Below are 72089 nucleotides of genomic sequence, written 5' to 3' on the forward strand. Positions count from 1 at the left end.
ATTTAATTTATTTAATTATTTAATTTATTTAATTATTTAATTTATTTAATTATTTAATTTAATTATCTAATTATTTAATTGTATTGGTCAGTTGTTCTACTACTTACTATTTATTTGCTTATTTGACTGTTTACTTTTTCTTTTTGCTCATTGTTGTTTTTTGTTTCTTACTTTGTTGTTTTGCTCTTTCGTTTGTTCTTGTTGCACTGTGCCTGCGCTGCTGATGTAAAACCCTCAAATTTCCCCACTGTGGGACTAATAAAGGATTCTATCTATCTATCTATCTATCTATGTTTAGATGATGATGATTTACAGTACAAACAGTCCATCAGGGGAATAATCCAAATTAACACCAGATTACAAGAAGAGCAAGACACCACCAGACAGAGCCGTTCATATTCCTAGTGCTTGTGTTGTTCGCTGGCTGCTCATAATGTTTCTTCTCAGTGTGGTGATGTTCCTGCTCACAGCTCAACAGCGCCTGGTAGGAAGCAGCTGCACATGACGAATCGAGTCGTAATGTTTAATCACAACGGGTCGTGCCTCAGCGTCTCTGTGGCCTCAAGTTCATCTTACTTTAGAAAATAAAAGTCCAGGAAACAGATGGACTAGAAAAAGATATAATTCACACTTGGCATGTGTGTCGTTAATGGTCCCGATGAAGTGCAGTGTCTAGACACGTGATAGATTCAAGTTTACGTCTTCTTCTATGTCTCCAGCAATAACATCTGTCCCGCCCGAGCATTTTGATGATTTGAACGTTCTTATTTCACGATGTTGATCCGTGTCATGGCAACAACATTCATTGGACCACTTCCTCCTTAGCTATTGGTCAACGAAGTGAACAAAAGTTGCTGTAATGCTTCGGATCGAGCGGAATTGCAAAGCTTTTATTTTGAACTGTTGTAAACTTGGGTCTGAAGATTGCTTAATAGAAATAACTAAAATGCTACGTATGTAAAAAATTTTAGCAGTTTAAACTTATACATAAATAGAAATAAAGTAAACTGAATTTATTTTTATGTTAAACATTGAAATAACAATAATAATTTAACTGATGGAAAGCGCTGAACATTAGGATCAAAAATAAAAAGATTTAAGATAGAAATTGCACGATATCGTTAATTATCACGATGAACATCAGATTATTTTTCTGTTTAATTTTTGTTCCTGAGTAAAAGTCGTGGTTTTAAACTGATGATATATTTTTAAACCTTTGTTATATTTGTGATCTTCTTTTAATGAAAATTATATTATTGATAATTATATTTATACTGTATTGTCACACAGCTCTACTAATGGGTGTTTTCCCCCCCTCCCATAGTCTCTCTCTCTCTCTACTTATTACTATAATATTATCATTGTTGTTATTGCTATTATATATTATTATATTATTATATCTCTCTCCTCTTTCCATCCATATTGCTCGAATATCAGTAACAGTAAAAATGATGATGAATAACAAAATGGAAACAAACCTGATGTTCAACTGGTGGTCAGACGTATTTCTTGAGAAAATGAAAACATGAAAACATGAAGCTGTGTGACCACGGCTGGAAGCCTCAAAGCACGTTAATATTAAAACTGATAAATGTATCAACAGACAGGTGTAATTTACATCCATTCATGTGGCGGAGGCGACGTACGAGTCTAATTGATGGTGCCGGGGGGGGGGATTGCGGCACCTGTTGGTGCTTCAGGCAAACAAATCGGATGAGTCACCTGTGACACGCCGTGTGCTCAGTGGTCACATGACAGGAGAACGTGAACCTGCAGCCGCCGTCCCTCTCATGTGGAAACCTCTTCATTTATCTCCGGCCGCCTCGGATACACGTCAGTTTAATTCTGTGTGGAAACTCAGACGTCTTTTCATCTTCAGTGTAAAGACAGAATCTTCTTTTCCTGCGAGTTGAGTTTTCTGGCAACTGTGAAATGCTGAATTACTTTGAAGCTTCACACAGTTCTACAGCTTTGAAACAGCAGCTCACGAAACAATCACTGAAGGCACATCGATTTATTTTCTTTGTTATAAATCGATCATATTGTCAGGTCTCGATGAAAAGTGCCTCCATGTGGATCCTGAAATCGAATCAGTTCATCTGTGAGTCGAAGTGACAACCGATCAAAAGGTGAAGACATTTCCCACAAGTTTGTCTCGAGGTCACTGTGACCTTGACCTTTGCCTTGTGGCTACTGAAATGAAATAAGTAAATTTGTGAGAGTAAGTGAATGTTAGAGGATTCCCTTGAAAGATTGCCTGTGGAAGATTTGAGAGAGGTCACCATGACCTTGTCCTTTGACCTTGTGGGCGTGACAAAACTAAACTAATCTGACATTTAACTGATGGAAGCTGAACTTAATATCAAAGCTGCAAAACTGAGTTATCAGGACATGACATCGCATTACTTCCTGTATCCGTGTCGTATATTTATCAGTTCATCCAGTGAATTCAAGTTTCCAGCTTCAAGTCCCTGCTTCAACTAAACATCAGTGAAGAAATTATAATTCTCATCCCTCCGAAGTTCCTGTGAACAAGCCAGGGACGTACTGAAATCCAAGAGAATAATAGATGGATGAGGGAGAAGAGGGAAGCATGTGGACTAGTGTCAGCAGCGCTCATCACTCAGGTAATTAAACCACTTTTTGTATTTTGGCTGCCGTGAACCTGGTGGCAGCTCCGTCTGCTTCCAGTCTCCGGAGGAAGATGGAAGGAGAGACAGAGAGCACTTCCACTGTTTATCCAGTGAGGTGGAGCAGCACCGGGGGGGAGCAAATCAAGTGTGAGGGGCTGGAGGCAACAAGCCGGAGGGGGGGCTGGACCAGAGCAAACAGACAGCGGGAGATTAATCCCATAAATGATCCCAGTTAATGAACACAAAACCAGTTCAGCTGCCTCTCGGGTGACTGGAATTAAGAGTTCAGGGCGATGTCTTCAAATGTCCGGCTCCCCGGGGGAAATGTGGCATTAATGAAACGATGAGTCAATTTAAAAATAAAAAAATGTCTGCATATACACGGATATATCATTATTTACAATAGAAATAGGTGTAGAAAGTTCCTTAATATGGATTTAGAAATATAGTGATTCAAAACTCTATATAATCATCCTGTGGTAATAGCCATATTTTATTGATAATTAGAAAATTATAAAATCTGGAATTCCTTGCCTGAGGAGAATAGACTTTCCAGCTCTCAGTGAAATAATTACACAAGAAGAAATACAAAAAGCACAAAGTAGGATTGTTTCATATGCTGAAAAGTACCGGAAAGGTCAATTAATTTTATAATAGAATTAGATAAATTAGCTAATTGTATAATAGAATTAGAAAAATTTGCTAATTTTATAATAGAATTAGACAACAAAAGGATCTTCCACATGTCACCATGGAGATTTATGTCTTTAAAGTGTTTCTTGAAATTATTTAGTAGAAATGGAGGAAGGAGACTCACCAGGAGCAGACATGTTGAGAAACACAGTGAGACCAGGATCAAACTTCTCATCTTCCAACTGCTCAGGTCTGGAGCTTGGGTCTGGAGCTTGGGTCTGGAGTCCGGTTCTGGAGTCCGGTTCTGGAGTCCGGTTCTGGAGTCCGGGTCTGGAGTTCGGGTCTGGAGTTCGGGTCTGCAGCTCGGGTCTGGAGCTCAGGTCTGGTACTCAGGTCTGATGTTCAGGTCTGGAACTCAGGTCTGGAGTTCAGGTCTGGAGATCAGGTCTGGAACTCAGGTCCGGAGCTCAGGTCTGGAGTTCAGGTCTGGAGTTTAGGTATGGAGCTCGGGTCTGGAGCTCAGGTCTGGAGCTCTGGTCCAGAGTTCAGGTCCAGAGTTCAAGTCTGGAACTCAGGTCCAGAGTTCAGGTCTGGAGCTCAGGTCTGGAGTTCAGGTCTGGTGTTTAGGTCTGGAGCTCAGGTCCAGTGTTCAGGTCTGGAGCTCAGGTCTGGAGCTCAGGTCCAGAGTTCAGGTCCAGAGTTCAGGTCTGGAGTTCAGGTCCAGAGTTCAGGTCCAGAGTTCAGGTCCTGACTCTCACTGCAGCAGCCTGGACTTCACTTCACCTCCTCTGCTGAGATTTTATTCTCTCCATCCTTTTTATTCCATGAGAGAAAAATCTGAAAACCACATAAAGGAACCAGAGACAGACGGAGGATTCCTGCTGCGTCCACTGTCCGACTCCACTGAGCTGAATGTGATCACACATCATCATCATCTGCCTCCAGCTGACGTTCACTGTCACACCACAGGGACCAGCACACACACTTCCTGCCAGGACTTTCAAAATAAAACCTTTGTTAGGGGACTCACTGGTAGAGAAGCATGAGAAGAAGATCATTAATAACATTAATACCACACTGGAAGTTATGTTTTCACCCCTGTCTGTTGATTTGTCTTTTTGTTTGTTCCTTCTTTCATTTGTTCTTTCGTTCATTTGTTCTTTTGTTTGTTTGTTGGTTTGTTCTTTCATTAGTTTGTTCCTCTGCTTGTTTGAGGATTTACTTCAGTCCAGCAGCAGGTTTTATTACCGCAGGTCACTTGTACAGTTTCAGACAGAAAAGCTGCACCAGCATCGCCACAGATCAATTAAACAGCAGGTTCAGAACAAACGTCGCACAAATCAACATAACGCACGCACACAGACACACACGTACAAGCACAGGCTGCAGGTTTTCAGGGAAATGTCGCTGATGAAGCTTCTTGATACAGAAACACACGCTCACACTGTGCGTGTGGTTTCTGTCTTGGGACAGGAGGAACGTATCTCCTCCACAGAGATGAAACATGCTCTGCCACCACAGACACACACAGGACCGGCTGCAGATATTTACACAAAGCCAGGGGCCATCAGCTTCCCTGCTCTGGACACAAATGTCAACACTGCATTAAAGTGTGCAGACAGAAAAATGTAGAACAGTCTCGTTCCTGCCAACTGCTTCAAGTGCTTTATGGCTTGTGTACAAAACCCCAATTTAAACAGAGAGCTGGTGTGAGCGTACTGGAAACTAACATGTGCCCACAGAGGGGACAGAAAGTCTTTTAGTTCCTTTAATCCTGGCCCAGTGGAACACACACATTTAGTTAATGAATTATGAATTCATGAATTATCCCCATACATCTTTTGAGCGTTTGATTCTGTTGTCCTGGGGGAATTAAAGTGAACGAAACAGCAGAAAATATAATAATATTCCTTCATCCCTATAAATCAAAACCAGGTTAACAAAAGTATTTATTCAAGTCACAGTTAAGAACTGATTTTTTCTAACTTTAATTAAGCCCAAATTAGGAGGTGCTGTCTTGTTTTTCTGTTTTCTAAGTGTTTAAGTACTTTATGAACACATATATGTGTGTGTGTGTGTGTGTACATTTTCAGAATAAACACTGACCTTTTAAGGACCAGTAGACATCATGGGGACCAAAGCCGAGTAACAATGAGGTCAAACTTAATTTCTGAGATCCTGGTCCAGGTTATGGATGAGGTTTGGGTTGGACATGAATCTGTCCTGGTCCAGGTTATGAATGAGGTTTGGGCTAGACATGAATCTGTCCTGGTTATGAATGAGGTTTGGGTTAGACATTAATCTGTCCTGGTTATGGATGAGGTTTGGGTTAGGCATCAATCTGTCCTGGTTCAGGTTGTGGATGAGGTTGGGTTAGGCTGCCCACAATGAATGGAAGTCAAAGCAAAGTCCAATCTCCCTATGTCATGTATGTTTCATGTTTTAAAGTGTTCTTCTTTGTCTCAGACTTGAATTCACAGTCTGTCAGAGTCTCTTCCTCCTCGATGCTTCAGTTCACAGGCACTGACATGACACCTAGTGGGGAAATGCTGGTCCAGCAAAGTTTGCTCGCACCCTAATAATTATTTTACATTTTATATAAACATGTTCTCCAGTGATTTCACAGATTTAATCAAGCACAAACTCTACAAGCAACAAATAGGATGAAATGGTCAAAGGTCAAAGGTGAGTATCCTGAGGGTATTTGTAAGAGAACATGGTTGACTGATTTCCTGTCGTATGAAACTGTGCTTTTCTCCACATGCATTGGATTTCATCTGCTTCACCAAAGTGACACAAAAAAATTACTAACCTCTCATAATATTTTAACTTTATTCTAAGAAATGTATCATGACAACTTTATTTTTGCATTATTCGTAATATTATAAATTAATCCTTAAAAATACTTAATTATTGTAAATTGTAATGTTATTGGAAATTATTGGAAATTTGTAATATTGTGATTCTTTTTTAATATTCTGACATTATTCTTGTAATATTCTGACTTTATTCTTGTAATATTCTAGCTTTATTTTTTTAATATTTTTAATTTAATTGTAATATTCTGACTTTATTCTTGTAATATTATGATTTTATTGCAATATTCTGACTTTATTGTTGTAATATTCTGACTTTATTCTCGTAATATTGTGATTCTTTTTGATATTCTGATATTATTCTTGTAATAGTCTGACTTTATTCTTGTAATATTCTAGCTTTACTCTTTTAATAGTTTTGATTTAATTGTAATATTCTGACTTTATTCTTGTAATATTAAGTTTTGATTGTAATATTATGACTTTATTCTCGTAATATTGTGATTCTTTTTGATATTCTGATATTATTCTTGTAAAAGTCTGACATTATTCTTGTAATATTCTGACTTTATTCTTGATATATTCTAGCTTTATTTTTTTAATATTTTTAATTTAATTGTAATATTCTGACTTTATTCTTGTAATATTATGATTTTATTGCAATATTCTGACTTTATTCTTGTATTATTCTGACTTTATTCTCGTAATATTGTGATTCTTTTTGATATTCTGATATTATTCTTGTAATAGTCTGACTTTATTCTTGTAATATTCTAGCTTTACTCTTTTAATAGTTTTGATTTAATTGTAATATTCTGACTTTATTCTTGTAATATTAAGTTTTGATTGTAATATTATGACTTTATTCTCGTAATATTGTGATTCTTTTTGATATTCTGATATTATTCTTGTAATAGTCTGACATTATTCTTGTAATATTCTGACTTTATTCTTGTAATATTCTAGCTTTATTATTTTAATATTTTTAATTTAATTGTAATATTCTGACTTTAGTCTTGTAATATTATGATTTTATTGCAATATTCTGACTTTATTCCTGTAATATTCTGACTTTATTATCGTAATATTGTGATTCTTTTTGATATTCTGACTTTATTCTTGTAATATTCTGACTTTATTCTTGTAATATTCTAGCTTTACTCTTTTAATAGTTTTGATTTTATGTAATATTCTGACTTTATTCTTGTAATATTCTGAGTTTATTCTTGTAATAATGTGATTTTATGTAATATTCTGATTTTATTGTAATATTCTGACTTTATTCTTGTAATATTCTGATTTTATTGTAATATTCTGACGTTATTCTCGTAATATTTTTATATATATATCGTCTCCCCTCAGAGCCTGATACTTAATTGTAATTATTTAACTCGAGTTTTGTCATTTTTAATAATAACAACATTCCGTTTTCTCTCCAGGAAGCGGGGGAAGTTGTTCTCCGCCAGGTGGCGCTGGAGCTCGCCGTGGCCCCGGTGTTTGGAATCTCCCTCCCCGCCGGAGCTGACCTCGTTCCGGGCGATGACAGCTTCCTGCGGCCGGTGGCGCCCCTGGTGGCCGCGGCAGGATGTGCAGAAGGAGGCGGGCTGTCACACACTCGCTGCCCGGTATGCGAGGACTCGGTTGCCGGAGTGAATCTGTCTTTATTCAGCCGGAGGACCGGAGGTGGCAGGCGGACCGCGGTGAGTGGAGGAGCACCGGAGCTCCGGAGGAGGGCGGGGAAGTTGGTGTTGTGTGGCCGGAGTTTGGTTCCTGTGAAGCGGCTGAAGTCGTCCCAGCGATACGTGTCACTTTGGGAAGAACGTCACGCCAGACTCCGTTGGAAGATCCGGCACTTTGAGGTTGCAACGCGTAAAGGGAGCATTTCAAGCTATGGAAGCCAGGAACTAAAGCAACTTTCGGATTGAACCGTCGATGGTCTTTAGTTCGGCGCATTTAATCCCGCACCTAGCATCACGCATTTCGGTGAAAACATCAACTTTAACAACCGTCCCGCACTTGTTGACACGCACCGTCGCGGTTGCGGGAGGTCGCGGGGCCAACGGCTGAGGCAGTTTTCAAAGTGAAAATATTACCGTTAAACTTACGTGTAGCCGTTTCGGAAATATGCCGAATTAAAGAGTGAATTCTCCCGATGCATTCGTCTCCATTTTTCCCACTTCCAGCTGCTTCCTGTTTTCCCGGGACTCGAGGTAACAAGAAGTGGAGAATTTTGCAACGGGGTTTTGTATGAGCTGCTCAGCCTGCAGCCTGAGTGGATGTGAAAAGTAAACTTATGTAGAATAAGTAAATATTCGATCACACCCAGCCTAAGTAAACACAATGCAAAGTAACTAATGTTGATTTTAATTTAGAATTTAGTCAAATTACCTTTCAACCACTAAAGTTAAATAACCAATATCTTCACCTCTTATCTTCTCTTTTGATAAATATTACATAGTTTGAGATTTGCTATAAGTTGTTTTTAATCAGGTTTCTAATCACATCCTGGTTTATTCTGTAGGAAGGAGGAGGAATTCAGATTTTTCAACCTCTTGAGTCTAAATGAATGTTTTTCCCAAATTCGATGACACTCCCTCAAACTGAGATTTCAGATATCACAGAAAAATATAGTTTATGAGGCCACCTTGACCTTTGACCTTTTAAAAACTACGAAAAAACCAAGTGAATGCTTGTGCTGAATCTCAAAGGATTCCTTATCTGTCGTTCCAGAGGGGAAATGAGCAACAGGATGGAGGGTTCGGCGGTGCCAGGCGGGGGGGCGAACGGACCGGTGGCGGCGCCCAGCAGCCCGGTGAGGTCCGGCATGGGCCCGCCGCTGGCTCCACAGGAGCTGGGAGACCCGCCGCAGTCGTCCCTGACAGACGTCACCCAGATGTGGATCAAGTTTGCCAAGACCTTCGCCCTCATCCTGCCCATCTACATCCTGGGGTACTTTGAGTTCAGCTTCAGCTGGGTTCTGATCGGACTGGCGGCGTTGTTCTACTGGAGGAAGAACCACGGCGCTCAGGACTACAGGATCAACCGTGCCTTAGCGTTCATGGACCACGAGGAGAAAGCCACGAAGCAGAGCGTGCCTACGACTGAGCTGCCACCGTGGGTGAGTCAACCCTCGTTATGTTCCCAGTGTAATCACTGGCTTGTCCCAGCTGCTTTGGTAATTTGACTCCGGTTTAAAGCTCCACCTCTCAAGCCTCCATGTGGGATGTCATCACCGACTGGTTGCCTGCCAAACGGACTGAGGGGGGTAATTGAATTAGCTGCCATGTCTTCCCACTGACGATACAAATACTTTTCCATGGGAAACTCCAGAGTAGCTCTGGTCTAATTCAAGCCACAATGATGTTTCATTCAACACTGGTAAACAATATGAGCCTTTCACAGACATATCAGCGTTTATATGTTTGCCGATATCGGCCAATATCAAAGCTGCAAGAAATATGTACATTTATGGTTATTTTCTAAAAGAGACACAACGCCAGATTCGCTCTCAGCTACTCTGGCTCCCCCTACAGGTATGACGGGTAATTCACGTGCATTTTCATTGACAAGCTAACGGAGATGTCGTGATGTCCACAATGAGAATGGCGAGCTAGCTGTCTCCTATCGTCAGCTGCCTCAGGTTGTTGGTGTGTGATGTAAAGCAGGTTGTAATGTTCCAGCACCGAACTCCAGGGTTACATAGTGTAGCTCCAGGCCTCTAGGGGGCGCTGTGGCAATGACAGACCTCCCTTTTATAAGTCAGTGCATTATCAAAATGATTTTAAAGCGTAAAGCATAAAAACTGCCTTGTGTTGCTTTATTGCCGGCTCTATGTATTTGGTTATACTTGTATTTTTTATACATTTGCTGATATATCGGCATCAGTATTTTTTTACTCCTGCACGTGAGGTGTTCACGTGCATTGGGAACTTTAGCTACACCGTAATACCTGTCTCAAGACTTGCCAGTCAGTCCTACCGGATTTGAAATTGGTGACTTACGCTCACATTTTCACTTCAGTCACCACCAAAGGAATGTTTGGGCAGAGTAGCTGCCAACAAATGGAGACAAGTAATAGCTGATAGATGGCTGGTTTCCCCTTATGTCACAACATTAGGTCCCAAGCGACAGAAAACAAACTCCGCTGCTCGTCACGTTCCACCCTGAGCTCGACTCTTTATGATGACTTCCATCCCGTCATCTGCCAGAGGGTGTAGCTGGGTTATGAATAATTCACACATGGCCCTGTCGAGCCTCAGGCCTCCACAGGCCGGCAGTGTGAAGCAGCAGGGTCATCACACCTGTGCTACTTGTCACTTCCTGTATTCACCCCTTTGGTTTGGCGTGGTCGTCACAGAGAGAACACGGCGTGGAGACCTTCAACATGCTGAAGCTGCCTGTCTGAGGTCTGAGAAGGCATCTGTGTTTCCAACAGGATTAGATTCTGCTCGGGTCCGTAGCTCAGCAGGAAGATTTTATTGTAAAACATCCACTATGTTTGTCTCTACAGAGGGTGTGCTATTGTCAAAAATATCATATTCATGATACCAGCCTGAGTTTTACTTGATATCAAATCAGACAGGAAATCAATGGAATGACACATCACTACCACTGACCTCTTTCAGGAACTATAACAGTTTCTAAACCTTCAGTTATGCAGCATTTCAACCTTTTAGAAACCACACAAATCTTCAATTATCCATTTCCAGTCTTGTGAGGTTTACAGCTGCCTCTGTGATGGAGATGAAAGGCCTCTGTTCTGCAGCGACATTTTCACGTAATCGACGATGATGCAGGAAAAAGTGGTGAGAGGTTGGCAGGATGCCAGGCAGACACACACAGCCCCCCCCACCCCTCACCCCACCCCATCGCAGATCATCCCATCAACACATCCATTATCACACAGACCTTGAGAGAAGTGGTGCTCAGCAAAAAGCAGAAAGACACACAGCAGCTGCCCAGTTGTCGTGTTGGGAGTCGGTCGAGTCTTTGTCCGGGAGGCTGCTTGTTTGTTTCACAGATGTTCACAGATGTTTTAATCCTCAAACAACGTGACTCGTAGCATTTGGATGTGACGGTGCTAATTGACAGCTCTTTGTTTGGCTGATCAGAGGGAAATTGAGAAATCGGTGAAAGGATGTCAAGGGATTAATAATCAGCAACTGGGCCAAACAATCAGCGGTGAACTTTGACCCCTGGGACACATTGTGTGTCCTGTCCTTCATACAAGATACTTTATCTTTCAACCTCCGGCAGACTAACCTCAAAACTCAATGACTAGAAGCTCATTGAAAGTCTTTATTTTGTTCTTTAACTGAATCAAAACCACGCTATCTAGTTTCTGGCCGACACAGGAGTGACATTAAATGTTTAGTCTGTAAAACTTCCAAACATTATTTAAAGGAAATCAGAAATCGCTTGTTCTTCACTGCTCTAAAAACAGTACTAACTTACTTAGTGGCACCACTGTAGTTATGGAGCAGCGAAGAAGAAGAATTGAACTCTGGGAAAAGAAACTTAATTGAAACGAACATAGTTTACAGACGTGGTTTCAGATCGGTTTGGTATAGTCGCCTATGCCTGACCAAGCAGATTCAGCTGTATGGGAGGCATTTCTGATGAAATAGACTTTTTGATTGATTCCTTTCCCATTTTAGTTAATGACAAATTAAATGCTTTCCCTCAAATTCAGAGGGAACAATGAAAGGGATGGGAACTGATACGATTTTTGTCGTCCCACTCCCTGAACCCAAACTCAACTCAACGCTGGATATTACCCATGATAGTTTAAAAGGATTCCTGCTGAATATTGTTTTTTAATAACTTCAGAGTCTTTTTAACTGATCTCAGTTCAGCTTCACTCTTCAGCTGGAGCTGGTTGTGACAGTTGAAGCTGTGACCCTGAGTCAGCTCTTCTCACAGGAGATGGAACCCACTCACCAGAGTCACAGAGCACAGACGCTCAGGGAGAGAAGGAGGAAACTTCCTCAACGTTCAGAGTCGAATGTTTGAAGCTGCTTCAAGTAAAGAAAGTTGGATGGTGTTGTTTTAAGATACAAGATTCACCTTTAGTGGCAGACCCCATAGAAAATTGTGGTTAAAAACGTTGTCAACATGTAAAATCAACAAAATGAACCACATGTGCGATGTAGTCCTTCGAGCCTGTCGTCTCTCTGTCTTGGCTCTCTCTGTAAATATGCCTGGAATGAGGCTTGATGGGCCGTGTGGGCAGCGGATCATCGCTCGCTGGCCAAGAATCCCTGCGGTAATGGTACGGTTGTTCTTCTGAGGACAAACTGACACTGCACAACTTCCTCACGGCTGCCAGACACGCACAAATCTGCACCAGCAAAGACCTTTTCAGGACAAAAACACTGTGCTGTTGGTCTCACTGACTATTTAAAAGTGGAGACTGAGTTTAACGAGGAACCGTCTCCTTCATGAGTCACGACAATAACCAAGATAACTCTGTAGAATAAACAGGAACATGAATCTACCACCGAAGATATGTCTCAGATGTTTCACAGAATCTGAGACTATTCATATTCCTTATTTTAAGCATTGTACGGGTCATTGTAAGGTCAACAGTTGTTTGTGGCTTGCATTTTTGCCTTTACTTGTCAGCTCTTATTTTCCTAAATCTGCATTTAAATTAATAATAATGATAATAATTACTGCAGTATTTTTTGCATCAATGGTTGAGTTTATATCCACATATTGTTCCTGCCTTGTGAGCTCAGTGAGGAGCTGTGACACATAGTTGATGCTGAAGAGTTTAAAAGCTCAACCTTCACTCAGGAGTAACAATCTGTCTTTAAACATTTATGATTTATCATCATCGATATCGACTGATATGAACATTTTTATATTGATCTAATTGTTGGCTGTATATTCTATGAGCTAAGGCCACCAGGACTCTTTAAACTCCTGTTTGTTATGTTGAGTTTATCGTTACAGTTAAAGTGATAAAAGTATCATTGAGTTTATCAGTACTTTGGATTGTGATTGATTTATCACATTTGACCTCATCAGGAGAAGTGACAGCAGAGCACACAACAACAAAACACACAAATTAAAGGTTGCATTGTAATGTAAATCCATGACGTCCCACATATATACTTTACACAGGGCTGCAGTGATGTCTGTGTATTTATTCATGAGTGTGTGATTGTGTTTTTTGGATTTCAACCAATCCTCTAGTGTAAGAAAACAATGACAACTGAAATGGCACTAGAGTAGAAACCTCAACGCCCATGAAACTATATTTAAATCCACTAGATCTAGATTTTTATTTGGATGAGTTCTTCCCTGACCCAGATCGCGTCTTCTATTATGTTCCACTCATCATGTGATTAAATATGTGCTGCTGTTGTTCGGGTGGAGTTTAAAGTATTCTTCATCAGTCGTTATTGTGGTTTACTTTAAATTAAAAATCTTAAACAAACATTGGTAACTCCCAGTTGTAGTGTTGCACATTGTACAAGTAAAATAAGAAATAATGACATATGCAGCATGTGCGTAAATATGTTTCTTCTCTTTTCCTTGTGGTGTTCATTTCTTTATTGTTGTGTTTGTAAAAGTTGCCTTTAGCTTTCTGTGTCTTTCTACAAACTTTTAACTTCCTGCCTCGTCCGCACCAGCTTTTGTTTACTTTAAAATCGTGTGTATGTGTGAATATATGTGTGTCTTAATGTGCACAACATATATTTTATATTTGTTAATTACTTTTAATGTGCAAAACAGAACTAGTCAGTCAGATGATTGACCAGCAATATCAGGACAAGTTCATTTTTCAGCAGAACTGCTACACAGCAGTATTAGTTCTGGAATCTCTAATTGCTGACGTGTCTGGATTGTTGTGTTGCTGTGTGAGTCAGTGTGGCTGTGTGGTTGTACTGGACAGTTTCTAGGTGTGGATGTGTGTCACTGAAGCAGGAAACGTTGAGTCAAGCTCAGCTAAACCTTTTCCCTCGGCAGCCGAACGTTCACACAGTCGGACTCTGCCATCGTCCTCTCTCTGCTAAAAACAAAACAACTCATAAAACAGTTTGGAAAGTTATAAAACCGCAGGGTAACTGTGTCTCTGAGGTTCCCCCCCCCTCTCTTCCTCCTCCTCCTCCCTCTCTCGGTCTCCGTGTACTCGTGTGACTCGGCGTTGGGTGGGGCCTCCCTGTTCCTGTGATGTGCCAAAGGGCCGGGCTCTGCAGCAGCGGGGGGGGGGGGAACAATGTGGAGGAACAGAACGGCCTTGTGCTGCTTTCACCTGCACGCCTCCCAGTGTCCAGTCCTCTGTCCCACTGTACTTTGAATAGATTTGAATTTAAATGTTGGCAACCTCTCTGCTGTGTGCACTGCAAAAAAGGAATTTCAAGAAAGTAAAAAATGCCTTGTATCAAGAAAATAAGTCTTATTTTTATCTCTTTTTTTTGCTCAAAAAGAATATTAATCTTGTCAAGCATGTTTTGATTAGAAAAATTATCTCATTTTAAGAAAGTATGCCTTACTTTTTCTTGATTAGATATACCAGCTAATTTTGAGCTAGAATGAACCAGAAACAGAGTATAACAATGTTTTACAATTAAACCCAGGGCAGTGACAAGATTATTTGCCTTATTTTAAGAGCAAGACCATTTGCACAACTTCCCAATTTAAGATTTTATTTTCATTGCAGGGCAGAACCTGCTGCTTCATATCTAACATATTAAGATGACAGCAGACTGGTCTATACAACACACAACATAATACAAATAACCATGCTGAATGAAAAGTGCATGGCCCATAAACAAAACAAAATGAAAAAACGGCCAAAATGATATGACCCTTGACTCAATTGCGTCCTGAATCACAAAAGAACATGCAGTATCCTGAAGCATCGGTATCTGACTGCTAATTGATTGTTCATCTGAAGAAGAAAGACTCATGAAACAACAAAATTGACGGTCAAGAAGCACAGTTTGTGGCAAACACATTAAACAGTGCGCCTTTTACAGTCCATCAGATGAGGCTCTGTGTAGCCCAAGCACATCTCCCAAATAATATTTTGTAGGGACATATGTCACATCCTTGGGAGTATAACTATAATATGGAGTGAAATCTACTAGATTATCAGATGCTATGAGTTCAGTTGCTTGTGCCATGTTTGGAATCTCTATTGTATATGCCATGTAATTTCCATCATAGCGAACAGTAGTATGCTGCTGCAACTCAAAACAATATAATGATGAGTTAATTTCATAGATATTTGCTGATCTGAGTTTCTTGAACTACTAAGTATCTGTAACCAAATTGAAAACGACACGATGCAAGAGTCGCTCTCGGCCGCCACAATCTGGGTGATGGATCGAGATAAGTCTCTAGGAAGTCAGACAACAACGTCATCAGATGTGGAAACTTTTGGCTCCCGTAAGATAAGAGTCAAGATCCACAGCCTTTTGAGATTTACCAACCAGCATATCAGCATCATGTGGTATAATTGACACCACTATGTGCTCATTATGAGATGGCATTATTACAATTTATTTAGGGCTGGGCAAGTTAACTCGTTTTAATCGAGTTAACTCAAGTGATGAGTTAACTCGATTAATTATTTTATCTCGCATTAACTCAGGTTTGATTATTTATTGTTTTATTGTGAAAGTCAGGCTTTTATTTTGTGAAAGTCTGTTGCTGACTGCTGCAGAACAGGAAAAAAGAAAATAATTGGCAGATAAACAATCCAGTTAACTCATCACTTGAGTTAACTCGATTAAAACGAGTTAACTTGCCCAGCCCTAAATGTAATGCAACAACAGGGGATGCAACACCCCACAGAGGCTTTTCATCATTTTAGATTTGAACATCTATAAAACCCACTTTAATAAAATGTCGCAGTAGACAGAAGCCGACTACAGACGGGCTGTGGTCGGCTGTGTAATCATATTTCATATCTTTCCATCCTTAAGCACACAGGAGCACGTTTCCTGGATGTGCAGTGTGTCCTCCTCACGTCCTCCACGGTCTCTCTCTCTCTTTCTTTGAGACTAAATATAGACGGGAGCACAGCAGCAGTGAGCAACTGTCTCTTTGTGCAGGTTTTCTGGTTCCTGGGCCCTTCAGCTCCTTTCTGCAGTCTGAAGGAAGCAGCTCTCCTTGTTGTGTTGGCTGTCACCTTGAAAAGGAGGATCTCTAATAATAGCAATAATAAATTGAGCTTGTATAGCTCCTTTCAAGAGAATCAATACACCGTATGATAAACAGCACGAGTGAAAGGGTGGAGCGTTAACTGGCCTTGGTGAGCCTGTGGTGTTTGAGGAGGTTCTTGAAGATGTCCAGAGATTTCTGCAGGGAGAAAGTTGACAGCCGGATTTTGTTGCTTATTTATTCTGCAAGTTATGACAGAAAATGCACCTTTGTCAGTTGTTCTTTAAATAAGAACCTGACCGATTCATTGGTTGCCTGGTAATATTTCTTGATGAGCCTTTCACTGACTTATCGGCACCAGTGTGTGTGTTTGCCTATATCTGAAAACTTCTATTTTACAAAACAGACAAATATTTACATTTATGATTCTTCTCAATGTCTCCTTATAATACAGTTTGTGGTTAAACTGACAAATATCAAGCCTGAATTCCATTTCTTTGCTGTAACTGTTCGATACCAACATCTGAGGAGTCTTTACCAATATTTTCCTGTTTAATATTTAGTCCAATTAGTAAGTTTCTTTACTACTTAATATTGGCATCGGCAAAAAATTCCACATCAGTCTCGCCCTCACACACACACACACACTCTTTTTGTCGGGGGTGTGGCTGGAAAAGGGAGGTTAGGATTTCCACTCAGCTGTTACATAGTTGAACTGTGAGTCTTACCCTCCTGACACACACACACACACACCCACACACACACACACACCCACACACACATTAAAGGAAGGGATGCTCCTGTCGAGTACGATCACCCATTGGTTCCTGATCTTTTACATGAACTCAGAAATGTCTCGTCCCGAACCCGAGGGCCCGGCAGGAGACACACGTCTTTGCAGTGAGTCAGATCCAAAAGCTGGTTTTGAGGTTAGGCGGCGTCCAGGCTGAAAACAGAGCTGCAATAAAAAGGAAAAGAGAGCAAGGGTCTGTGCTGGTGTGGGCGTGTTGCTACAGGCAGATGAAATATGATCCAGGAAGAAGATGCACTGCAGGAGGGGGGGGCGCTGTTCTACTGAGCAGGACCAGAGCTTTCAGATTTCCCAACAACAGCAGATGGAAAAAGGGAAAAAGACTGATGGTTTATGGTTTTTCTGTTGCTGTGAAAAAGAGAAACTGTTCCCAGTTTGATGAGGAAATGTCTCAGTTTCCTTTCTGTGTCTCTCTGTAGGTTTTAGAAAATCTTATATATCATGGATAAATAAATAAATTTGACTTTTAATCTGCAATAATCAGCTGCCTGTCAGGACCTTCTTATTTCCTGTTCACTTTATTTTTGAAAGAACATCATTTGCTATTTGGCTCTTTTAGTTTGAATTCACCTTTTTAGTCATATACTCAGTCTTCCTGCTTCTCTACTGTTTCCCTCACAAGTTGGAAAGATCGTGTCTCCAGATCCATGATATCGTTTTAATTGCCACGTTGCAACAGACGCAGCAATGCACAGAGCAGGGACGGACCACAGCCACATCTGTTGGTCGATTCCACTATCCACAAATTAAGTCAGAATATCCAGAATAGAAACGCTGCCATCTTGTGCCAGTGACGCCCTTTGGAACCGAGTCTGGGCAGGATGGAGCGGCTGTGTCAAGGTTCCACCGATTGCGAGTCAGTGTCATCTGTCAATCAGGGCGTCTCAGTTATTTTTTATGTCATCAAATAACTAATTCAAACCGAACTTGAAAAAACACTGGAGCTGTTCAATGATTTACATAACATTGAACTATAAGTTTAACAGCTAAAGTAACTGCTGTGCTTCTGGAGTCACCTTTTTGTTTGTTTAGGGTTAGTTTTTCTTTTACTTCCTATGTACTTCTTTCTCTGTCCTTGTGGAGTTTAAATTTGAATGTCATCTTCAATAAAGCCTTTTTGTTAAACTATGTGAAAGTTAGGGCGGCTGTGGCTGAGGGGTAGAGTGGTTGTCCTCCAACCTGAAGGTCGGCGGTTCGATCCCCAGTCTGAACCATCTGCATGCCGAAGTGTCCTTGGGCAAGATGCTGAACCCTGAATGGCCCCCCCATAGAATATGGGGAATGCTGCGAATAGATGCACTGTATGAATGTGTGTGTGAATGGGTGAATGTAGAACTGTACTGTAAAGCGCTTTGAGTGGTCATCAAGACTAGAAGAGCGCTATATAAATACAAAACCATTTAAATCCATTTAGCTGTGAAGTCGTCCGTCTTTATTTACAGTCACTGTGGCTTCATGTCGAGTTTCACCTCGAATAAACAAACACAACCAAGTATCTGTGTTCTATTTACATGTTTGGCCACAGAGCTGTAACAGATCCTAACCACCCGTTTTCCTTTGTGGCCACTTATTGCTTTGTGTCTTCAAGACGTCACGAGAGATGTGGTGATGATGTGCGAGTGTTTTCTGACTCCAGGCCCAGCACATGGTACAATAGATTCGTCCCCTGTCTCAAATTACTGAGACGGGAGGGTTCTTTAAAACCAGAGTGACGTCTGTACAACAGAGAAAAAGTATTCAAACCAAACTGTAAAACAAGACGCCCGACTCTGCAGTAGAATGCTCAGGGAGCGAGAGCCTTCTACCAAACCATAACCAGAAAGTCCGGTGTGTGTGTTAGCGTGTGTGCAATTAAATAAACCTGGGTCTAGAGAATTTAAATGTGGTTTCATAGAGAGACTGCAGGGCCTGAGCACAGGTAGGAACTCTACTCAGTGACATTCTGGTTTGTGTTCAGAGCAGGAAGCTTCTCTCCTAACCTCAGCCTGTGGTTTAAATTCAATGTGTTTCTGGCCTCATTCCCGTGCCGCAGGCCGAGGCGTCTGTGCCGAATCCTCCAAGTGTGTCACTTCTGTACCAGGTCACCTCTGCTTCTCCTCACTGTGAGATATCCATCGTTTGTCACAGGACGTTGATGCATCCGCTCGCTGTAGCACGTGTTTAAAAAACCACAGTATTCAGTTGTTTACAGGATTGACTAACAACTGGACGTGAGACAAAAAAGGTTTTAATCATTGTGTGTAGTGTGTCAGCTTGTGATTGATACTTTTCACGATTCATTTATTAAGGTACTAATCAAAATCCTCATCACACCGGTCACGAGTCACAGGAAGATGCTAGGGAGCAAAACATTTCTGATACGCCAATATCTGCTGATAAATGATCTAAGTGATTCCTGAGATGTCGTTATCAAACCCTTATGAAATAGAAATGTAAGTGAATTTTGATATTTCAAGGTTTAACCGTAACATTTGCTATAATTAACGATAAATAAAAAGAAATACAACAACATATATTGAACTTAAATTAAGACCATTCTTACATAAAATGTTAAACTCATTCTTTCTCCACTGTTTATTCTGTCAAATTATATTTCCATATGTGCAAACTTTTTTTATGAACCGCCCGATAACTTTGTTGGACCTGCGATCCAATTATGACCAAACTAGGAATCATGGGAAAGTCCTGGAATTTACTTCAGGGCATTGATGGGGAAATTCTTTGTTAAACTATGATTCTAACTCTTTTGTGTCTTTTTTTTAATTCCAGGTCCATTATCCAGATGTGGAAAGAGTAGAGTGGCTGAATAAGGTACACACACACACACTCACTCACACGCACACACACACGCACACTCTCACACACTCACACACTCACACACACACGCACACTCACACACACACACACACACACACACACACACGCACACGCACACACACACACACACTCTCACTCACTGCCTTCATCTCTCTATCCTCACCCACTCGCTGTCTCTATGATACATCAGCCGCTGTTAGCCTGTTAGCTCTAGAGGCAGACAGGTAGTGTATAAATAGCATCTGAATCTGGAGCACGGTTAGACCCTGACCCAGTACTGAGAGGGAGGAGAGTGGTAGAGAGTGAGTGGTAGAGAGAAACAGAGAGAGAGAGAGAGAGAGAGATACTTACTGTAAATGTGTACTCATAAAGTACTTCCTGTAAAAAGTAAATGGACCAGAGAAATTAGTTTGCACTCTCTGTATCCGATGTAGTGATGTTCACGTTGGATTTGTCTTTATGGCTATTCACAGGTAGTGTTTGAAAAAAGTTTAATTTAACTTTAATGTCATAGCGTTGATCTTTAGTGACATATTCTGAGTTTTCGCCTATTATTTTGACGTTTAAGTTATATTATACGTCATTATTTTCTCCACATCACTTAGATCAGTTTCAATATTCAGAAGCAGATATTTCTATATAATACGAGCTATGAATATTCCATCGATCTAGAAAGGGGTCACATGGAGCTGCTATGAAATCTTCTACCCCTGCTGAGCAGACATCACAGGAACAGAATCGTCCTGATCTCTGCACCGTTTCTTATTTCATACAAATCAATATACTACCACATAAATCTCTGAAGTGTCTCCAACAAGTCCACAAAGACTTTCAGTTGTATATGTATGAAAATCCTGTTCTCTCTCTCTCCTCTTCCTCAGACGGTGAAGCAGATGTGGCCTTTCATCTGCCAGTTTGTGGACAAGCTGTTCAGGGAGACCATCGAGCCGGCGGTGAAGGGCGCCAACCCTCATCTCAGCTCCTTCTGCTTCACCAAGATCGACATGGGCGACAAGGTGATGAGAAGACACACGAGCAGACTCTGGATCCAAATGCATAAGGCTGGGGAATTTGGATCAGGGATACTTTGGCTTAGTTTCTGAAAAGTAGGAGTAGTTTATTGTCTATGGAACCAGCAGTTCTCACAGAGCCATAAGAAAAGCAGATGTAATGGTCACTCTGATGGGTTATCTGCAAGTTATTTTATTATTGAAATACTGTTGTGGTTTGCCTGAAACGTACAATATTACAGCGTTGCCTCTTTAACTCTGCTGCTCATAGTGTAGGTGTTCAGATCTTCTATTGGTGTGTTTCTAAATTCGTTCTCTGTATTTTCTTTTCAAACATCGAGGTCCTGGAGCTGAAAAAGCTTTACTCTTCTTTTACCACCGGGTTTCTTTCTGTTCCGTCCTGAAGAACATCCTGACCCATATTTTGCTCATGTTTCAGAGCAGAGCTTTAATTATACTGTTGCTACAGAGAAAGGTTGAAGTGATATTTCAGAGCTGTTCACTCACTCGTACCGGTTTCCTTCATGTCTTGTGTGTCCGCAGCCGCTGAGAGTGAACGGGGTGAAAGTTTACACAGAGAACGTGGACAAGAGGCAGGTGATCATGGATCTGCAGATCAGGTAACACGCTGAAACCAAAGCATCTCACTCTCCTATACTTTCTGAAGCTGCTTAAATCTATAATATTTTTCATTATTGTCATCAAATCCCATAAAGAGACCACTGTTGTCTTCATGTGGTTGCCATGGTAACATAGTGATGGAATTACTCCCAGCATCAGCACCTTCAGACACAGTACTACACAGTACTACAGAACTAGAGTACTCCACATTAGTTCAAATGAACGTCCTCGTGGTTCAAACATGCCGTTGGAGATGAAGACTGCAGCTGCTTCTTCTTCTTCTTCTACTGTTTAATGCTGTCTCTACTTCCTGTGATTGGTCCAAAAGTCCAAACTAAGATGTAACAGAAAATCTAATTTCATGTAGAAGAAAAAGCTCAGTATTTCCCTCTTCCCCTCTTTGTTTTTTTCTTTGTTTCTTTCTCTCCCTGCTTTCACACTATGACACTGTATGAATTCTCTAACTGCATTTATTTTTTAATTCTCAGTTTTGTCGGAAACACAGAGATTGACGTGGACATCAAGAAGTTCTATTGCAGAGCTGGGATCAAAAGTATTCAGGTATGAGTCCAATGATAAAACGCTGCCGGTGATTTGAATGGCAGATTTTCTATGACAAAGGTTGTGAGATAAAAAGATAAATTGACTTCTCATTCACCAACTGTAACTCTGATGGATGATAAAAGAGACAGATGTGAGATTTTATAGGTTGTCGTCCTCAGTTATTTGTCCGTGACCGCCATATTAACCTGTGACCTCTCCAGAGACGCTTTTACATAATGTGTTGACACCGCGGCCGATAAAGAAGACGTTATCCGCTCGGCTGTTGGCACAGGATCAGGCCATGTTTGCTGTTCAGAGATCAGAGAGGGAGAGAAAGTGGAACGATTTACATTGGGTCAACATTTGTCTTTTGCGTGTGACTCAAACTTTATGGCTGCTTTCGCGGGATCTTTGTCAGCTTTTCATTGGCTGTCGAAGAAATAATCTGTTCAGGTGCAAAAACACGTTAACTTGGAGCTCATGTGTGATAGAGTTGGATGATTTCTTCCCTCGTTGCTTTTCCTCTGGTCAAACTGATCCTGACGCACACGGTTATTAAAGAATCTCCCTTCAGGCAGGAGCGAGCTGCAGGAGGTCAGCGAGGACCAACAACAGGATATCTTCAATCTCTCCCCTGCACCCGTATGATGAGCACAATGTTGTGTTTAATTACTCAGCGCGAGCTACAACCAAATTTGGTGCTGCAGTCGAGCAAGCTGCATATCAGAGGTTTGAGTCACTGCAGCTGCCGATAGAGCAACGAGCTCAATGATGAGACATTGAAACATTCAGACTTTTATTAAAGGAGAGTTATCGTGTTTTTTCTCTGATTCCTTCCTCCAGTGTGTTTATAGAGTTTTCTTTGTGAATTTAAAAGCTCTGCAAAGTTCAAAAGCTCAAAAAACAGCTGCCACGGATCATTTGTGGAGATGATCTCAATCAATCAATCAATCAAACTTTATTTGTATAGCCCATATTCACAAATCACAATTCGTCTCACAGGGCTTTAACATGGTGAGACATCCTCTGTCCTAAACCCTCAACAAGAGTAAGGAAAAACTACAAAAAAACCCTGTTAACAGGGTAAAAATATGTAGAAACCTCAGAGAGACATGTGAGGATCCGTCTCCTAGGACGGACAGAAGTGCAATGGATGTCAAGTGTAGGAAAACTTCATCAAGATTAAAGTTTTTTGGCAGCATTGATAGGGTAAACATTTTGAAGGATAATTTCAATACGGTATGTCAAGCAGTCCTGCTGCAATCAGTCTATGGTCAGCAACCAGCAGGATCATGATCCACCATCCGGTCAGAGGCCACTTTAGTCCACATGATCTGGAATTCAATGCTGTCAAACGTTCACTGAGCTCCTAACACGACCAGGACTGGCTGGGTTCCTAATGTTGTTCTCTCTCCTCTCCAGCTTCACGGGACGTTGAGGGTGGTGATGGAGCCTCTGCTGGGGGACATGCCTCTGATCGGCGCTCTGAGCGTCTTCTTCCTCAAGAAACCAGTGAGTACCTTGACCTTATGTCCCCTGAACACAACAAAAACAACACAAATCATCACTATTTCCCACGGCCATATCACTATGGACATTATCTAAGCAAAGGCCGGCTCCGTTTGCGAGTCTAGTGGACACAAAGTCCACCTGGCCCCTTGTGGACTCCGCACTCACAAGCTTCCCAGGAACACGTCCATGAATTTCTGGTAAAGTGAAGTGAGGTCTGGACATGTGGACGTCATGAGATGAGTCTGCAGAGTATCCACCCTGAAGTCCTACCTGTTTACCCCCGATACACTTCTTGAAACAACAGCAAGTGTGCAGTCCTAACCATATTACATCTTTCAGTCAGATTTGAACCTGTGATTTACGGTTTTAGTTTATTAGAATGGCTACTGCAGAAGAGGAGGGGGAGGGGGGAGTGATCTTCCCTGCATGAGTCTACCTCAGTCTGTCTCAATCTTCTTAACTCTACTCTTCTCATCTCATCTCATTATTATATACCAACCCACTGTCCAACCCTTTACTGGCTATACTAGCCCCATGCACAGACTTTACCACTACATATTCTTTTATATTTATATATATATATATATTTTTGTTGTTTTATATATATATATATATATATATATATATATATTTGTTATTGTACTTTCCACTCAGGCAGCACAAGAACACTTCCCTACTGGACACTAACACAATCACATCATTGCATTCCATTCCTGTATCTGTAAATATGTTCTCCGTATGTGATTTATGAATGTATGTGAGTGAGGTGTTTAAGTGTATAAGCTACTGGATGATTTAAATTTCCCTCGGGATTAATAAAGTATCCATCTATCTATCTACACATTGACAACAGTTAGCTCTGCCTCCCTGGAGCTTATGAGGATTGAAAGTCTTGTTCTTGTGCGACTGAGCAGAGAGTTTCTGTTTCTTTAAAGGTTATATATGATGTGTTTCTTTCCTCTAGTGTGTTGTATGACATATAGCAGTGTTGTTGTTGTTGTGAGTAACATCCACTCATCACTTCTTGCTCTTACTGTTGGAACATGGCCCTGTTTGTTTTTCTAAACCTCCATCAACAGCAGCACTTTCCACCTCAGTCTTCCCGATGGCTGCCGAGCTTCAGTCCTTCTTTATCAGTGGATTCCTTCTCTGCTGCCGTCTTCCTTCCTGTGCATCAACACATGTTATCTTCTAGAGTTTAGACTTTGATGCCCACACCCACAGGAAAAGAGTCATCATCAAAAAGCCCCCAAAAGACATGAAATTCTTCTTCTCCTCCTGAAATTTTTTGTGGTGAAGAGTCAAACTTGAAAGAAAAGTCTGTGTTATCTGTTTCTTCTGCTTGTCACCTGCTGTTGGGTCAGATCTCAGCTTTGTATCTGAACTAAGATGGTGAACATTAAGTTAGCATTGAAGCATTATCTGCAAAATAAAGGCGAGATCTACATTTCAAAAGTCCCAAACAAATGGTCCAAGCTGGACATTTTAAACTAAAGACGTATTTTAAACAAAGTTTGATTTGTCATGACTTCCTGTGTCTTATCTTTATCTGGGTCACCCTTGTCAGACATGACAGCCTGACTCATTGTTTGTTATTAAATCACTGACGCGGAAAGACTTCTGCCGTCACTACAGTTATATTCACCTTTCTGAAAAATACTTTCCTGTGATTGTGATGACGCCTCGGGATTTAGATTTGTCATCAGATGCCTCCCGCACTGTTCTTACACTTCAGTCACATCTTCAATGCAGCTGCACTTTCATGAAGCTTTGTTCAACCGCCAAACTCTTCTGGATGCCTCGAACGAGTCCGGTGACATTCTGTTCCAGCTGTAAAAGTTATATTTGTAACCTGCTGTTCCAGGAGTTGCCTTAAACTTGCCAAAAATGATTTCCTTTGTCCTGAGCTGACTGGTGCATTGTTTACATCACATTCACATACCAGTCATAGTCAGCCTTTGATAAACTGTCAGCAACAGTCTGAGGGTTGAACAGAGACAAGTCGTTTCACTCTGGAGGAGAAACGTGGACATTCGTCTGCAAGTCACGCTCACTTCAGTGCAATGACATGTGAACAGATTCCAGTGGGTTGGTGGAACCCGGACCAGTTAGCGCTCGTCTTCCACTCGACCCCCTGAGGGGCTTTGTGCTTCCACCACATTTGCTTTGTATACAAATGAGTTCCAGAGCAATCATGCATCAACGTTTGTACTTGGGGTTTTGCCGATGACTCTGTGATTGTGAGTCGTCTCTGGGATGGGAAGCAAAACCATGGACCAGTCCTTTTTTAATTTGTTTACTGGCCTGACAGAAAACTTTAGTATTTTACATGGTGGGGGGAAAAGACATTATGTATTTATTTGATTTTCCTAGTACAATTAGAACAAACTCTACTGATGCTGCTGTTGTTTTAAATCCATTTGTGCATGTGTGCAGTTACTCCAGCAGTTTAATGCACCACTTCAGCTTCGATGCTCTTCATTCGCTTCAGCTGTAATAATGGCTTCCAGTATTTGACCTTTTAAGCCTCTTTTATGACCTTTTCCAGCTTTGCAGTCGCTCTTAATCTGCGACATACTGACACACACACACACACACATACACACAATCCTCCCTTCTCTGACTTCCACTCATGCTCAAACTTCTATATTTTCAAACACAGTCACACGGCCATCAGGTCACTTTAGTCCACATATACACTGTGTCTCCCATGACAACTGTTACTCTGCTCACGCTCCTTTTAAGGCCGATGGATGTTGTTATTTTGAACTGGGCGCCTTCCCAACGCGACTCTGGTGAAGTGTGTCGTGCACTAAGCGGTACAGTGTAGATGTGTGATGCCTGAACTGGACGGGCAGTTGCTGCTCATCAGCTGCAGGAACACGGACTGCAGGCTGAGACACTCCTGCTCCTCTCGTCTGATTCCATTCTCACAGAGTAAACAGATCAGTCAGGACTGATTGCTGCCCCACCTCCGTTCCATCCAGACTCCATCCTGTTTACTGTTTGTACAAATGAACACAGACTCTGGGTATATTCTGTGGAATGACCAGGACAAGACAACTGTCCACTGGTTGTTTCTATAGAGAATGACTCTTGTGCTGTGGAATAAAAAACCCGGGTTGAGAGCAGGACCAGCATCATATCTTATCACACCTACAGCTTTATGATCAGCTGAGGGGTTGGACGTTAACGGCTTGTCTTGAATAATAGAAGTGACAAAGTAGCTGTGCACTTTAAGCATCTGCATTCCTTCTGAAAGCAAGATTTGTTGTCCTTCTTTATCATCCAAGCCAGAATGTTATGGAGACAGTGATTGAATGAGATCCTGCAAATAATGGTGAACATTAGGAATAGTTGTCAAATGCATATATACTACAGTTTATATGACAGATTATTCTTGTTTAATTTCAGTCACAGTTTCTTTGTCTTTTGTCTCCTTGTATTTAACATTTTCCTCATTTCTCCTCTTCTTCAGTTGCTCGACATCAATTGGAGCGGACTCACAAACATGCTGGACATTCCTGGTTTAAAGTAAGTGACAGTGTGTAAAGTGTTTTTAGTTTGATCTCAAATACCTCATACACGTGATGTCGACTGGTTTTTAACTCTTATCAGTTATGTTGTTAAGAGCCACATCATGCACACGTACACACACACACAAACACACACACACACACTCATATTCTTTGATTATCATGACCAGGTGGTTTCTCTTCAGGGAGCGAGCAGGGAGAACAGCTGTGTGACATGCTCTCACACAGCTGTTTTACATAGCATACACACACACACTCACACACACACACACACACAACGTTGTGTAGCTCTTACCTCCTCTCACCTCCTCTCACCTTGATCCCACCGGCCCTCGGTCAGAGTGGTCTCCCAGACTCTCAGGCTCGGCTGCTGAAACCATTACATTAACCTCTGGATCACAGAATGGATTATGACCTATTCCCCCCCCCCCCGCTAAGTGTTGTTATTTTTAGTAACGTGATTATGAAAGGAGAGTGGCGGCAGACAGAACCGTGATGTCGGACGGATTTGTGAGAAGCGCTTCGAACCAGGACTTCTTTTGGTGCCGCGTTAATCTTCACTTTTAATATCTTGTGAGGTTTCTTTGTTTCATATGAAGATGAGAAATACACTCGTCTGATCCAGGTCCCTCTGTCACGGAGAAGAAAAAATGTAGACGTAAGCGTACAGCAGGTTTTTATACTGTCTCCATCAGCAGCAGCCATCTTTGTTGTTGATAAAAATTCCCCATTGGACACTCCTCTGTCGGCCATGAAACTCTGGGACACGACTTTCCGACCTCAACTCTTACAAACCAATTAACTTCAATATACAATCAGCTCCAAATAGTAGTTTTTAATTGTGAACTTCTCAAATGTTGAACTTTTGACAATTGCAAACTGTTTGTCCGTCTCTTACAAGCACATATTAACATTTAGGTTTTAAAGTTATCATCCGCCCGTCACACCTGATGCTTTTTCTTTGCTCTCTGTATCTATGTAAATATTGGAAACAGGTGTCAAAGTGTTGCTCAATCGTTCAGAAAACACAAACACAACACGTATTCTTCGTCAAGATTATTCACCAAGCAACTTAAATGTGAACCTCATGGCGATAAGGTGGTTAACGTCCTGGACGGCGCCCGCAGAGCAGTTGCCTGCCGGGTGGAAACTCCTCTGAACGGATCTGCTGCCGTTTCCTGCTGCATCACTGTTTGTAGAAACTCGTTTCCAAAAAACTCCGCCCTGTGAAATGTAGCTTTCCTCGTCTGACGAGTTTGGAGCAAAACACCAATGTGTGTGTCTGTGTGTGTGGGTTTGTGTGTGTGTGGGTGTGTGTGTGTGTCTGCTTTTCTCCTGCGATCAGGCTACAGACCTACCCTGACCTCGCCCTCCCTACTTTCTTCCTGTGTGTGTGTGTGTGTGTGTGTGTGTGTGTGTGAGAACAGCAGGATATACACACACGTCTGCTCAGACTGCTAGATGACATAATCACACTACACACCAAGAAAAACACACACCTGCTTATGAAATATAAGTGGTTGTTTCACATGTCAACACACACACACACACACACACAGACACACACTGCTCAGTCTAATACCAAAACAAAGTCCCCCTCTAGGCATGATGGGATATGTGGAAGCCACAGTATTACACCATCCAACACTCATCTGGATGCAGTTATGTGTTTGTGTTGTGGTTTGCTTTGAGCAGACCAGGAATCAGCACGTCAACACTAGACATACTTGACAAATCACGTGACAAGACAGTTTGAAACAGACCCCGGATCAGCCCGGCTGTGTTCTGAGGCAGGACACTGCTGCTCTCTAGAGGACATCCAGGGTAGTGTCGGGTAGTTTAGCCTGTGATGAACCAAAGCTTCATCTGAAGAGCTACTTGTATTTAAACTAATCTGAAAACAAGCATTGGTTCCTTTTAACGGCATAATAATTAATACTGGTCTACAGTCTGATCCAGAACTACACATTTTAAATTTTATTTACTTAATTTTACTTTACTGATGTTGATTTAATAGCCTGTAACTGATAGATTGAGGTAACACAGCTTTAAACTAGTTCATCTCACTCTAACTCATTTTTCCTTCTCTTCTTAAATCTAATTTATCGATATGATTTATGATCTAAACTCTGCCTTCTCCATGTTAGAAGATGGGACAAAGTTCTACAAAATTCTGGTTGTTTGAAATCCCCAAATTTGAACCTATTGTTTTTTTGGTCTAATTTATTGTCTGTCTTTGTCTGTGTCTGTGTCTGTCCTCCGTCCTTCTGTCTCAGTGGTTTATGTGACAACATCATCCAGGACATCATCTACGATTTCCTGGTTCTGCCCAACTCCATCAAGATCCCTCTGGTGGGAGAAGCTGCACTAGCCGCGCTGCGCTTCCCCGTTCCCAAGGTAGCACACACACCCCGGCCTCCTCCACGTTAGCAGATGGGACATAAAAGTCAAAGTTCATGTGAAGTTGACCTCTGCTCCTGCTCATTCCCGCCCTCTGTTCCTCGTCCGTGTCCTCAGGGCATCCTGAGGATCCACTTCATCGAGGCCCAGGACTTGCTGATTAAAGACAAGTTACTCGGAGGGCTGATTAAAGGCAAGTCGGACCCGTACGGAGTCGTCCAGGTCGGGACACAAGTCTTCCAGAGCAAAGTCAAACACGAGACCATCAACCCCAAATGGAATGAAGTGTACGAGGTGAGTGGGGAAGTTATCCCGAGTCGTGATTGTACGGTGAACGTTTTTCTTTCCTGTGTCCGTTGTCCATTTCTTGTAATCGTGAATCACTTTGCTGCAGCTCCTCTTTTCAGCCTCTGTCTCAAAGCCCTTGTCTCAGATTTAGGGTTCATTGCCCGGCAATAAAAATTCTACAAAATCTGACCCTGAAGCGTTTTTATGTTTTATCAGATTCCTTTTTCCCTCAGTTGAATTTGTGTTAAAATAAGTCAAAGCACTGGTGGATTCGAACTATGAAACTTTTCCCTGAAGAGTTAAGACTCGATTTCAAATGACGACTTTAAGATGAATTTGTTACACTTGGTCTCCAGATTTAGACACGTGTGGGTTCTGGGTTCTCACAGTGTCCAACCATCTCCGTCTGTTCCTCTCAAGGCCTCGTGTTAACGTATCTGTTTGTGTCTTCAGGCCATGGTGTACGATCACTCTGGACCCAATGTGGGCGTCGAGCTGTTTGACGACGACCCCGATAAAGACGACTTTCTGGGAAGGTAATATTGATTTCTGTTAAATTAAATTAAGAGTTTAAACTTTTTTACCTCAGGCTGCTGGATCTTAAATCTGTAACCTTTTAACCTCTTACTGCTTTTACTTTTTTTGTAAGTAACTTATTGCAGTTTTATTAATAACAAGAAGTAGAGGAGAGTTTTTCAACATCACCAGTTCTGAAACTATGCACAGATATAAATTTAATATATGCTGAAGTATTATATCAGCAAAGTGTCCGGTTTATTCTCTGTAAACCTTTTTTAAAGAAATGTTTTGACAGGATGAGAGAGTTTGTTGTGACGAGTCGGCCTCAGTAAAGTGTCGTACTGTTTGTGTCTTTGTGTTTCTCAGTCTGGTGATCAACCTGGCCGAGCTCCAGAAGGAACAGAAGGTCGACGAGGTAAATGCATCTTCAAACTAATGCTTCATCCTTTTTTAAATACAAATATCCAAACTTCTTTTGGTTTCCAACTTAGCTTTTTCAAAATAAGCTGAATATAAATAGTCAAAGTTATAATGAACGCTTTACAGTATCTTCTTTATTTTTAAAAACCTTGTGGCGTTGTTGCATCACTTCCACTGATCCACAAGACGATTTTCTCTGTTACTCATGAAAGTGTCGATATCAACAGTGAACATATGTGTGTCCTCAGTGGTTTGTTTTGGAGGAAGTGGCCTCAGGGAAGCTGCACCTCAAACTGGAGTGGTTGTCTCCTCTGGCTGCACCTGAGCAGCTGGACCAGGTACCGGCTTCACTCACACAAACCGCTCATTCACATCCACTAACATGACTGTACAGCTGACCCCTGACCTTTACCAGTCACTGACCTCTCCCACCCTCCTCCCCCGACCCCACAGGCGCTGATGAACATCGGTGCTGATCGCGGTAAAGCCAGCGACGGCCTGTCCTCTGCGCTGCTCGTAGTCTACCTGGATTCTGCCAGAAACCTGCCGGTGAGTGATAAAGCTCGTAACTCCGCCAACAGTAAATTCAAGTATATTTTTTTCGTCAAGATCACTCGGAAATTGTTGACGACAATGTTACAGGTAATAAATCCTGGATACGCCCCCTGACTGGGGTCAGCACCAACATTCAAAGAGTTCTTCCCTGACCCATTCCACATTCTTCCTACAGGTTTCGTGGTAATCCATCACATCTGGATTAAAAAAACGGACGCTTATGAAACCCTAACCCTTCTGCGTAGGCTATAATATTCTTGGGAAACACCAGCACGGCTCTGTGGTTCTCTCTGTAGACGCTTCCTCACAGAAAAGGACGTCGTATTTTCAGCTTCCGTGTCGATCACTAATCAGACGCTGCAGGAATACAGAAAATCTTAAAACTTAAAGAACAGTGACAGGAAATAAAAGCTGAGGACGAGAATCGTTAAAGTTTCATTTTCATGGGAATGTTTTAGAGTGAAAACATGAAGTCTCTCGTCTCCTACAGAAGTGTGTTTTCTCTTCGCGGTTAAGCCTCTGTAGTGCACGCCTCACCTTCCTCTTTTCAGCCTCCTCTTCTTCTCTGCCTCTCCTCTCCTCCTCCCCCCTCTGAAGAGCGTCTTCGAGGGGAACTTGGGCTCCGGCTACTTAAAAGAGCGGCGGGCGGCGGGCCTGGTGTTCTGCGAGAACACCGCCTCTCTCTATAGGACCTTGTTTGTGAGTCTGCCGGCTGTTTTCTGCATCCTAGAGCAGCTTGAGGTTTGATGAACGCTGCTGCAGACGTCTTGCTTTTCTTTTTTCTGTTGTGGTTTTTGCTTGCGTTTGGTTTTAAAGAAAGTTTGTTAACCGTCTGCCTGATGAGCATGACTCCCTCCTAGTGCACGGGTTGAGTTCTCCACTATCTTTATTTAACGTGAATGTTTTCTGTTGACTCATCACAAGAAAATAATCTAACAACATTGAGGGTTTAGGTTTTAGGATCAAAAACATCTTTCCTTTCCTCCAGATTTTGATTTGTGACATTCTGGTTATCTAGAGCCGTGTTGAAGAAAAATAACAATATGGAGATGTGGAGGATAAAGTCATAATATCACATCGGGTTGATTTTCATCAGCAATGGTGGGAAAGACACCAACTCCCATGATCCCACGCTGCTTTATGATGTCGTCAAACTAGGTTTCTGGTTATTGTTTTGATTGAGTGACCCCTAGTGGCCAAAGTTACACATCATACACTCAAACCAAACTTAAAGAGCGAACTGGCCTCAGAATTATAATAGAATTAGGAAAACAGAAAATATATGTAATTTCAGCTCCTCATTCAAAAAAACGTCTTAATATTTTATTCGTAATAAAAAAGGGGTTATTTTTTATATAAATTTAATTTTATATTTAATCACAGTTTTTGTAATTGATAAAATACTACAGAGACATATCTGTATAGAGGGAGGAATGTATTTGGATCCTATTGTTTTTAGATTTTCAGAGTAGGGAGGGCGAATTCTCCGTGGATTGCTTCTCTCCATCCATCATGTTTAAATCTACTGTGTGTGAACTGGTTTGCTCCATCAGTCTCCTATGTGACCGCAGCTCGACCACCAGGGGGCAGCACATGGATACTGGTCCATTCAAAGCCACTGTATAAAAAGACCTTTCGACAGGAACCGTCAAAAGACTCAATGCCTCCTTCATCAGACCCAATACTTGCCAGAATGTCCGTGTGTGTCCTGTCCCATCGCTGAGTCTTCAGACTATAATCTGTGAATAAAGATGGACGCCGCGTCTCCACTTCCTCCCACGAGACAAGAATGAAGCCAAACTATCCAATGGTGCTGCCCTCTTGTGGCGGTGACGTGATAGTGATTGTGGCGTTGAGCAGTGATATCGAGATCCGGCTCCAGAACAACCGAGCGTCTCTCAAGATGATTTGGCTTCACTTTCTTTTGGAGCCGTCGTGTCGTCCATCTTTATTTTCAGTCAAGGAAAAGGAAGAAAACTCTGATTCTGTTTCTCTTCGATCTCATTCCGTTGTGAACGAAGGAGGATGTGAACGTGAACAGTTCAGTTAGTGAGTCGTTCACATCAGTAGGAAAATATCAATGTTTCCCCATCATCACCACATCCAACCATCCCAGCTTCCTGTGGATCATACTGGTTTCCTCTCTCTGTTTTAATCTCCTCTCTCTGTTTTAATCACCAAATCTAATGTTGTGGCATTTTCACTAGAGTCCAAACAATTTAATTTTTGTTTGATATTGGTTCCAAGTCTTCCTCAAATTGAATTTATTTGTTTGTTTTTGTATTTATTATTTAAATTTGGTTTTATTTTCAGTTTTCACATTGTCTCAACTCTTCATCAGCCAAATTTGATGGATAACACTAAGAATATGTTTTTATATATATATATAGATTTAGTTTTGAAACTCAAAAAACTTTGCTTGGACTCTATTTTTAAGCTGGTGACCATATTTAATTGGGTAATGACATTAACCATGTGATCATTCATGTTGTCTCTGTCTGTGTTGTGTTGTGTTGCATCCTCATGTTGGACGATGATGGTGATGCCGGTGTTTTCTATCTCATCCTCCTCTTCCTCCCTGCATGCCCCCTTGTTCCCCTAATAACCCGGTGTGTGTGACTGTGTGTGTGTGTGTGTTTGTGTTTGTGTGTTTGCTCTCTCCTCCCTTGTCCCGGCGGAAAATCAAAGCGCAATCCGTTAGAGTTCAACCCAGCGGGGCTGAAGAAGGCCTCGTTCAGTAAGGCCATCAAGGTAACGACATGGAGACGAAGCACCCCCCCCACATCGCTCAGACACTGAGGACGAATGCAGAGGAGACACAGAGACAAACCGATCGCACATTCAACTCGTTTTCCACCTGCACGGCAATAAACACTTTGAACACAATGCTAGTCAACGTAACTCTGCGAGCAGGATGTGTTACTCGGCTCTGATTCAAGATAAACATCGGAATAAAATGATTCAAGATTGAATTAAAAGAGATATAAAATAAATACACATCAGAAATACAGTAAAGCCGTTTTCAGACCTAAACTCTTTTGTTTGAGTCAGACGTGTTCACAACAACAGGAAAGAGGTCGGAGACTGAAAGAGAATAAAGAATAGAGATCGTTAAAATGTGAAGATCCTCTCCTGTCAACATTAGTTAGTTGTTTTCAGCTCTGTTTGCTGTTGTTACTGTAACTGACTGAAGTGAAGACATTAACAAACTCCACTAATCACATCTGTCGACTAAAAACTGTGCAACGTGTCTAACAATGTGTTCTAAATACCAGCGTTGTGTTCTGAAGCACATTCACACTCAACCTCTTGATTCTGAAACTTTTAATTGAGCTTTTCATTCTGATCTGATGAGTTTTTTCCTCTGGTTGTGGGATTTATTCTTTATTGATAGAATTTCCTTCCTTATTCCTTCACATTAAAAGTGACACATTAAACCATCACACCGGTTTGTCTGGCGTCGTGTACGACATGATATCATCTATGTTGTAAATACATTTAACAGTGTATTGCATGTTTTAGTGGCTAATTTAATCTGTTTTATTTAATAGTTTGTCTTAAAAAGCTGGTAAAGATAACATCAAGTCAAATCTTCACCCAAGTGAGACTTCCTTGCTTAACATTCCTGACAGAAATCTTGGATTGTAAGTAATCAAAACTTTTTAAAAACCTCTTTTCCTTCCTCGGCAGTCCGGTAAAAAAGTGACCAGTGATCCCAATCCGTTAGTCCAGTTCAGAGTGGGACACACATCCTTCGAGAGCAAGGTGAGACCACGGTTTATTAATTCAGTGTAATGCTTGGATGTTTATATAATATGGCTTTTTGAAGATGAAAAATATACGTTTAAGGGTCTAGGTGTGTTTTAACAATTCAAAATTGAATTGAAATAATCAAAAAGATGAAAGTTTTCCACTAATATGTTAAAATCTTGCACACTAGCTCTTTCAAGTTGGTCTCATTCATTTAATTTAATGTCTCTGAATCCTGGACAAACTCAGTAAAAAGCTGTTTTCACCAGAGAGCCTGTTCCTGTTCCTGCTTGTGTCTTGTGTCTTGTTTTGAAATTCCCTCTTTGTGAAACGCTCGTGTTTCCAGACTCGATATAAGACCAACGAGCCCGTGTGGGAGGAGAGCTTCACCTTCCTCATTCACAACCCCAGGAACCAGCAGCTGGAAGTGGAGGTATTAAAACCACACAGAAGAGAAAGTGATTGTTAAATAGAAATTGATTTTAATTAATCATTTTAATTAATAATGATTATTATTATTATATTAAATTAAGGAATAAATGCAAAGAATTGATGCCCAGTAGAATAACCGTACAATGAAGATCATTTAGGTGCAAAAGTAGGTTAAGTAGAAAATGTGGTATCTGCCAAAAGCAGTATTGCTATGATATTGAAGTAGTAATATATTATACTGCACCAAATGATTTGCAATATGGTACTCATAATAAAAAATAAATCTAGCACTTTATAGTGAAACTAAAAGTGTACATGAAAATTATACTGCACATATATTAAAAAATAGTGCACATGTGAATGAACATAATATTGCCCAAAATATGAAAATACAAATAAATACACAAACACAAAAATATCATGGAGGGAAAAGGAAAGAGTAATAAAATAAATGAATTAAAAAAAAATATTGCTGATATTAAACATAACAGAAAATGTGTATTGCAAATGTTAAAGAACTTTAAATTCCCATGATGAAAAATAGTTTTTTAAGTATTATTGGACATCATATTTAAACACGACAGATAACTTGATTTACACTTTAATGTTGCACATGGTGTAAAAACTACTGCTGCTCATCGAACTGGTCTGATATTGTATCTGACGTGATTCTGTTGTTTTCCACAGGTGAAGGATGAGAAACACGAATGTTCTCTGGGGACGATCTCGCTGCCGCTGACTCGCCTCCTGGAGGCAGAAGACATGACGCTGAACCAGCGCTTCCCTCTGAAGAACTCCGGGCCGAGCTGCACCCTGAAGATGAAGATGGCTCTGCGGGTACGAGACGCCACCTGTGGGAGGAGACGCCAATCCGACCGCCATCGTTTCTTCAGAGCAGTGTTTATGGTTGTTGGGCCGACAGTTGCCCGTGTGCTCAACCAATCAACTGGTGTGTGATTGTCTTTATTCCTCTTGTGTTGCTCCAGGTGTTGTGCCAGGTGAAGGACACGTCCCCAGCCCCTGACTCCGCCCCCTCCTCGGTGCAGGTCCCTAAGTCCTCCGGCCAGACGCCGAGACCCTCGGCCTCCTCTGACTCCAAGCTTCCCTCCGACGCCTCTGACCACCCCCCCTCGGCCCAGGACCTGATGAACCGGCAGAAGGAAACGGGCGAATACGCCCGGTCTCCCGGAAGCACGGACCTGGGGCAGGGCGGAGCAGAAAGAGGAGGGCGGAGTCTGGCGGATTCCGGGAGGAGCAGCTCTAACCTTGCCATCTCCGGCTCGCAGCAGTACCTGGCCGGAGGCAAAGAGCCGACGCCCAGCATCGCATCGGACATCTCCAACCCCTACGCCACGCAGGAGCTGCAGCAGAGGCTCACCCAGCTGCAGAAGTATCTGTCAACCAATCAAATACCAATTTATGACAAATTATGAATCTGAGAAACGTTGTGTTTTTAGTACGTGTGAAAGTTTAGTTCATGCAGGAGCGTCACGGTCACGTCAGCATAGAGCGTTTGTAAAGATGGACGACCTGCTCGCCCCCTGGTGGCTGGCTTTATAGGTCATAAACCCCTAACCCTAATCCTAATTACAAGACGGTTTCTGTCATTTTAAGAGTTTCCGAAAAGTTTGGCTTTAATTCGTTATTTGAAGCTGTTTAAAAACGTGGAGACCATCGAGACACCTTGGCAGAGTCATCATGTCGTCCATCTTTATATTCAGTCGCTGGTTCAAACCCAGAACCTTCTTGATGTGATGCCACCGCTTTGTGCGAATCAGAGGATCTCACCAGACTTTGTCGCCCCCCCTTCTCTCTCTCTGTAGTGGTTCAGGTCCCAGTTACTTCCCACTGGGTGAGGTCCAGCTCACGGTCAGACACAGCTCGCAGAGGAACAAGCTCATCGTGGTGGTTCACGGCTGCAGGTTCGAGCTAGCGACACTAAAGGGTTAACGCCAACACATTTTACTGGTGAGAGTTTATCGTGAAGTTGTGTTCTTTTATTGTCACCTCAGAAACCTGATAGCCTTCACGGAACAGGGGTCGGATCCGTACGTCCGCCTCTACCTGCTTCCCGACAAACGGAGGTCGGGCCGGAGGAAAACTCACACGTTCAAGAAAACCCTCAACCCCGTTTATGATCAGACGTGAGTTCCTCTGCTGCACGTAGCTGTGTTGTTGATTTAAGTCACGATTATTAACTTCCTCCGTGTTCGTGTGTTCAGGTTTGAGTTCAGCGTCTCCCTCGTGGAGCTCCACAGACGGACCCTGGACGTGGCTGTGAAGAACAGCGGGGGTCTGCTCTCCAAGCACAAAGGCCTTCTGGGAAAGGTACTAACCTTATCTCTGCTCTTTCTCATTCGTTATATAAAGTCTCTGTCACTGCTTCTCAGATTAAAACTGCAAATGGATCTTCTGTGGTTTTCCGTCAGGTTCTGGTGGACTTGACTCATGACGACATCACGAAGAGTTGGACACAATGGTTCGTTACTTTACCAGCTTTGTAAAAAGATTTAGATACGTGTGCTTTTGATTATTGAATGTTGAGCTTGTCAGGTTTCTTTTAAAAACCTTTTAAGAAGTTTATCTTCTTCTATCTGAGCCTTGTGATACTTTGAGAAGAAGGTGATGTTTCCACGAGCTTCTCGAATCGCGTCTTTCGAGATTTCACGCACTTTGATTGGCGACTGCTGATCAAACACAAGTTTGGCTTCGATCTTGGGCTTTTATTTTTTGGGCCGATTCCTCGAGTAGCGAGAACCAGGCCCGAGTGTAGCTGCCGGTGAAGACGTAGGTTCGAGCCTAGTCTCAGGAGACCAGAACCAGAACGGCTTATTACGATGTGGCTCCTGCGCTGAGACATTTAATCTCAAGGTCGCTTCTCTCTCCTGACGCACAACTTGTTTTCCATTGAAATGAAACGCCGCTCCTCTTTCTCCTGCAGGTATGAGCTGAGCGAAGACGGCCTGGCGAGGCCTCCGCAGCTATAGACGTCAACAACGAGTCTTCACGACAACATATCGCCACACTTCCGCTCTACATCACTGCACCATGTTGTTCTTTCATCACTTGTAACTGTTAAACACAAACAAAAGGAACAGAAAAGCAGCTTTCGATTTATTTAATCACGTCAGTCGCAAGGCAAACGTCCCCTTTAAGAAGTGCGTGAGTGGCTGAGTATATATGCAACAAGTAGAAAACTATATATGACACAATATACAGTAGAACAGTCTATTTTTTAGTCGTAAAGATCGATGTGCTGAGGTTTGTAAATAATGTAAAATGATGCTGGATGAAACTGGCGTGGAGAGAAAGACGTCCGAGGTCTCGGACTTGGCCAAATGATTGTTTGTAATTTTATCTGTTATCATGATTATTATTATTTTTTCTTTTTTTAAATTGCTCAATATTCTGGACGGAGTTTCTGAGGCAGAGCGGGGGGGGGCGCAGGGAGAGACGTCACCAAAGAGACGAGAAGTGTTTTATTTTGGTAACACAACTGTACGCTGGCTTTATTACACTTTAATAACGTGTGTATTAACCATGTGATGAGAACTTTGAATTCACAAATATCGTGTTAAATATGATGCAAGTAATAAGTTTATTTAGCTCGATAACAGAGGCTTTTTCATCAGTTAATATACCTGCTGTTACACTGCAATAAGGCCGTTATCTGATGGTTTTTAAAACTATTTGCACATTTGTGTGTTTGTGTGTGTGTTTTTTTATCTGGTCGGGGATCATCCGTGTTCTTATCGGCATTTTGAACATTTCCTGAATTAATTTAGGATGAAAACATCAGGTTTATCAGATAATTTCATCTCAAATTCATTAAATTCATGTTTTTCAAAATATCAAATTCAAAGATTTTGAACTGATGAAAAATCCGTTTGAAGGGAATTTGGTGACATTTTGGTTTTGCTTTCTCATCAAAAGTTAAATGCGAGGTTTGGTTGTGCTTTTGTCTCGAGCAACACAATCCGCCTGCCATCTCCTTTTTAAGTTTATCAATTATTATATGTCGTTATATTATTTGCTTGTATGAAACAATAATGAAATCCACCAGCTGATGTTTTTACACTCATCCCTGTCTCCGTGCTTTATGCTAAGCTAAGCTAACCCTGGATTTTGGTTTTAAAAAATGAAAACATGTATTACTCAAAGTATGGAACTATCGCTATCATGTCATTCCTCTATCACGTTGGACTTTATCTAAAATGAAAAGTGAGAGAACAGCATTTGTGTTAAAAATAAAGACGTAGAGCAGCAGGGTGGTGATTTCACCTCTTCTGTTGTCGTGGCTTTTATTTGATAATTAACACTTTGCACTTTTCATCAAACATCTTTAAACTCGTTGAATTATCTGGACGATGCTTTAATCACCAACGTTTTATTTCCCACTTCCTGTTGTTGATGTCATGATCGTCGCTCACATTTTGTTTACGTCAACATCGGTCTTAACTCTTCATCGAGGGTAATTTTCAACACTTTGTTGTGTCACGTTTGTTGCGTTGACGCACAAAATGTGTCGTCTGAAACAAACCCCACACAGAAGTGGTGAAAACGACATTTCTCTGTTTTCCTGTTTAGTTTTTTTAGCTTCGAGTTTGCCTCTAGTTTCACATTTTTGTTTAGTTCTCGGTTGGTTTAGTTTTTTCTTTAATGTTTGTTTTCTCTTGTTGTTCACTATTGTGTGTAAATTTAATTGCTTGGTTTGTTTCATATTTGTTTTGTGTTGCCTTGTGTACATGCACTTGAATGAAGCATTGATCTGATTTATATCAGTAAGAAACGATGTGGTTGTGAATGAGTTTTAGTATCGAACACTTAATTGTGTTTGTGTGTCAAAACGCAGCCAAACAGTGATTGTGTGTTGATCCTGAGGTGGCTGCAGTTTGACCTTTGCCCTTTGAAACACCAAATATTGACCTTTGCCTTGTTCTCATCAAGAAAGTATTTCACATAAATGTCTAACTATTGTTTAATGTCTCTCAATGTTCTCTTCCAACCGTTGTCCTCTTTGTCGTGGTTTGTGCGTCAGTCTTCGTATTTTGTGTGTCAGCCATCGGGTTTGCACGCTTTGCCTCTGTGGGTGCAGTGTGTCCTCGTTTATCTTGTTTATCTTGTGCCTTAAAATCCACACGGCCCAGAGATATTAACGTGTTTGAAAAGAACCAACGTGTTTTAGAACGTCTCAATGAAATGAATAAAGAGCTTCGGCTGCAGCAGCAGGAAGCTGAACAGCACCTCGGTCTCTGACTCTTCTTTGTGTTTCCATGACGACGCTGTGACGCCAGTTCATCACTTTCCTGTCAAACCCGTCCACAGGTTAACTTACGATAAAAGCCCCGGTGGTCACGGGACGACGGAGACACGTTCCCTCAGTTTCCTCAAAAACAATATGAGCAAATTACTTGCGTAGAATATTTGTTTTGATGAGTTCATACAGTTTATTTAAGTTAATGATCCAAACTAGCTTTTAAAACTCTACTTTTCAAACATAAAAACATGGAAAAATAGTAACAATTAATTGAGAAAACAGACGAGTATAAAATTGAAAAACAAAACAAAGAAAAATGAGTTATTTTAATAATATTTAATTTCCTCTGGTGTGAACTCTTTCCTGGTTCTAGTACCAGAGACACAATCAGTTGTTCTGTGTCGGGGATAAATAAGTTCTGCGTCATTTTGATAATAGTGATGCATCTCTTAAATTTGAGATTTATCGAAGTGAAATAATCTTTATTTTACTCCCATTTATTTCACAACATGATTTCTTTCCCGAAAGCACCTGAAGGTGGCGCCAGAGCTGAATCTGAGCTTCCTGAATCCATCAAGCTAGCGAAACTTCACCCTTAAGACGGAAGTAACCGTCACAATAAAAGCATCATTAAAGGTGCTTGATGTTCTGCGTCACAGCTTGAACTGAGATCAGATAAAAAATGTGCACTTTGCATTTTAAACATTAGGGTTTTTTTTGTAGTACTTTGTGTTTTAACCATTTCCTGTGTAGCACTTGTCATTTTCTGTTAAAAGGTATTTCTATTCTTATTCCCAGTGTTATATGTATTATTAGGGCCCGAGCACTGATCAAAGGTCAGGTGAGACCCTTTTGAAATTGTAAGGATTATTTTTATTATTATTCAGGCAAATGAATTGGCTTTTTGAGGGCTTTAACATGCTCAAATTCTTACCAAAATTTGCAGAAAGTTAGAAAGTGGTGAAAATGTACGTATTCTGAAGGAATTCTCGTTGTGGTTGTTTTTGTTATTATTAATTCTCCACAATCGCAGGTTAGTTTATGGGTATTTTACTTTCGAAGTCTTCACCGGAAGTGAGGTACCTAACAACAGTGTCATTGACAGTGTGCAGCAGCAGCAGGAGGAAGATCTGCATCCTCCTCCTCCTCCTCCTCCTCCTCGTACATCCATCCAGGGACCGGCTCTCCTCCTCCTCCTCCAGCCGCTGAGGGCCCACTGCGACCGGGTAGGAGGACCAACCAACACCCCCCTGGAAGAAATGGCCTTTTAACACCGGGGAGAATAGAACCAGAAGAGACATGAATCCTTCCTCCTCCTCCTCCTCCTCCTCCTGCTCCTCCATCCTGCGCCTCCTGCTCCTCCTCGCCTCCCTGAGCCGCTCCTCCTCCTCCGAGCGGAGACTCGGTGAGTACCAGGATGATTCTCCTCTTTGAACCGAGCTGATGCTCCTCAGCCATTTTGCAGCCGGAGCTCCGGAGGTTTGTACGTCTGAGCCGAGAATTCACCTGGAAATCAGACGCTTTGTTCCCGGGAGAGAAAACGGTTAAACCCGGAGGAATAAAACTCTACAAAAGATTCAAAATGAGCGACCGCGACCTGTTATTTATATCAGTTTCAAAAACTGCTTCATAAAATCTGCAGGAAATAAATAAACAATACACACAACATGAAAATAAATACACGTTGTAAAATAATACTAGGCTTGTAGGATATATTGAAAATAGGGAAAATCTAACTGATGGAATCAGGAATTAATTACAGAAAAAAATACAACAGGTGATATGAAAAAATATAGTATTGATTCATAATTACTTTATTAGAAAATGTAAAGTAAATGTAAATCCATTTAATTGTGTAATAAGAAAAGAAGAGAGTTGCAATTTAAAATAATTCAAGAATGATATTTACAAAATACAAATCTGATTATTCAATATACTAAATACTAATAGTTGTATTTGAATACTAGCTTGAATATGTATGTAAATGTTCAATATGCAATATATTTATTGATATATATTCAATGATATATGAATGTTTATAAGTTAAAAACAATTGTAAAATGAAACTTAAATAAATAAATGCTTAATAGATCATTGAAGAAACTGCTTAAACAAAAGTAAATATTCAAACTACTCAGGAGCAGATTTCAAATTGTGATTTTACAACAGCGTATGAAATCAAACAGTGACGAACAGACGTGTGTGTGTGAACGTTGTTTACACACACACACACACACACACACACACACACACACACACACACACACACACACACACACACAGTCTCTGATGACATCAATGCAAAACAATGAAAAATGAGCTTCTCCAGTTTCTCCTGTTCCTGACAGAGGCAGCTATTGACTGTGTGCGTGTGTGTGTGTGTGTGTGTGTGTGTGTGTATGCGTGTGCATGTGTGTGTGACTGTACACATTAACATCTCTCATGCACAGAGTCTATAAATAGCCGACACACGATATTCGCCCACTGGTTTGCGATGGAGACGACTGATGCAGAGGAGGGTGAGAGCCGGAGGACGAGGAGGAAGAAGCAGGTGCTGAGAGGGTCCAGACCTCCGCCTCCACCTCTTCCTCCTCCTCTTCCTCTTCCTCCTGCACATTATATAACCAGCAGACAGTGAGTACGATGAGACGAGCAGTAAACCAACAGAGAGCACGGAGCTGCGGAGACAGAACACGAAGACACACGTTCTCCTGAAGGTTCTTTGATCTCATTAGCTCCGACCAGGACCTTGTGTTTGTTCTGTGTCTCCACGAGCAGATTATCCACCTGAACGTCCAAAGACCTGAACAAACAACTGTTCCCTCGGCTCCACAGAACAAAACTCGACTCGTACGAACGCATCAAACATTACTGCTACGTGCACGTGGCTGGAATCTGTTTATAGCCAGTCTATGTTTTATAGCCACGCCCCTCCTGGAAACAGGCGGCAGACAGTTTTCTATCTTAATCAAATTTTAAAAAATGCCTGTCCAGACGTGTTTTGTTTATATTCAGCAGATTGAAAAACTCTGTCCACCAAAAATAAAGCATGTTAATAACGACAAGAACCCACCAGTGACCCCCCCTCCCTGCTGATGTCCATACAGGTGCAAACACAGGAAGTGTTTAGCCACTTCCTGTGTTTGCACCTGTATGGACATGGAGGGAAAGGTGAATAACAGGAAACATAAATAATCAATACAGTCACATCTTTATAATGTTAATAACATGAATGAATGAAAAACTGACCCAATCAACACTAATTAAACGTCACTATACTTGTCTGTTTTATGTTTTTTAGTCAATATTGAATGGAGAACGATGCCGAACACGAGCTGGATTTGTGTTTGATATCTGTGAACTAATGAGATTGAATGAAACATTTAACAAAGCATAATTCTATTAAAGGGACAAAAGAGACAAAATCATGTTTGCAGCTTTGGTTTCTCGCAGGCAAACGTAACAACAGGTGGAAACAGAGACTGAAACTTGTTTGTGGATTTCTCAGAGAATTATTCATCGGTCTTGATACAAGCGTGGCTGTGTCTACCTGTACTCGTCTCTGATTCGTTGGAAGACGGGCGTGTCTGTGTGTGTGACATCAGCGTGTTGTCAGTTCTGCTTGTGTTTGCTAACGTTTTAAAATAATGTGCGTAAGGTGCAGTTAACACGGGTGCAGTTATGTCACAGAATCTCCAGACTTTCTCCAGACTTTAAGACTTTAAACTCCGGAGGCTCTCACTCTGACACGTCACACTCGCACCTCCTCCTCCAGGGAACCAGTGGAGGAGGTGCAGGTGTGAAAGCAGCCGGTGGTTTCGCTTGTGTCGTCAAAGCTTAGAAACCAAAACGATGCCCCGGTTGTGTTAGATTTCCAGATCTACAGTTAAAGAAACGCTGTGAACACAAAGGCAGATGGACGGATCAGTTCTGCGTCTCTGAACAATGAGAGGACTGGAGGAGAGGAGGAGGAGGAGGAGAGGAAGGGGATACAGGGATGAGAGAGGAGGTGATGGAGACAGAGGGGAAAGACAAAGAGAGATTACTTCCAGTTTTAGGGCCGGGCTGTTCGCACACACACCTCCTGTTGGAGAAGTGGATTTCATTTAGCTGAGCTGCAGCAGAATCAAAATGATCAAATGCTGCAAATCCCTGGTTTGTGCTTCTCTGATTCGCTGTGATCGATCATTTCTGTCGGAGCTGACGCCCGAACAAATTGGATTGTCGTCGTCTTAATACACAAAAGGAAACACTGAATGCATGGTACACAACAGAAAGCATGTCTCACACACACACACACACACACTAAGTTAATTAGAAACTCCCTTTTTTATCAGTCATGGGAAAACAGCTGAAAGTGATTCAGCCACAACACAAACTAAAACTAAAAGCCCAGGGACGGGAACCATTTGAAAAGGCTCGGTGCTTTTCCTCTGGTCTGCGACTCCGGCTTCTTATCGTCTGTCCTGAAGTGTCAACACGCCGGCACAGATAACATTGTGTGGTGGAAAACCGGAAAGGTCAGAGGGGTGAGGGGGGGGGGGGGTTTGTAATGGAGACAGAAGTCCACGCTCCAGAAGTACGAAGGATTAGTCTCAAATACTTTTTTTGTTTCGATTGTTTCTTTTCTTTGCTCTTGTTTGTCTTATTATCATGTCGTCAATCATCCTTTAATTACTTTGAACTGCTCTAACCTGCGTGACAGGTCCCGTATGAATAAAGTTTGATTGAATATTCCTGTAATATTACGACATGATCTCGAAGTCTATGGACACACACACACACACAAGTTTATACAAGCTGCTCGTATCTTTGAAGGTGACTCTGCTCTCTCAGTTTAATCATTGGCCCTCGGGAGCAGTAGGCAAACAGCCAGATGGCATTGTGGGAAATGTAGTGCCGCTTCCAGTCTGGGAGCATTATGGCCCAGGAGGCGTTAAAGGCCACAGCCTGGACGCTGCTCTTTGCTCACAGGGTGAAGCTGATTGAAATTCCTCGCGTCCCGAGTCGCCGACCTGGCGTCCGGCCACAGTGAAATACTGCTTCCTGTCTGGAGGGAGGAAACCGGAGAGTTAAAACTCAGGGTGGAAGCAGAAGTCCAAACCTACGTCCTCCCGTTCTAACTGGAGAACGGGAACTGGAAGAAAGTCTCCTCTCTAAATCCTCTGTACATCACGTCATGTGACAGTAAAGGTTGTTTTAGGAACTTTAGCAACAATAACTTCACAGAATGTAGGTTATACTTTATGGCTGAATGAATGAATCGTGGTGTTTGTAGAGCTTCGAAAACTGTGGAAACCAAAAGATCCTGAAGCCACAACCTCACTGTCGAAGGTCAATCAGAAACCTGTGGAACTGATTTGAATGTTTTGATATTAAAACGAATGCTAACGACTAATACCCATTTTATATGTGGAGCATCTCCTAATACACGAGTCCCCCATGCTGACAAAATACAAATAAGAATGAACCAGGTTGATATTGACGATGCATAGGATTGCAAAATTCCGGGAATATTTAAAGTTGGAAACTTTCCATGGGAATTAACGGGAATTAACGGGAATAAACAGAATATACGGGAATAAACTGGAAATGTTGTGGATAATTTATACTAACTGTATTTATCTTTTCATATACAGACATAAATATAAACATTTTGTTGTGTCATAGGCTGATGAGATAATGAGACAAACTGTGATTTGTGAATAGGGTTGCAAAATTCCGGGAATATTCAAACTTGGAAACTTTCCATGGGAATTAACGGGAATACACAGGAATATACGGGAATTAACGTTTAACATTTAGTTGTGTCATAGGCTGATTTGAGCCCTGAGGAAACTTTGGGCACTTGACTATATGCTTCTGCATCGTTGTGTCATTCTTAACATAGGTCTTTGCACAGTATTTGCAAATGTACACAGCCTTTCCTTCTACATTGGATGAGGTGAAATGTCTCCACACATGAGAGAGTGCACGTGGCATTGTTCTGTAGAATAAGATGAGAAAAGAGTTTGTAAAAAAACACTAATGCAATGCCAGAGATATAAATAGTTAGCCAAACAATTGGAATCGTCTGTAAACATATTTTACAATTGATGGATAATAAATCATCGTGCAGCATTTTGTACGATTATGTAATGAATCCCTTTAGTTATAAGCGTCTGCGTATTCTCTTTGTCGCTTGTTTATTTTTCTTTCTTTGAGGAAATTGGCCCAAACGCTGCATGAAGCTGCTGTAAAGAAACTCTGGAGATTTTGTAAACATCATATCTAGATTCCATGTTTCTGCACGAGGCTCCGGTTGCAGCTTCTCCTTCCACAGATGCAAACAGATCCGTCTTTGAGAGATTCTCACTCGACTTCGCCCGGACGCGTCCTCATTAGAGACAGTGTCATCTCCGTGTGGGACGAGCGGCACTCAGCCACAGGCACGGGTTGCCATGGTTACAGCATCCCCCATCGTTTCACAAAGCATCCTGCCTGTTGAAGTCCCTGGAGTGTTTTCCTAATGTGTGTGTGTGTCTGTGTGTGTGTGTTTACCCCCACCTGAGTGCATGTGTATTATAAATGCAATTGATTGCTGTCAACATTAGTACATTGGCTAAATAAACACTTTAAGCTTCATGCTGCCAGAAGCATTAGAGCAAGTACGATATACAGTGTTTGCACTAGTACATTAGTAATAGAAGTACTGAGTAGTACTTGTATGGCGACAGAAGCTTAATACTGGTTACAGTGGTGGTGGGGGAGTGAGGTACTGGGAGATTTGATTGTGTTGTGTTAACCAGCCGGTTGTTTTTGTGTTTCTCCGACAGGTTGCCTGTTTGAGAGCGAGCTGTGTTCACCATATGAGATCTGTGTGAACGGTAAGAGACTTAAACCACACACGCATTCAACAAAGCTTTATCAGAATCCACACAATATCATAATAACACATATTTAAGTGTATTCACAGGGACTATTTTTTACTGTGAATTATTATATATAAAGTTGCTCACGTGCGCAGTTCAAAGATCCAAATTAAAATCATAAAGATCAGTTTATGAGAATGGTTGAACTGAATCCTTTTAATTTGTATTTGCCGTTTGTGACGTGGCACAATACATTAATTTTTTTTTTTAACAATATTTTTTATTGAAGTGCATATCAAACTTTATGCAGAATTTACAAACATTTTCATTTACATCCCCTCGAACAGCCACTCATTCACACAGACATAGAATAAATAAATAAATAAAATGGACAATGACAACAGACATCAAACTAATGGAGTAAAAAATAAAATAAATAAATAAATAAAAATAAAAATAAGAAAAAAAAAGCAGGATAATTTCATAACCTGTTGTTCAGTCAGTGTTTATCCGTTTCATTGGTCAAAAATGACATAAATGATTCCTAAATACAAGCAAACTCCTCCTGTTTACCTTTAACAATGAATGTCAATCTCTCCAGTCCAAGACAAGTCATCAACTCCTTCTTCCATATTGCCAGTGATGGTGGTTCTACATTTTTCCAATATAGTGCAATCACTCTCCTTGCTATATAAATACATTAATAATATTAAATGAGAGCAGTTACAGGTAAGCTGTCTTTTAAATCAGCCAAAATACTTGAAAGCAAATGAACGACCTAAAATGACCATGTCCCATCTGCTCAAATGGAGGACGCAGGGTCTACACTGCAGCCACTTTATTATATGTGATAATATGTAGATTCACACTTCTGTGTTGTGTAGTTAAACACACTCACAACTAAATAATACCCCTTCCGGCCTCCAGGGTGAAGGAAACACCTGCTGAGAATCAACCTAGAATCAAAACAGAGAAGTTGCATTTGTTCTTCACACTGTTTAAAATCGGTGTCTCCACTCGGTGAGATGGATGATGACCGGCTCACCGATCTTGTGTTTGGTGGGAAACTCTTGTTTGTGCAGATCAGACTTCACTAATCGACCTTTAGGTCAAAGACGGAGCTGCGACAGAACTCGATCATCTGTCGCAGCCTCTCATTAGGGCAGTGTGTTAGCAGGTGTGTAATTCCAGGTAGTGTGTGTCTGTTTTGATTTTATTATCTTGGTCATTTCCTGTCTTGGCGGCGTCCTTTTGGAAATGTTCCCCGTAATCTAATCCCGCGTCTGGTGCAGCGAAAATACAAGATTATATCCTCGTCTAATTACATTTTTTAGCTGAGCTCAGACGACCGTGTAGCTTCAGGTGACCTCGAGTAATGTACTAGTGAATTAGTGAGTACTCGTGTAATAAAGTAGTAATTACTAATTACTGATTACTTGTGTAGCCGCTGATTGGGTCCCCTGGTTTTACCGACAGAGCTGTAATGGGGCTCATGTTGAAGGAGCTGACTCAGCATGGAAGAGACTACGGGTCCAGTTCCACTTTAATTGACCTTCGTTAAGTCGAGCTGATTCCTGCCCAATGTGTGCTGTAGATAAGGGTTGTTCCTGTGCTGAATACAGAGTGTGTATAAACATCGGGCCTGCGAAATTTTACAAGAAAACATTCACACCATGATAAACACCAGAGAATAACCTTTTTTTATTGTGTAGTTTTACAGTTTAACATCAAATTTGTTCTAATTATGGAATCATTCGGTCGTATCATAAAGATTGAACTTGTTTCTGGCTGGTTGACGCTGGTCAAATGGTAAAAAACAAACAAAAGGAGTCAAACAAATACTTGACCCATGAAATTGATAATTATCCATCCATAAGCAGTGGAATGAAAACAGTTTTTAGATTCTGTGTGTGTGTGTGTGTGTGTCTGTGGTGTGTGAACCTGGATCCCTGCAGAACGATGATGAGTGTGACGCGGGAGGGAAACACCCGGAAACGGTTTATTTACTTCAGATCGAACAAGGTGCTGAATCTTCAGGGCTGATAAACTATGGGTCAAACAGGTCAACACATCCAGTAACGGGCCTCATGTTGCTTCACATGCCTACCCCTAACAACACACACACACACACACACACACACACACACACACACACACACACACACACACACACACCATGCTTCCCCTTGATGAGCTGTGAGGGACAAAAAGGCACTAGACACACATCACCATGGCAACAGGCTCTATAGAGGAGCAGCAGTAAACGGGCCATTACTCGTCTGAGCCCAGTCGCACGTTGTCTCCTGAACTGCAACAGTTGTCACATCACAAAGAGTAAAGGTCTGAGTCTATCCATGAGTCACTCTTATATATATATATATATATATATATATATATACTTTAAAATATATATATAAAAGCTTCGATCAACCCTCAGCAAGCGAGAAGGAGGAAACCGTGCAGATCTTGCAGGTAGTAGCAAATATTCAAACGTATTTGGGGTTGATCGAAGCTTTTAAAGTCTCTGTTTTAAAATCTCAGTGCAGGATTTGGCTGAAAGTTTACAATGTGTTCGGTTTAGTTTTAAACCCTGAACTTCTCCTGAGTGATATTTTCAGTGAATTTCACTATAGATGAAGAAATAATTGACGATGTTTGTGTCATTTATCCTGTACTTTGGGTTTCTGGCAGTTATAGCTAAATCATATAAGATGTTTGAGATATGCTGAACGAAGAAGGTCTGCGATGAGAGCCACAGCGAGACAGCGCCCCCACTGGTCAGGCTGGTGAACGCAGCCTAGATGCCAGAATCCACTGATCTCGGCGAGTTTCATCTGGGAGGGACGAACTTGTCCTGGTCCCCAGAGGCGAGACATCCATTGAGATGTTTTTATCCAGAACAGTCAAAGAGACAGACACACAAAACTACCTGCATGTCAGACACAATAACTCATAACAACTTTGAAAGTCCCTAACGATATCTATTGGTTCTTAGTGACAACATCTTCGGATGTGATCCAGGTGTCCCCGGGTGTTTAGGCCTTTCACCCACTTACTTTCACGACACACAACAACAACAACAACACACTGGTCAGCACATTGTCGCTCCATCCTCCATCTTAACACACCCTGTGCTTCAGAGAACGGCCTCATGAATCCTCATTCTGCTCTAATCTGGAACATTAATCACAGAGAAGACGCGTCTGGCTCTGAATTAAAGGCCCGTGGTCGTGGAAATTGCAGATTTATGCAAGTAAAGTGTAATTATGAGGGATAATTCAAGTTGTTGCTTCTGGGAGACACATCCCCGTCCCCTGACTCATTTGTAAAGCAACAGAATTTGGCCCCGAGTGAAAGATGTGAGTTGACGTCAGCGTGGACCAGCCGCTGGTCATCCTCAGCCGCCCGTTAAATGGAGCTCGCCGTTTGTTTGACGACCACAGTGACGCGGCGGCTATTTAAAAACGAGAGGCCTGAATTAGGATGTAGGAGTGTCGTTACGCAACACAACAAACACACACTCTCCCATGTACACACTCACACATGCAGACATCAAGTGAGAGAACAACCACAAACATGTAGGAGGATTAGAATGGACACCACGTTATTGTGGCATAGCAACACTTCAGTATTTACACAGTGACCTAATACATTTATCGACATATTTAAACTTTTTATTCCACCACATTTATTATTTTAAATATAAATGTAATTCAAGCTCAGATATAAAATATGATGCATTTTAATAGATTAAACAACTTCAATAACTTTTTTATTTCGCATAAATACACAAACAGGTTATTTTCATACATAACGAGTTCACACATGAATGATTTTTACTTGTAATATATTTAATCACCACTTTCAGCTCAAGATCCTTCGACCACTCTTTACAGTTTATGCCGCTATAAACCAATTACTTGATTATGAGTGGTTGTTGTTACTCAGATTAAACACCAACAGATTAGAAATGTTTATTATTTGTCTGCATTAATGGGAAAGTTTCTATCCGTCCTGGAATCATCCTCCCACTGGCCTAACTCTGTGTGACACGGATCCATGCTCAGTCATAAATGGGCATAAATTATTTTGCTGATGCATAATAATAACAGCCAAACTGTAATATTTTGTGTTTGTTAGCATTTCATAAAGTGTGTGTTCTGCGTGTTCACAGATGGCGTGTTCGGGAGGTGTCACTCTGTTCCGGTGAGAGAGGTTTACACCTACGACGTCTCCACGTCCGTAGTGCAACGCTTCAGGAAGCTGCTGGAGAAGCTGTCCAACCGAGGTCAGTCTCCTGCACACGTCTCCAATGTGCATATTTAATGAATATGAGTTATTAACGTCCGAGTTATGTGTGACCTTAGCAAACAACCAGTAAAACAAACCAATCAACAAACAGACACGAGTGGGTCAACGATTATGGAAGAGAGTTTAGCAGAAGTATGATAACAGCATTTAGCAGTTACATGAAATCAAATGTATACCTATGTGTGTGTATATGAAATTTAGTTATTTAATAATAATAAGTTTGTCTTTTGGTTTCAAAGCTGCATGAGCGTCATTCAGCGTCTTCTCAAGATCTAAAATTATTAAAGAAACTCGTGATTTGAATCCACATGATCTCAGCTGCACATTGTTGAACGTGTCTGCTCAGCGACTGAAGAAGTCTGACTCCTTTATGAAAGGATATTTTAATCTGCTGCATCCAGTCTTTTATTTGGCTCTGCATTCATTTGAACTCCTTCAGCAGAAATATTATAACGGATTAAAGTTGTTCTACCCGTAGCTACAGTGAAGTTTAATGTGCTCAACTGAAGGGACGTCTTCTTCTACCTGGAGACAGATCCTGAGTTTACAGACTGATTCACAACAGAAATGAATCCTGGATAAAACACACGTTCAGTCTTTGGTTGAAATAACTTCTACAGACTGAACATGCTTGAAGGATGAAGCTGTTGTTTTATTTTCAAGCCAACAGTAGAAAACACTTCTTCAGAGGAAAGTGGAGATAATATCCTGAACTCACAACGTTAGAAAGGATTTGAATTTCATGTGTTTATAACCTGAGTGAAATCTCCTGGTGAAACAAGCTGCTGTTATCGTAGTGTGTCACTAGAGGGAGGCAGAGATCTGTGAGAACAGCCCATCGGCCAGTTGAGAGAATTTCCTCCATTTTCATCATCAACATCAACAAGACGGGTTTCCTGACCTCTGACCTCTGACCTCCTCTCTGTATTATTGGTCATCTCGTGGATGAAGCTCATTTTCTGTTGCTCTCTCTGGATTGAAAGTTGCATCTTCGTCCAGCTCGGTTCAGTCTGTGAGAAGCGTGAATATCCCGGTGGATTAACGTTTATTAACCTGCAGTGTCAGACGCCGTCTGTTCACCCGTCCCTAGCGCCCATTTTCCCAGCCGCCATGGCTGTTGTTAAAGGACCCGTTTATGGCTCTTTGATGGCGAGAGCTGGCCTGACTCGCCGTGCAGCTGTTAGAGAGAAGTGTACATCTGATTGGCGGCAGTCGGGGTCATAATTCATTTTGCAGGAATCTACAGACGGCGTCACGGACTGAAACTTTCTTTAACGATCAGATTCAGAGGCCGAAGTGCACGTTGACTTTTCTGTTATTACTGATCCAACATCAGATTAAAGCAGCGGCAGGTCTTGTTGGACCATAGTTTTAAAAGGTGTTTGATTATCTTTCTCTTACCAGTTAATGTGCGGCGTAAAGAATATTGAACATATGATTTACAATAACTATAATTTTAGATTTTTGGATGTCACTCTCCGAGTTCTGTTTCTTGAATATCAAATAACATTAAACTTTTGTTGTTCCTGAATTCCTGAAACCTAAATAGATCAGATGTGGGTTTCAGCAGGACCCAGATTCCATAAAATCCTATCACGTCCCCACTGTTAAAATGTTTGATATCATAAGGGAAGTTTCATTCTTATTTTAACCTCGGTTTTTTAACTCATTTCTGTTTGTTGGTAAATTGTAAACCAGTTTCCACCGAACTTGAGCTGCTCTCTAGAGTTTCCTGAAACTATCTGGAGTGAACGTGGGAATCCAAATGTCTGTTGTTCACCTCCAGTCTCTCTGGCTTAAGGTTAGAGTTCAGCATGACTTCTCTTAACCTGTGAGCTTTAAAACTGTTCTTCAGTGTGTCTCTTTCCTCTCCTCCGAGCGTCTCTTCCTCCTGAAAAACTCGAGTGTTGACAGCCGGCCGAGCAGCGGTGACGCTTCCCTTCTTATCTTCAAGTCTGCGTCTGTGACATCACATCTGGAGCCTGCACTACTTCGGTCTTTCCATGACATCGTCACTCATCTGCCGACTGCCTCGGTTCACGTTGTGCTTTGCGGCCATATTTCCTGAAAACATTTAGTTCCGCCCCCCCCCATCTGGTGCCGGCGCCTGCTCCTCTGGCCGGTTGCCAGGGCGCCGTGTTTGGATGCATGTTGAGCATAAGAAACAGACGCGTGTGGCTGTTGCTGCTGACGCTATTCACTTCACCAACTCCAGTAAACTCACCAGAATGTCCGTTTGACTTCTGGTGCAGAGACAGTTTAACAACCAGGGGATGAAACTGTAACCCGGAAGAAAAGAGATACAGAACCTGTCTTCTAACTCGTAAACTTTCTACGTGAAGTTTGATAGATTCATAGATAGATAGATAGATAGATAGATAGATAGATAGATAGATAGATAGATAGATAGATAGATAGATAGATAGATAGATAGATAACTTTATTCATCCCCAAAGGGAAATTAAGTCGTCATAGCAGCCGGTATATTTGAATACAATAAAATACAATACAATAGAATAAAATAAAAAATATTGAGGTAGAAAGAATAAAAAACAGAAGCACAAGATAAATAGGTAGATAAGGTGCATTGGCAAGATGATGGTAATAGTACTGATGATATGATGGTAAGGTTATTGTTAGACAGTATATAAAAATAGTACAGTATATATAGTATAGTAATTATACCAATATAATAGCAGTATATAGTAATAATGTCAGCAACAGTATATATAATAATAATAGTAATAGTAATATAATAATAATAATTATAACATGTACACATGTATAAATATGTGTATATAGACTTATATATACAAAGAATATACAGAGTATTGCATGTTTTTCTCTGCCTTCCTCCGACCATCTAACAGTCATGCAAATTAGCGTTGGGTTAATTGGAGACTCGGATACTCCCTGCTACACTTCGAAACAACCCCTGGATATGTTTTTGTGTAATTAGTGTGTTCTGATGCGGTTTTAAAGCTTCCCTTTGCTTCTGTCTTCAGGGTTGACCTGGCAGGACGACACCACCCAGCAGGTTCTGTCCAAGGAGCTGTCCAAGCTGAGGAGGATTCCCTGCAGGCCGCAGCAGAGCGGACCTGTCTACAAAAGCAACGCCAGGTCAGACGTCCTCCTGCTTGAATCTTCACTGGTTCTGTTCTGTTGCTCTCCCACCACGGGTCACCGGATCCTGTCTGATCCGTATCGGTTGAGACAGAACTCGAGTGGTTGTTCATCTCCATCTCTTGCGTGTTGTTCCCAGGCCGGTAGCTGAGGCCATGGACCCGGTGGACCAGAGGGTGAAGCCGGTGGAGGTGGAGCTCAGCAGGAACCTGCAGTCGTACCTTCAGCGTCTCGGCCTCCTCCCGGAGACGCTGTCCTCCGCCAGCCTGAGCGGCCCCCCCGGCAAGGTGAGGGGATCCTGGGAGCTCACTTTGCATCTCCGGGTCTCTGTGCTGGTTGTGTCTTTGCAGGATTTTCTGAGCTTAGTTTCTGATGTGATATTAAAACGGTTTTAAAAGATGTTTAAGATGCCTATAACAATGTTCCTCACCTCATTCCTGCTCAATCATCTTATGTCACGCAATTGGATCAGGAGTATATTTTTAACGGTTCATCTCCTCTTGTTCCCAGTTTTAAATGGAGGAGGAGTCAGGGCTTCTGTTCTTTACCCCTGCATCTGCATGTAGCCCCCCCCCCTCCGTTCACAGTGCACCTGCCTCTGTCTAAGAAGAAAGTGCACACACACACACACACATGCAGTACACACCCGCGCATGTTCAAACAAGTACCCAGTCCTATAAAAAACTCCCACAAAGACTGGCACACCTTCACAGCAGGGGGTCCGGTGTCCTCCCTCGCTGTCGCTCTGCTCTTGCTGCTCCGTCCTGACCGATGACTTTTCCCAGCGTGACCGTGGAAAGCCAAATTATACCAGCGGAGGGTTCAGGAGTTCACAGCTGTAATTAATGAGTCTCCATGTGAGCGCCGGTTCCTAACGCCCCGACCGCACAGGCCGCTCCCCCCCCCCGCTGCTGGGGGATTGTACCAGAGACCACGTGGAGCCTGTGGCCCAGGCTCCGGGGCTCCAGGTTTGGTGGAAACAAAAAGAAGGAACAGGAGGATAAGGGGTTCTGGAGGGTGCGAATTGTTATGATAATTCTACCGTTGCTCCGGCTTGTAGCTTCTCTCTGCTCCCAGGTGGGCGTTAATGGACAATTTGCTTTTATCGCAGCCGATGGATATGCTAATATGACGGCATAATTGGATTAATAACTTGTTTTTCAAAAATTGGCTTTATTGTCATGTCAACAATTATTTTGTTCAAATGTTGAATTAAAGTCTCTGAAGCAACGTGTGGAGCCGGCACTGAACTGCTCTCACTAAGCATTATCTCTAAACTTACACACAGTATATCCATTGTCTCAACAGATAGATAGATAGATAGATAGATAGATAGATAGATAGATAGATAGATAGATAGATAGATAGATAGATAGATAGATAGATAGATAAGATAGATAGATAGATAGATGGATAGATGGATAGATGGATACTTTATTAATCCCGTGGGAAATTTAGGTCATCCAGTAGCTTATACATTTATACACTTATACACCTCACCCACATACATACATAAAACACAGAAACATAGGGAGAACATATTACAGATACAGGAATGGGTCTGACCCTATGGTACAGAAAACAGTGATTGTCTCAGTGTCAGTATGAAAGTGTTCTTGTGCTGCTGGAGTGGACAGTACAAAAAATCTATATATTAAAAACAAGCAAGAAAACTAAAATATATATATATAAGTACAAAACCGCATTTACACACATTTGAGATTCATTATTTTGTTTGAAAGTTATTTAAAATGTCAGAGTCAGAGCATTGTGCTATAAACACCGACAAATAATCGGACAGGGGGGAAAACATAACAGAAGAAAAAAGTCCTGAAGTAAATATTTTTTATTATACGGATCAAGAAAGCTTTCATATAACTATTTTATATATAAATCATTTTATACAATTGAAAGTAAAGTGGTTGCGACATATTCATGACTCCACTTGTTTTAAAAGAAATCAGTTTCTATAGAACTCTATGATGTACGTCAGTAAAGTTTTCTGAAGGAGTTTCTGTCTCAGTCTCTAGTTTTAAGTTCTGCAATCGTCTGAGGTTTTATTAAAATTGAATTATGATCATTTAGAGTCAAACAGACCATAAAGCACCGGATGTGTTGGGGGGTGGATACCACAGTGTGATTGACAGCTGGTACCGTCCAATGGGTGCAGGTTGCAGGTGTAGATGGGCGGGCAGTGTCCTCCAGCTCTCAGTGTGGCTCCACCCCCACGTTCCCTCCAAATATATTACTTTAGGTTTTAAAAATTCAAGATGGAGCCGGATAAAATGATGAGGCTTCAGAACAACAGCGCTGAAACCAGTTGGGGACTTGGACGACCCATAAACTCAGAGTTAATGTTTTCATAAAGAAAAGTATTTTACGCTGTGGCCGTGTTTACATTTAGCTTCTGAACGTCATTGTTGTTATATTAGTCAATTAGCAGACAATTATTTCCTATGCGGATACTACCAGGGTCCAATTTTCTGCTCTGGCCTTTACAAACACCTTTTGATCTGAATATCGATTCCAGGTTTATCTCCCTCTCTGGAGCAAAGTGATCTTTTTAAATCCAAATGGACAAACTGTTGCTGTGAATACCAGCGCTTGTCTTCCCTCTTTCAGAGTGACCGTTTCCAGTCAGGCTTCCCTGCAGACGCTCATCGCCCCAAGGCCCAGACTCAGAGCTCCTCTCCCTCCAGCTTCTACTCCCTCTCATCTCGCCAACCCCTGGAGAAGCAGAGGCCTCTCGTTGACCAGCGCCCAGCCACCCAATCGGAGGGCGAGCTTCTCCTGGGCGCCCTGAGGCGGTATCTCTCTGGGCGTCTGTCACTGCACGCTGGTGGGGGGGGCCCAGAGGAGCCCGGGGCCCCCTCGTCTCGCCCGAGGCCCTCCTTCGGCGGCGGAGTAGAAAACCCTGGGCTCAGAAAAGAGACATCGACTTCCAGGCTCCTGAAGACGGGGAGGACTCAAGGGGCTTCAGTCAAGGAGCCGCTCTCGTCTGTGGACGGTACGTGTTTTTAAGAAACTCGGTGTGTTTATACTGAGACGTAGAGCTCAGCTGTAGATCAGGCAACACACGTCGTTCACTGGCAAGTCGAGCTCCTCCTCCAGCGCTCTCAGACTAACACATCTTCTATCCTTAACTCTGAATGTTGAAAACACAGAGGATTTGATTCACATACATTTGAATTTCACTCATTTACTTTCAAAAACTGTCATCTGAAGTTTGGGTGTTGTGTTCCTGTTGTGTCTACATTTGAAGTATTCAACGGAAGTTTGGGTTTAAAGCTTACAAGACCTACTGGATATAAACTGCTTCACTGCAGTCTATTTATTAGCTTTTTTATCATACCCCATCATCTGCTTCCATGGATAAAAAAATTACTCTTTATTAGATTTAAATTTTTGTTCTGTTTTTGGTCTCTACCATTTCCTGAGAGATATGATGCATCTGGCTGGTGTCTGATGGAGTTTATCTGAATTTTCTTAACACTGATCAATAGAATTTAAATGCTTTATTAAGGCAATATTTGGATTGAGAGCTTTGAATGAATATTCACAAAATACAACATGAGGAGGAGAAGAACTGAAGCTGGAGCTCAGGGTTTTGAAAGAGAGCATTATGACATTTGTTGTGAAATCAATAAGTCTCGATCTCAAAGTGAAAGACCACACTCATAAATACAGAGAAGAAGAAAAAACACATTAAGCAACATTATTTTTTATTCAAATTGTCCACACATTTCATCAGTAAAGTCTGTTCAGTGACTCTTGTTCAGTGAGTTCATGAACACACACTCAGTTTGTTTCACCTCCATCTCACATGTGGAAAAGAAAAGAACAAAGAATCATCTCATTGATGAGGATCATGATCAACACAGGTTCTAAAACATCACACAACCTGATTTCTACTTTGATTTAGAAAACAACAGCAACTTTAGATATTTTAAACACGTTCATGTCAGTGTAATTATAGATTTCTGACTTTACAAAGTGAAAACTAAATACGTGTGATAAAGGACGGTAATGACTCAAGTCTAATTGAGTTAACAGAACTCAGCTGTGGATCCATAACAATGAAACCTAACTCCAACATAGAGAGGCTGAGTGAATGTGGTCTGGACTCTGTGGAGGAGAGTCATGGTGTCAGAGACGCTGTAGAAGGACAGAACACCTGCACTGTGATCCAGGTACACTCCTACTCTGAAGGACACAGGACCTGACACTAGAGTCATGATGCTGTTGTAATAAAAGTAATATCTGCTTCCATCAGTAGATAATGACCAAGATTTATCATTGAATCCAAATCTACATTCATGTGAGCTTCCTGCTCTGCTGATATTCTTGTATGCGACTGCTACACCAACTCCTCCTCTCATCTCCACTTCCCAGTAACAACGTCCAGTCAGATTCTCTCTACTCAGGACCTGAGGCAAACCAGTGAATCTGTCTGGGTGATCAGAATAAGACCGTTTGTTACTCGTATGTATTACTTGTCTGTTTCCCTCAGATAATAACAGACGTTTGTGTGCTGTGTTTGGATCCAGTGTGATTTCCTGTGAATATTTTAAGAAGTCAGATCTGGTCTCTGACTCTGGTTGTGGCAGTAAAACATCCACTTGAGACACAATCTGTAAAATCTCTGTCCCTGTCTCACTCAGAATGTCCTGTAGTCGATCTCCGACCTGTGACACAGCTGCTGTCACGTCCTCAAAGTTCCTCAGAGGACAGATCCTGAAGCTGGATGAGTGTGTAGATTCACTGAGTGGTGACAGTGAGGGGTAGTTGTGTAGAAACTGGTTGTGATCCTCTGTGTCTGAGAGCTGCTTCAGTTCATGGTCTTTCCTCTTCAGCTCAGTGATCTCCTGCTCCAGTCTTTCCTGAAGCTCTCTGACTCGACTCACTTCAGTTTCCTGCTGGGATCTGATCTGCTGCTCCACATCAGAGCTTATTTTCTCCAGCAGACGGATCAGCTCAGTGAAGATCTCCTCACTGTCCTCCACTGCTTTATCAGCAGAGCCATTGACGGCCTCCTCCTCCTGTTGAAGCAGCTTCACGTCTTTCTCTGTGTCCTGGACTCTCTGCTGGATTGTTTGTCTCCTCAGCCCGAGCTCTCTCTGCCTCTCAGTCCTTTCTGCTGCAGCTGTAACTGTGTCGTGGTCTTTATGTTCATCCACAGAGCAGAGATAACAGATACACTGCTGATCAGTGCGGCAGAACATCTTCCTCACCTCGTCGTGACGAGAGCAGATGTTGTCCTGGAGCTTCTCCGAGGGCTCCACCAGCTTGTGCTTCTTCAATGGAGCTGACTGAAGATGAGGCTGGAGGTGTTTTTCACAATAAGAGGCCAAACAATTCAAACAGGACTTGAAGGCGTTCAGTTTTCTCCCAGTACAGACATCACAGGCCACATCTTCAGGTCCAGCATAGCAGTGATCAGCAGGAGCGGCTTGGAGTCCAGTCTTCTTCAGCTCCTCCAGTGAATCAGCTAACATGGTGTTTTTCTCCAGGACAGGCCTCGGTGTGAAGGTCTGTCTACACTGAGGACAGCTGTAGCTTCCTCTCTCCTCCCCATTGTCCCAGTGGGTGTTAATACAGCTCTTACAGTAGCTGTGTCCACAGCCAGTAGTCACCGGATCCTTCAGTAGATCCAGACAGATCGAACAGCAGAATCTTTCTCTGTCCAGTTGATTTTCTTGCTGCTCCATTTCATTCCTCAGTGACTATCACCAAAGACAGATGAGTTTCACTGTGTTAGTTTGAGCTCCGGTCTGTGTATCTGCAGTGAATGAGGTCTGTTAGCTCTGACGCTTTAGCCTTGTTGGTTCCACCCATCTTTGAAATGTACATGTGATGGGAAGAGAATGAGGAAATAGTTGGACAGAATAGAACTGGGTGTGTACGAAGACAAAGGCTTATCAAGCTTTTGCAGATTCCAGTAAGAGGAGCAGCACTTTACAAAAAAGAACTGGTAAAACAACTCTGGGTTTGTTGATGACTTTGTTCCTCAATTTCAGTTACATTTGAAAACATAGACAAACTGTGTCATATTAGAGAAGAGTCCATACCATACCATATCAACTGCGGTAAAATGGGCATAATATGTGTCCTTTAAAGACCACACTCATAAATAAAGAGAAGAAGAAAAAACACATTAAGCAACATTATTTTTTATTCTAATTGTTCACACATTTCATCAGTAAAGTCTGTTCAGTGACTCTTGTTCAGTGAGATCATGAACACACACTCAGTTTGTTTCACCTCCATCTCACATGTGGAAAAGAAAAGAACAAATAATCATCTCATTGATGAGGATCAGGATCTACACAGGTTCTAAAACATCACACAACCTGATTTCAACATAGATTTAGAAAACAACAGCAACATTAGTTATTTCAAACACATTCATGTCAATGTAATTATAGATTTCTGTCTTTACAAAGTGAGAACTAAATATGTGTGATAAAGGAAGGTCAGTGTTTGATTAACAGCTGATCTCTGTGCGGAGCAGAAACGTCACCACGACGAACTTTGATCAACAAACATGGAGACAAAAGAAGTTAAAGATTTAAACCCAGAATCTAAATCACTGCTTTTAATGACTCGAGTCTAATTGAGATTACAGAACTCAGCTGTGGATTCATGATTATAAACCCAAACTCCAGCATAGAGAGGGTCAGTGAAATGGATTTTGAACGTGTGGAGGAGAGTCATGGTGTCAGAGACGACGCTGTAGAACTCCACAACACCTTCTACGTGATACACTCCTACTTTGGCGGGCTGAAGACCTGGCTTTGGCTTCTTTATCCCTCCATAAACAATGTCATGACTGTTTCCATTACAAAGTACCATAGCCGATTTATCATAGAATCCAAATCTACATATTTTTGATTTCCCTACTCTGCTGATTTTCTCGCCTGTGACTGCTACACCAACTACGTCTACCCCCCCCACCTCCACCTCCCAGTAACAAGGTGGTTTCAGAGGCTTGCTACTCAGGACCTGACACCTATTAGTGAATCTAAGTTCGTGAGGACCATTAGTCTGTTGTGAACTCTTCTTACATGTTACTTTTCTGTTTCGCTTAGAAAATAACAGAAATCTGTGTGCTGTGTTTGGATCGAATTTGAATATCTGTTTATGTCTTAAGAAGTTAGCTCTGGTCCTTCGTTCTGGCTCTGGCTCTGGCTCTGGCTCTGGCTCTGGCTCTGGCTCTGGCTCTGGCTCTGACTCTGACTCTGACTCTGACTCTGACTCTGGCTCTGACTCTGACTCTGACTCTGACGTTAGCTCTGGCTCTGGCTCTGGCTCTGGCTCTGGCTCTGGCTCTGGCTCTGGCTCTGGCTCTGGCTCTGGCTCTGGCTCTGGCTCTGGCTCTGGCTCTGGCTCTGGCTCTGGCTCTGGTTGTGGCAGCCTGGGCTCTCCTGGCCTCTCAGTCCTTTCTGGTGCATCATGGAGTTCTAAGTTCTTCAGCTCCTCCGCTAAAGCAGCTGCCATGGTGTTTTTCTCCAGGACAGGTCTCGGTGTTAAGGTCTGTCCACACTGAGGACAGCTGTAGCTTCCTCTCTCCTCCTCTTTGTCCCAGTGGGTGTTAATACAGCTCCTGCAGTAGTTGTGTCCACAGACAGTAGTCACCGGATCCTTCAGTAGATCCTCACAGATCGAACATCAGAATCTTTCCTGGTCCAGCTGAAATTCTCTCTGCGCCATTTCCTTCCTCAGTGACTATCACCAATGACAGATGAGTTTCACTGTGTTAGTTTGAGCTCCGGTCTGTGTCTCTGCAGTGAACGAGGTCTGTCAGCTCTGGCACTTCAGCCTTGTTGGTTCCACCAATCCTTTAAATGTACATGTGATGTGAAGAGAATGAGGATATATATGGACAAAATAGAACTGGGTGTGTACAAAGACAAAGGCTTATCAAGTTTTTCCAGATTCCAGTAAGAGGAGCAGCACTTTATAAAAAAAATTGGTAAAACAACTCGGGGTTTGTTGGTGACGTTGTTCCTCAATTTCAGTTACATTAGAAAACATAGACAAACTGTGTCATATTAGAGAAGAGTCTGCTACAGATGCCTGATTTTAGTTTTTTAATCTTTCATTCCTTGGAAAATAGTTTTAAAATGTTTAACCGTTTAGAAGTGATACAAAAAACAATCTGGATCCAACCAGCCAACAAACCAAACCAACAACCGGGAGAAAAATAATCGAATTCTTTCTGCATCATCTCCCCTCTCAGTGATAATGACTGTCTGAGTCGCTCTGTGTTAGAAGTGTCACTATGAGCTCCTGTCAGCTCGGGCACATCACCACATGTTGGTTCATCTCCAAGTTGTGATGTGAAGGGAAGAGGACGAGGAAACAAATGGAGAAAAAACAGAGCTTGGTGTGTTTCAAAGTATGAAGAAGGTGGAGGGTTATCAAGCTTTTCCACATTACAGTAAGAGGAGCAGCACTTTACAATGAAACCTGGATTCAAACTTAGATTTGATTTGAGTTGTATAATACATGTTGACACCTTTGGGTTGTTGATGACTTTATTCCTCATTTTATTTTCATTTTACTCTTTTATTTGTTAAAACATTGATAAAGTCGGATGGTCCTCAATAGAGCCCCTCATCATCTGGAACTATGCATTCCCATGAAAAAAAATTCTAGATCCTGGATCTGCCCCTTGAAACTAAACTTTGATTCAACTATAAAAACTGCAGTATTATATTTTCCTCAAGATTTTAGCAAACTCCTTTGATGTGTGACAACTGGTATATTTCAGAACATCTTCCTGAGCCAAACCAGTGTTCCAAGATTGAAATAGGTTTTACCATATAACAAAGGATCACACACGTTCTTTGTCCACATGGATGTGACTGAAGCCGACCTGCTCTTTTCTTGATTTAATCCAAACTAATCAACAGAGATCGTGAACTCTCAGTCCTCAAAGTAACAAATTAAGATGCCATCGTTGTGCATCGGTGTTCAGAAAACAACCAGAAGAAACACAATGAGCAGGTCGTCCTCTGAGCAGTAGGTTGGTGGTCCGACCCCCCGTCCCCCCCATTCCGTGAGCAGAAGTGTCCTTGGGCAGGATACTGAACCCCACAAGGCCCCTGACGGCTGTGCTGGCAGTGTATCAATGATGCGTGATAGAGATACAGAGGGTTAAAAAAATGCTTGGTTACTTCATACGGGGGTCCTGAGATAACATCACAAATCGCTGCGTGGGGTCAGTCTAGTTTCTCTAATATCGTGCCAGCTGATCGTCGTTGTAATGGAGGATCCTTTGTCGCGTTGGCATCGGATGATGAGGGACCACGACCGAGGCGGCAGCTGATAATGGATTCTAACTGGCGGCGGTGGACAATGACTGTGGACTGTAGTGGATCCATCCTGATGCTGGATCGTGGTCTTGCTGCTGGCCAGAGACTGTGATTGCAGCGGGACTGCCTGACACATAGTATTGAAATATGTTTAGCCTAATGGATGCTGCTAAAAATCCTGATGATGTTTTCTTACACCTGACATCTATTGCACTTCTGTCCGTCCTGGGAGACGGATCCTCACATGTGGCTCTCTCTGAGGTTTCTACATATTTTTACCTGTGAAAAGGGTTTTTAGTAGTTTTTCCTTACTCTTGTTGAGGGTTAAGGACAGAGGATGTCACACAATGTTAAAGCCCCATGAGACGAATTGTTATTTGTGAATGTGGGCTATACAAATAAAATTTGATTGATTGATTGATTGATAACATCCTTTAACTATGATAGAGAGGGTAAAACTAAACTTTATTTCAATAATTAAAACTGCAGTATCGCATTTTCCTCACAAATCTAGCAAACTCCGATGGGTGATTTGTGACAATTTCAGAACATCTTCCTGAGCCAAACCAGTGTTCCAAGCTTGAAATAGGTTTTACCATTTAACAAAGGATCACATACGTTCTTTGTCCACATGGACGTGACTGAAGCCGACCTGCTCTTTTCTTTGTTTAATCCAAACTAATCAACAGAGATCGTGAACTCTCAGTCCTCAAAGTAACAAATTAAGATGCCATCTTTGTACATCGGTGTTCAGAAAACAACCAGAAGAAACACAACGAGCAGGTCGTCCTCTGAGCAGTAGGTTGGTGGTCCGACCCCCCGTCCCCCCCACTCTGTGAGCAGAAGTGTCCTTGGGCAGGATACTGAACCCCACAAGGCCCCTGACGGCTGTGCTGGCAGTGTATCAATGATGCGTGATAGAGATAGTGCTCCTGTGTGTGTGAATGGGTGGATGACCATACTGTACTTTTATTTGAACTCTAATCTTTGTTTGTCAACATGTTGTTTGAGCATTTTATCAGACAACCAAGGCTGCTGTTGTTTTTATTGTCTCTGTCTGACTCGATGATTTTACCTCTTTCTTTCCTCCCGAGAGGTTCATTGAGAAAGTTTTGAAGAACGTTGGAAGGGAACGTTTAAACATTGAAGTATTTAAACTACGCTTAAATGTCCCTAACTAATACCTTAACAGTTGATACAAGTATTGAACAACATGGCAAAATTACGCCCTGGCTTATTTAGGGACTTGGAAGTCTAGAGTTGTTGCCCAGCCTCTATCGTTTTTGCAGCATTTAGTAGAAGAATATCTCAACTCGTGACGGGTGACACAGTAGTTCCTCTCTACCCGACTCGCTCCCCATCTCCTCCCACGTCTGTGCAGTGGCTGCTTGAGGGTTGGTTGATGTTCTCTTGACAGGTTCTCACTCTTCTCTTCAAGCAGCAAAGTTTGTTTCGGACAAATTATGGGTTAAGACGTTTTGATTGAGTCTGTATTCAAACTGTACGACCCAGGAGCGTCTGTCCGTGAGGTGACCATTTCAGTCCTCAGTGACAATGACCAATGACCAGTGAGTTTCACTTTGTTAGTTTGAGCTCCGGTCTGTGTCTCTGCAGTGAATGAGGTGTGTCAGCTCTGACACTTCAACCTTGTTGGTTCCACCCATCTTTGAAATGTAAAAGTGGTGGGAAGAGAAAGAAGAAATATTTGGACAGAATAGAACTGGGTGTGTACGAAGACTTAATAAGCTTTTGCAGATTCCAGTAAGAGGAGCAGCACTTTATAAAAAAATTGGTAAAACAAGTCTGGGTTTGTTGAATGACTTTGTTCCTCAATTTGGTGAATCACAAGTTGTGATGTGAAGGGAAGAGGACGAGGAAACAAATGGAGAAAAAACAGAGCTGGGTGTGTTTCAAAGTATGAAGAAGGTGGAGGGTTATCAAGCTTTTCCACATTACAGTAAGAGGAGCAGCACTTTACAATGAAACCTGGATTCAAACTTAGATTTGATTTGAGTTGTATAAACATGTTGACACCTTTGGGTTTGTTGATGACTTTGTTCCTCATTTTAGTTACATTTTACTTTTTTATTTGTTAAAACATTGATAAAGTAGAATGGTCCTCAGTAGAGCCCCTCCTCATCTGGAACTATGCATTCCCTGGAAAAAAAATTTCTAAATATCAAACCTTTGACATGTGATTAAAATAAAAAATCCTGGATGACAAACAAACCGAGTGACTGACCGACAGGGGCGAAAACATAACATCCTTTAACTTTGATAGAGAAAGGTAAAACTTATTAGCTTAACAATTGCTAAAAGTAATTAACAACATGGCAAAAATACGCCCAGGATTATTTAGGGACTTGGAAGTCTAGAGTTGTTGCCCAGCTTCTGACGTTTTTGCAGCATTTAGTAGAAGAAAATCTCAACTCGCGACGGGTGACACAGTAGTTCCGGAGTCCCTACTATATTTTCTCAGGTTGTTTCAGAGTCTCAGACTCTTATTTCTAAATCTCTGTCCCCCTCAGTGTGAAGCTGAGCTGTGACAACAGCACATGCAGTCAGAGATGATACAGACTTACAGCAAAGTTAATGGAGTTCTGAAGAAGAACAACGACAAAGAGCAAAGGAACCATGTCAACAACTGTTCAGCTTCTATCAAAGAAAATGATAAACTGCTCAAACTGTTTCTATAAAACAAGTGACACCAAAGTTCTTTCTGTTCTTAAACAGTTGGATGAAGTTTGTCTGTGAAAGAGCAAAGAATCGATCCCAGTCGTCAGGAACCTGATCCTGAGGGTTTTTACCGTTTACTGTTTTAACTCTGCAGAAATTACAAAACCTCTTCAAGCAGCAAAGTTTGTTTTGTGGGTTGAACCTCGTACAAATTTGGTGTCAAGAAGTTTGGATCCAGTCTGGATTCAAACTGTATGACCCAGGAGCGTCTGTCCGTGAGGTGACAACGTGAAACACTGAAGCAACACGACAAACTCGTTTTTATCTTCACGACAAACGGAACGACCTCAAATCCACAACATCACAATATCTCCAATATGTGGCTTGTGTGTCAGGACTCAACTCAACGTCTTCATTCTGAAACTTCACCAAACCATTTCATTCCTCAGTGACAATGACCAATGACCGATGAGTTTCACTGTGTTAGTTTGAGCTCCGGTCTGTGTCTCTGCAGTGAATGAGGTGTGTCAGCTCTGGCACTTCAACCTTGTTGGTTCCACCCATCTTTGAAATGTAAAAGTGGTGGGAAGAGAAAGAAGAAATATTTGGACAGAATAGAACTGGGTGTGTACGAAGACTTAATAAGCTTTTGCAGATTCCAGTAAGAGGAGCAGCACTTTATAAAAAAATTGGTAAAACAAGTCTGGGTTTGTTGAATGACTTTGTTCCTCTATTTGGTGAATCACAAGTTGTGATGTGAAGGGAAGAGGATGAGGAAACAAATGGAGAAAAAACAAAGCTGGGTGTGTTTCAAAGTATGAAGAAGGTGGAGAGTTATCAAGCTTTTCCACATTCCAGTAAGAGGAGCAGCACTTAACGATGAAACCTGGATTCAACTTAGATTTGATTTGAGTTGCATAAACATGTTGACACCTTTGGGTTTGTTGTTGAATTTGTTTCTCATTTTAGTTACATTTTACCTTTTATTTGTTAAAACATTGATAAAGTAGAATGGTCCTCAGTAGAGCCCCTCCTCATCTGGAACTATGCATTCCCTGGAAATTTTTTTTCTAAATATCAAACCTTTGACGTGTGATTAAAATAAAAAATCCTGGATGACAAACAAACCGAGTGACTGACCGACAGGGGCGAAAACATAACATCCTTTAACTTTGATAGAGAAGGGTAAAACTTATTAGCTCAACAATTGCTAAAAGTAATTAACAACATGGCAAAAATACGCCCAGGATTATTTAGGGACTTGGAAGTCTAGAGTTGTTGCCCAGCTTCTGACGTTTTTGCAGCATTTAGTAGAAGAAAATCTCAACTCGCGACGGGTGACACAGTAGTTCCGGAGTCCCTACTATATTTTCTCAGGTTGTTTCAGAGTCTCAGACTCTTATTTCTAAATCTCTGTCCCCCTCAGTGTGAAGCTGAGCTGTGACAACAGCACATGCAGTCAGAGATGATACAGACTTACAGCAAAGTTAATGGAGTTCTGAAGAAGAACAACGACAAAGAGCAAAGGAACCATGTCAACAACTGTTCAGCTTCTATCAAAGAAAATGATAAACTGCTCAAACTGTTTCTATATAAATCAAGTGACACCAAAGTTCTTTCTGTTCTTAAACAGTTGGATGAAGTTTGTCTGTGATGGAGCAAATAATCGATCCCAGTCGTCAGGAACCTGATCCTGAGGGTTTTTACCGTTTACTGTTTTAACTCTGCAGAAATTACAAAACCTCTTCAAGCAGCAAAGTTTGTTTTGTGGGTTGAACCTCGTACAAATTTGGTGTCAAGAAGTTTGGATCCAGTCTGGATTCAAACTGTATGACCCAGGAGCGTCTGTCCGTGAGGTGACAACGTGAAACACTGAAGCAACACGACAAACTCGTTTTTATCTTCACGACAAACGGAACGACCTCAAATCCACAACATCACAATATCTCCAATATGTGGCTTGTGTGTCAGGACTCAACTCAACGTCTTCATTCTGAAACTTCACCAAACCATTTCATTCCTCAGTGACAATGACCAATGACCGATGAGTTTCACTGTGTTAGTTTGAGCTCCGGTCTGTGTCTCTGCAGTGAATGAGGTGTGTCAGCTCTGACATTTCAACCTTGTTTGTTCCACCGATCTTTGAAATGTAAAAGTGGTGGGAAGAGAAAGAAGAAATATTTGGACAGAATAGAACTGGGTGTGTACGAAGACTTAATAAGCTTTTGCAGATTCCAATAAGAGGAGCAGCACTTTATAAAAAAATTGGTAAAACAAGTCTGGGTTTGTTGAATGACTTTGTTCCTCAATTTGGTGAATCACAAGTTGTGATGTGAAGGGAAGAGGATGAGGAAACAAATGGAGAAAAAACAGAGCTGGGTGTGTTTCAAAGTATGAAGAAGGTGGAGAGTTATCAAGCTTTTCCACATTCTAGTAAGAGGAGCAGCACTTAACGATGAAACCTGGATTAAAACTTAGATTTGATTTGAGTTGCATAAACATGTTGACACCTTTGGGTTTGTTGTTGAATTTGTTTCTCATTTTAGTTACATTTTACCTTTTATTTGTTAAAACATTGATAAAGTAGAATGGTCCTCAGTAGAGCCCCTCCTCATCTGGAACTATGCATTCCCTGGAAAAAAAATGTCTAAATATCAAACCTTTGACATGTGATTAAAATAAAAAATCCTGGATGACAAACAAACCAAGTGACTGACCGACAGGGGCGAAAACATAACATCCTTTAACTATGATAGAGAAAGGTAAAACTTATTAGCTTAACAATTGCTAAAAGTAATTAACAACATGGCAAAAATACGCCCAGGATTATTTAGGGACTTGGAAGTCTAGAGTTGTTGCCCAGCTTCTGACGTTTTTGCAGCATTTAGTAGAAGAAAATCTCAACTCGCGACAGGTGACACAGTATTTCCGGACTCCCTACTATATTTTCTCAGGTTGTTTCAGAGTCTCAGACTCTTATTTCTAAATCTCTGTCCCCCTCAGTGTGAAGCTGAGCTGTGACAACAGCACATGCAGTCAGAGATGATACAGACTTACAGCAAAGTTAATGGAGTTCTGAAGAAGAACAACGACAAAGAGCAAAGGAACCATGTCAACAACTGTTCAGCTTCTATCAAAGAAAATGATAAACTGCTCAAACTGTTTCTATATAAAACAAGTGACACCAAAGTTCTTTCTGTTCTTAAACAGTTGGATGAAGTTTGTCTGTGATGGAGCAAATAATCGATCCCAGTCGTCAGGAACCTGATCCTGAGGGTTTTTACCGTTTACTGTTTTAACTCTGCAGAAATACAAAACCTCTTCAAGCAGCAAAGTTTGTTTTGTGGGTTGAACCTCGTACAAATTTGGTGTTAAGAAGTTTGGATCCAGTCTGGATTCAAACTGTATGACCCAGGAGCGTCTGTCCGTGAGGTGACAACGTGAAACACTGAAGCAACACGACAAACTCGTTTTTATCTTCACGACAAACGGAACGACCTCAAGTCCACAACATCACAATATCTCCAATATGTGGCTTGTGTGTCAGGACTCAACTCAACGTCTTCATTCTGAAACTTCACCAAACCATTTCATTCCTCAGTGACAATGACCAATGACCGATGAGTTTCACTGTGTTAGTTTGAGCTCCGGTCTGTGTCTCTGCAGTGAATGAGGTGTGTCAGCTCTGGCACTTCAACCTTGTTGGTTCCACCGATCTTTGAAATGTAAAAGTGGTGGGAAGAGAAAGAAGAAATATTTGGACAGAATAGAACTGGGTGTGTACGAAGACTTAATAAGCTTTTGCAGATTCCAGTAAGAGGAGCAGCACTTTATAAAAAAATTGGTAAAACAAGTCTGGGTTTGTTGAATGACTTTGTTCCTCTATTTGGTGAATCACAAGTTGTGATGTGAAGGGAAGAGGACAAGGAAACAAATGGAGAAAAAACAGAGCTGGGTGTGTTTCAAAGTATGAAGAAGGTGGAGGGTTATCAAGCTTTTCCACATTCCAGTAAGAGGAGCAGCACTTAACGATGAAACCTGGATTAAAACTTAGATTTGATTTCGATTAAAAGATTAAGATACATTTATTTGTCCCAAACACATGCACAGACATGCACAAGCACACTCATGCAAGGAGGGACATTTAACCTCTGCTTTTAACCCATCTGGTGCAGGACACACACAGCAGTGGGCAGCCATGTACGGCGCCCGGGGAGCAGATGTTGGGGGAGTAAGGTGCCTTGCTCAGGGGCACTAGACAGGGTAGGGAGAATCCTCTTGGATTTTTGGACAGATCAATCCAGGTTCGTCTTTTTGTTGTTTCTCCGTGGAGTCGAACCAGAGACCTTTTCTGCCCATTGTCCAAGTTTCTGCCACTAGTCCACCGCCTCTCTAATGGCACTCTCTAACGCCTCTCTAATTTGACTTATATATATACGTAACTTGACGTATAATACATGTTGATACCTCTGGGTTTGTTGATGACTTGGTTCCTCATTTTAGTTACATTTGACTTCTTTATTTGTTAAAACATTGATAAAGTAGAATGGTCCTCAGTAGAGCCCCTCCTCATCTGGAACTATGCATTCACTGGGAAATTGTTCAAAATATCGAACCGTTGACTTGTCCTGGATCGGCCCCTTGAACCAACAAATCAACAATCAAACAAACAAGTCAAACAAACCAACTAATCAACCAACTAACCAATAAACCAACAAATAAACCAAGAGACTGACCCACAGGGGTGAAAACATAACATCCTTGGCCGCAGTAACTAAGATAGACCCGGTGTTTTGTTTTTCAACATTTTATCAGACAACCAATGCTGCTGTTGTTTTTCTTGTCTCTCTGACTCAATGATTTTTCCCTGTCTTTCCTCCAGAGAGGTTCATTGAGAAAGTGTTGAAGAACGTTGGAAAGCAGCATGTGGACGTGGACAACCTGTCGCTGCATGACCTGGACCAGCTGTCCAGCCTGATCGCCGACGCTCTGCAGGTGGTCGACAAGGACCAAGGACCAAAGACGCAGGCTAGAACCAGACCAAGAGACCTGGAGGGAGAGCTGAGGAATGATGAGGAAGAAGAAAGAGAGGAGGAGGTGGCTGCCAGAGATGAGGAAGAAGAGAAGCTGTTGGCAAAT

At 41.7% G+C, this 72089-nt stretch overlaps 3 protein-coding genes across 3 annotated transcripts in view; 2 read left to right on the top strand and 1 right to left on the bottom strand.

Moving 5' to 3' along the window:
* The window catches only part of vipr2 (vasoactive intestinal peptide receptor 2), a 16781-nt gene extending 13280 nt beyond the window's left edge, over positions 1-3501 (bottom strand). Inside the window, exon 1 of the mRNA XM_061084884.1 lies at positions 3451-3501. Within this exon, the coding sequence (XP_060940867.1) occupies positions 3451-3501 (51 nt within the window). The remainder of the gene's footprint in view (positions 1-3450) is intronic.
* Positions 3502-7681: 4180 nt separating this feature from the next.
* On the top strand, positions 7682-40658 carry esyt2a (extended synaptotagmin-like protein 2a). Its single transcript, XM_061083913.1, has 23 exons — positions 7682-7782; positions 8813-9200; positions 19782-19823; positions 20711-20845; positions 21383-21459; positions 21949-22021; positions 23426-23515; positions 26994-27049; positions 29328-29448; positions 29569-29745; positions 30193-30275; positions 30625-30673; positions 30927-31016; positions 31132-31227; positions 34924-34998; positions 35330-35416; positions 36103-36252; positions 36402-36805; positions 37239-37337; positions 37428-37559; positions 37638-37743; positions 37845-37894; positions 38357-40658. The coding sequence occupies exons 2-23, from the start codon at positions 8820-8822 to the stop codon at positions 38400-38402; spliced, it is 2619 nt and encodes an 872-aa protein (XP_060939896.1). The 5' UTR covers positions 7682-7782; positions 8813-8819; the 3' UTR covers positions 38403-40658.
* Positions 40659-42013: 1355 nt separating this feature from the next.
* The window catches only part of LOC133017781 (receptor-type tyrosine-protein phosphatase N2-like), a gene marked incomplete at its 5' end in the record, with an annotated part of 140385 nt that continues 110309 nt past the window's right edge, over positions 42014-72089 (top strand). Inside the window, 7 exons of the mRNA XM_061083968.1 lie at positions 42014-42077; positions 47488-47538; positions 51698-51811; positions 54840-54954; positions 55097-55244; positions 57580-57964; positions 71833-72089. The exon at positions 71833-72089 is cut by the window's right edge and continues 55 nt beyond it. Of these exons, the coding sequence (XP_060939951.1) occupies positions 42014-42077; positions 47488-47538; positions 51698-51811; positions 54840-54954; positions 55097-55244; positions 57580-57964; positions 71833-72089 (1134 nt within the window). The remainder of the gene's footprint in view (positions 42078-47487; positions 47539-51697; positions 51812-54839; positions 54955-55096; positions 55245-57579; positions 57965-71832) is intronic.

This window comes from Limanda limanda, chromosome 13 (assembly GCF_963576545.1).
Source record: "Limanda limanda chromosome 13, fLimLim1.1, whole genome shotgun sequence".
In the NCBI taxonomy this organism is placed as follows: Eukaryota; Metazoa; Chordata; class Actinopteri; order Pleuronectiformes; family Pleuronectidae; genus Limanda; species Limanda limanda.

What these genes read in the sequence shown, in the direction of transcription:
- esyt2a (XM_061083913.1), top strand. Translation starts at nt 8,820, where the DNA reads ATGAGCAACAGGATGGAGGGTTCGGCGGTGCCAGGCGGGGGGGCGAAC. An exon ending in AGATCGACATGGGCGACAAG is followed by an intron (nt 20,846 to 21,382) that starts GTGATGAGAAGA and finishes GTGTGTCCGCAG; the next exon opens with CCGCTGAGAGTGAACGGGGT. An exon ending in ACCAGCAGCTGGAAGTGGAG is followed by an intron (nt 35,417 to 36,102) that starts GTATTAAAACCA and finishes TGTTTTCCACAG; the next exon opens with GTGAAGGATGAGAAACACGA.